Source organism: Cnephaeus nilssonii (genome assembly GCF_951640355.1).
Source record: "Cnephaeus nilssonii genome assembly, chromosome: 1".
NCBI classification, from domain to species: Eukaryota; Metazoa; Chordata; class Mammalia; order Chiroptera; family Vespertilionidae; genus Cnephaeus; species Cnephaeus nilssonii.
Window position 1 is genome coordinate 100,339,888 of NC_137072.1, and position 72,089 is coordinate 100,411,976.

Genomic DNA, 72,089 nt, shown 5'->3' on the forward strand with positions numbered 1-72,089 from the left:
TTCCTATGTGAAAAGAAGTGTTTTCTATGTTCTGTTAATTGTCTGAAAGATAGAGAAATTTTTCTTATTCTCTTTTTCTTTATCTCTTTCTCCCAAGCAAAGACAAGTCATGCTACTTAAATTGGAAAATATGTAGTGCTGCTTTTTTTAAGTTAATGAGGGGGGAAAAATAAAGACAAAGATGAGGGAAATAAATAATAAATGAAGAGAAAGAGAAAAGAAGCAAGAAAGTATGGGGGCAAACTAGATAGGCAACAACAACCACAACAAATATTTAATATTATTTTGTTATATGGCCACTGTTGCTCAGTGGTTGTGCATTGACCCATGAACCAGGGGATCATGGTCATGGTTTGATTCCCAGTCAGGGCACATGCCTGGTTTGCTGGCTCCACCCCAATAAGGGACATGCAAGAGACAGCCAATCAATGTTTCTCTCTCATCATTGATGTTTCTATCTCCCTCTTTCTTCCTCTCTGAAATCAATAAGATTAGATTTAGTAAATTAAGTAAAAAATAAAATTCAGTTTCTACTAGCCATGTTACAAAGTTTTGAAATAAAGAGTATCTCAAAGCTATACAGTTCAAAACTCAATATTTGCCCTACCACCAATCTGTTCCTCCCTTAGGTTTCCCCATTGAAGTACTTGCCACTGCCATTTCCCTGTGGGGCAAGGTAAAACCCCTGAAGCCAAACTTGACTCCCTTTACCTTCAATCCCATATGCAGTAACCAGGAAATCTTAATCTCACCATCTGTCACCACCTCTGCCATTAAATCTCTAGGCAACCTCTCCCCAATCTTATTGATTCTTCTTATTCCACTATTAGTGCCTTTACACTATTTTTCAGACTTAGTCCACCTCATCTTTTTAAATATGAATGTGGTACATATTTACTCAAAGTTCCTCAAAGATTTTTCATCACACATAAAGACTGTACTGAGATTCAAAGTGTGACATCATCTGGTACCCGCCCTCTCTGTTAACTCCCCCACTGTTTCCCTCCCGGGGCAGAGCACCCAGGCTGTTTTCTCTGTTGTTCCCTGGATACAGGAGGCCCTTCTCCAATGCAAGGGTTTGCCTTCCAGTCCCCTCAAAGTTCTTCCCCGATATTTACATGGTTGTCTACCTCATCTTCTCCTTGAGGTTCTCTTGACCTCCTTACATAAAATACCACCCTCTTCTCCTACTTATTCATTTTTGTTTTCTCTTAACAAGCCCCACTTTCTTTTTTATTTTCAGAACTCTTGCCACACTGAAAATGACCATAGCATAGTGGTGGAGACCACACATTGTGGAGTTCTATTTCCTAGGTTTCTCTGTTTATGAGCCATGTAATCTTTAGTGATTTTACTTTGACACTCTGTACCTTAGTTTCCACAACTGGAAAAATTAGGTTAATAACAGTACCTTGATAATAATGACATTATTTTATCTAAAGTGCTAAAAGTGCCTCTCTGGGGTCATCCTTTCCAAGATGACCAAGAAAAGAAGGAATAAAAGGCCAAGGCCATGTGCAGCCTATTCGTTACACCAATTGCACCTGGTGTGTGCCCAAGGTCAAGGCCATTAAGAAGTTTGTCATTCGAAACATAGTAGGGGCCGCAGCCCTTAGGGACATCTCTGAAGCCAGTGTCTTCCACGCCTATGTGCTTCCCAAGCTGTATGTGAAGCTGCATTACTGTGTGAGCTGTGCCATTCATGAAAGGTAGTCAGGAATGGTTCTTGGGAAGCCCCGAAGGACCTGACACCCCCACCCTGATTTAGACCTGCAGGTGCTGCCCCATGACCTCCACCAAAGCCCATGTGAGGAGCTAAGTCTTTAAGGAGTGAAGAAAAGTTCTCTGGGGGGAAAATAAATGGAAATTGTACTTTAAAAATATAATAATAAAGCGCTAAAAGTGCCTGGCTCATAGGAAATGCCTATCATTAAGTTATATATTTATTTATTATTTATTTTTTCCATTAGAGTGAATGATACATAAGAAGAGATAATATATCAGTTTATTTACTGCTGTCTTCCTATATCTTAGAAAATTATCCAGCATATCCTATCTAATAAAGAGGTAATATGCAAATTGACTGTCACTCCAACATACAAGATGGCCGTCCCCATGTGAACACAAGATGGCCGCCACAAGATAGCTGGCAGGAGAGGGCAGTTGGGAGGAACCAGGCCTGCAAGGGAAGGCAGTTGGGGGCGATCAGGTCTGCAGGGGAGGGCAGTTAGGGGTGATCGGGCCGGCATGGAAGAGCAGTTGAGGGTGACCAGGCCTGCAAGGGAGGGCAGTTAGGTGTGACCAGGATGTCAAGGGAGGGCAGTTAGGGGTGACTAGGCCAGCAGGGGAGGGAAGTTGGGGGTGACCAGGCCAGCAGGGGAGGGCAGTTAGGGGCAATTGGGCCAGCAGGAGAGGGCAGTTAGGGGTAACCAGGCTGGCAGGGGAGGGCAGTTGGGGATGACCAGGCCTGCAGGGGAGGGCAGTTGGGGGGAATCAGGCCTGCAGGGAAGGACAGTTAGGGGTGACCAGGCCTGCAGAGGAGGGCAGTTGGGGGGGACCAGGCCTGCAGAGGAGGGCAGTTGGGGGCAACCAGACTGGCAGGAGAGCGCAGTTAGGGGTGACCAGGCCAGCAGAAGAGGGCAGTTGGGGGGGACCAGGCTGGCAGGGGAGGGCAGTTAGGGGCAATCAGGCCAGCAGGGGAGCAGTTAGGCATTGATCAGGCTGGCAGGGGAGTGGTTAGGGGGTGATCAGGCTGGCAGGCAGAAGCGTTTAGGGGCAATCAGGCAAGCAGGAAGGCAGGCAAGCGTTAGGGAGCCAGAAGTCCTGGATTGTGAGAGGGATGTCCCAGATTGGAGATGGTGCAGGCTGGGCTGAGGGACACACACCCCCTGTGCATAAATTTCATGCACCAGGCCTCTAGTGTGTGTGTGTGATTAACTTAGCATATATATATATATATATATATATATATATATATATATATATATATGCTAAGTTAATATGTAGAGAGACAAAAGTTAAAAAACATACACTGAGACACAAGAAAAAAATCAACCAATGTTAGCATTAAATGAGAATAATTGGAATAAATGTGGAACTAGGACACTTGAGGAAAGGTTATATTAAAGAGAAAATTCACCTACACTGTTTTAAACTAAATTAAATCAGTCTTTTTTTGTCACTCATTTTGTATCACATTTATGCATCCATCTTTTCATTTACTATTTCATTTGGTTAAGTCTAATTCACTTTCAGTTCTCAGAGGCAAAGCAAGTGACCCAAGATGTTCTGTTTGAAAGCATGCCATATAATGAAATTTAGAGAGATCCATGTCAGTAATTAGGAACCTGGTTTCATCTCGACTCTACTAGTACTCAGTATTGACATTACTTTACTTCTCTCATTTTTAGTACGTTCATGAACAGAATAAAGAACTTGGAGTAAGTAGTTTCTATTAACCTTCTAGCTTTGTAAATTATTGCATTTTTGTGATTTGCTCTGGCTTTCCTCTGAATGTTCTCTCTTTGTCCTCGATTGGCACAGGTAGAAGAAATCTAAGTAATGTTAATATTATGGTAAATGTAGCATAATTGCAAAGATAAATATAATGCACAAAATTATATGCTATACATGTGTATTCAGTGATAGTAGAATTTTCTGCTATTTGGATTAGCATTGGTAATTATTTCTTATCTTGCTCAACCAAATATGGTGATATAAATTATTGTTAATTGATAGGAAAGATGAATGATTTGAAAATGTGTCAGTGAAAGTAAATGAAGTAGAGAAAAGGATGGTTCCAGATAAATTAAAAATGGGCAAAATAAGGAAAAACGAAGACTTTATAGCCATCGTTGATGTATTTTTCCTGCAGCTTCAAACTCTTTGTGATTTTACAAATTAACAAAAACTGCTTCCTGGTCAAAGGGGTAATGGAGTGAAGCAAGAAATGTTTATAATCCTGAATCTTTTTTTCCAAAGCGGACATCTGATTCAGTTAGGATGTGCTGTCTTTAAGTGACAGACTATCTGAAGAATTTGGCTTAAATGAAAGGCATTTGTATGTTGTCCTTTAACAGAATTCTAGAAGTGGGAAATATCACACAGGGTGCTTCAGTGAGTGGTACAGTGAGGCCTTTTCAATCATTTTGTTTTCATCTGGGGGGTAATTTCCACATAAGAGAATGTGTTAGCCCTTTAAAATAATAGCAACATTTTAGTCTTTGTGCCTGAGAGCTTGAACTGAAAATAGGCATAAGAAATAAAGTCATAATAATAAAAATATATATGTAGAGTAGAGAATCGTTGAAAAAATGATCACTTTTAAGTTCTAATCTTAATAAGGATGTTAATGATAATAACATAAAAATATACTATAAAATGCTAGAGGCTATTCTAATAATTACATATTTTATCTTATCAAGCCATCCTAATAATCCTAAGAGGTAGATACCTTATCAACCCAATTTCATAACCAAGGAAGCAGACATGGAGAAGTTCAGTTACCTGCCTAAAGTCATATACTTACAAATAACAAACATAGTGCTAGCGCCAAGGCAGCCCTTGATTTTTACACAATGTTGATTCTTCCTTCCTGTGGATTTCAGTCTTTTTTGGTGTCCCAACACCATGACTCTCTCACTCTCTCTCTGTTCCTTTTTAATATATACATTGCTTTTGTCCTCCCAAGTTTTGAATATTCATGAGCCAGAATTTAGTTCTAAATCTTATTCTAGTCTCATCTGGCAGCTAGTTTACTTGTTGATGCTGAGATATAGCACTGTGTTCCAAAGAAGAAGTCTTTGGTAGGTTAAGGTACTCCTACCACATAGCCTCTTGCCAATGGCACCACATCTTAAACGAGACTGAGTTCTGTAGTCACCACATAAGGTAGCTCAGCGGACTTCAGAGTTCTCATGCTGTTGGCCCTGAGTCTATTTGGGACCGTGCGGTAGCTCTGTTCTGTTGGATACTGAGCAGAATCTGAAATAACTCAAACCCTTCTGGAGCTTCACCTGAGAACACGTACAAAGACCTGATAGAGGAAGTTCTTCCCTTTAATGGAGCATGCTTCTGAGTATCCTGGGACCATTCCTGATGGCAAGCTCTTTTCTAACATGGGGGAAATTTCTTCTATGACAAAAATTATTTTCCACAAAAGCATAAAACTATGCAAAAGGTCACCTTAAGCATGCTGTCTTTAATATACAGAACTATAGAAGATTTAAGCTGTCCCTAAATGTTTTCTTTGGATGAATGTGGTTATACTATGTACCAGATCTCTACCTAATAACCAAGGGAAGGAGTATTCATTCTTTGATTTAGTAGCCCTGCCATCTATCTCTCTCCACCAACAATGTCTCCTTTACAAGAGAGGAGGAAAGAGGGGCCTGTACCTAGAGATAATAGATCATGAAGTAATAGTCCTATTCCACAGAAAGATCAATAATCTCTTAGGATATAAGTAATGCAGTCTCTCTTTGATGCATAATAGCAATGTGTTTTTAAAATACAAATAGGATAGTTTCAGTATGAAAAAGGGAAGTTTTATATCTGTTTATAACTACATGTAACAGATATTTTGTGTGTTTCTGTGTGGGTGTTGGATGTGAGAATAATTAAATATATTTGCTTATAAACATATATGTATTCAGTAATCACCTACATTTTTGAGACATATTGCACACTAATAAACATTTTTGAAGATATTAATCCAAGGATAAAGTCCCTAAATATAAGAAAAATGCTTTATTACTTGTTATTTCCACCCTTTATGTTGTAGAGGTTGCTGCATAAATACAATATAGTTCATTGTGCTAGGCCACAGACACATGGGTCTTATTTTCATTACTAAGTATGCCCAGCACACTGGTCAGCTTCTCAGATAATTATATTGGCATCATAGTTGTAAACCACGAGCAAATATTAGGAACTTAACTTCTTCATTGTGCCTTGCTAATTGCAGAATAATCAGTTGAAGGGCTTTATGATTTACATAAAAAAGTCTGTTATCTTGATGGTTTCCTGTACTATAGACAAAATCATACAATAGTCTTAAGAAATACAAGAGGAAACACTAAGTGAAAAAAAGACATATTTGGATAAGTACTAGAATAGTATTAAACACATCCAGGCAGCTTTTCACATAGAGACAATTCAGAGAAGAATGCAGAAGGGGTTTGAAATATTTGGAAAAACTACTAAAGTGAGGTGGGAATTAGAGATACATTTAAAAGAAGAAATGGAGATTGACTTGGAAATGGATCAAGGATTTACTTTTATTATTGTGATTTAAAGGACTTTTCAAGCATTGCTTCTTCCACGATTTGATTAAATTACCAAAAGAACAAAACATTGGTACTTAGCAAGTCCTATTAATCCACTAAAGAAATTCATTTTAATTCAACTATCAGCTTATATATAAGTTTTAAGTTGTTATCAGTTAGTACTCAGTAACCTAGCCAATCATCCCAAATAGTTATAGTGGATTATGCACTGAGTGGCCAGATTATTATGATCTCTGATCGCATAATAATCTGGCCACTCAGTGTATATTGCTATAGTAAATGAAGGACAGAGGATCACACATACAAAAAATGATGTAAACCCTTTTTCAAATTATTCTCACTTGAAAACCAAGGGAACAAGGGTATTTATATGCCTAGGATGTCTATCTCAGGCACATAGATGCGAACACTGGCAATAAGAAGTTGGTCAGAGCACAATGAAAATTCTAAAGACTATGGACGAGTCACCGACAACATCTGTTACAAATAGAAAGTGAAAAAATGTGGAAGGGAAAGCATGACATCATGCCTGATACATAATTTTAATAATTAAAATGGAAGGAACTCCAAAAACCTCTTTTTGGGGGTGTGGCGATGAATTTGTTAATGAAGATTTCTTGTCTCTATTTAGGATTTTCATTTATGTGAGTGAGGTGTTTCTGTATTGAATTTTTTTTTTTTTGTAAGTAAGAAAGAGAAATTCATTTTTCATCCAATGATTAGAGCTTCTAATTAGCCTCTGGTACCTTACATCATTATTCAGCAAATAAATATTTATAAATCTCACATTATTCACCAGGTATTGTTAAGATACAACCATGAGCACATTATATGGAAAAAGTGCATATAGAGTCCTTGACAAGAGCTCTGAAGAAACTAAACAGGGAGATGTGAGCGAGAGTGACATGTGGGGTCAAAAGAGGCTTCTTGCAAGAGTTAGTCTCAACAGTGTGACCTTTACAGGCCTACGAGAAGGAGCAAGTCAAGCAAAGGTTTGGTAAAACTCACCCTAGGCAGAGAGGTGCTTTCTCTTAGCAATTTTTACAGCAGGGCTCCTCGATCAAGGCCAGGGCCATCTGTAGCGCTCGCGGAAAATGTGACGGCTTCTGGTCACCACTGCAGCTATTGAATCAAAATATATGGACATGGAACGTATGTGCATTTTTCCAGAAGTTTTCAACATAATTTTTACTTAATCTTAAGATCTAAAACAACCTGTTGGACTCTTGCAGAAATTATTTTCTAAAAACACATTTCACATAAATTATAATATTTAAAAAATAAGTGTTACATAAGGAAACAGAATATTAACAAATTGACTATAATTGTACACAATTGTATAATTGACTATAATTATTTTATGGAAAGAGTTAGACTCAATACAAGATGATTTTGTTGCAAAGGTCAAAATTTGATGTGATTTCTTATGGACAAATTTTATTCTGACAAAAAAATCAATTGGGTCATTTTTGTTTTCTGGGTCTTGGGCTCTGTATCTTTTCAAATCAAAAATTGGATAACTATTTAATGTGTCAACCACATTTTTCGTTATACGAGTAACACAATACCAAAACAATCAAACACAGAATTTCACATTTTTAGCTATTTATGCTAGAAATAGCTTTTACCTGCTAATGCCATGAATCATGTATAATACTCGACACAAATAATGAAAAGTAACATTGTCAGAGGCCAATTGTTTTGACTGCAAGGAGGGTTGGTACATTTCTTTCCCGGAGAGTAAAACACAAAAACAAAAACAAAAAACAGGTCAGATGAACTTCTTGAATGTCTTATATTTTTCTCTGTTGCCCAGCCGCCTGGGTATCACTGTTCCTTTTTTTCTGCCCAGCCACAGGAACACAACACATAGAAGACTATTCAGGGCTTATCTAAATAGATAGATGAATAGATAGATAGATACTCAAGGTGTGAGAGTGAATGGACATCAAACGTAGAGTGAGGCCTCACAAAGCCAGTGCAGGGGTTTCCACCTCCTGTACACTTTATGGTTGGTCATGCAGCTACCGTGATTCTGTCTTAGCTGCAGCCGGGCAATGAGCTCAGAAGGAAAGACCTCATCTTTTCTCCTTTGTGCCTAGTTCTGGCTGAGGTTATTTTGGCTTTGCTTTCAACGTATCCCTTTCTTGCATTATGGCTCTTCAGTGATTTGGGAGAGAACCTGGGCACAATCTGAGGAGATTATCAAATTCTCTTTTAGAAATTGGTCCCATGTCTCAGGAGAAATTGGAACACTTCTCAGAGTACATATAGAAAAAAGTTAAAACAGAAGCCTTTCAGGCACTGAATCTGTGTCTAGTATTTGTACGGGTCTCTGTTCTTTTTATATTTTCCTTATGAAGAAACATAATCAGCAATCACTCTTTTTAAAAATATATAGTTTTATTGATTTCAGAGAGGAAGGGAGAGGGAGAGAGAGATAGACACATCAATGATGAGAGAGAATCATTGATCAGCTGCCTCCTGCATGTGCCACACTGGGAATCGAGCCTGCTACCCAGGCATGTGCCCTGATTGGAAATTGAACCGTGACCTCCTGGTTCATAGGTAAACACTCAACCACTGAGCAACCCCGGCCGGGCAATCAGCAATAATTTATTATCTCTACCCTCTCTGTCATTTCTTAAAGAAAAAAATGTTTTCTTATTGATTGAGATCCAGACATGGGAATGCATACTTAGTCCATTTCCTTTCTTTCCCTCAGTTATAGATGAATGTCCAGAGCATACAGTTCTTGGTCATATAGTTAATTAAAAAGTAAAAGTCCCAGCCCTCTAGATATATCTGTCATTATCCATGTTTGCCTCTGGGATTTTGGTACCATGAATATCATTGATGCTACATATTTATAAAACATCCTTTGATTCTGTGCTTTCCATAATAAAACTTCTATTTGAATTTACTTTTATCTGAATCCTGAGTGTATCTCAGTTGGTTCCAAATTTGGTGGGGAATAAGTTTGACATTTATTGGGATGCTTCAAATCTAAGCTATAGAGGTTTTATATACATATATATATATATATATATATATATATATAGAGAGAGAGAGAGAGAGAGAGAGAGAGAGAGAGAGAGAGAGTTTTGGACTTGAAGTTGGACCTAAATGAATTTTAGTTGACCTGGTTCGGATCTGGGAGTAAATGCTAGTTAGAATGAATTTCTATTAAGGAAGGAGGAGGAATAACATTAAGAATCCTTGTTTGAAATGGCTGAAATACATTGGATTAAGGTGTGAAAAAATGAGTAAAAGAGAATTTATCTTCATATTAACTACCATAGTCCACCAATTTCAATAAGCACAAGCTTTGCCTTTCCCACTGAACACCATCGACAGTCTTCCTTGTTCTGAACCATGACAGAAAACCATGGCACCACCGTCACTTGGTTTATTGGATTTGTCCAGAAATTTTCTTTTTTCTGATTTAACATCTGGTGTCCAAAGAACTTTGTATCCCACTCATTTGGGAGGTTTTCACTGTACTAAAAGCCACAGGTTGGATCTTTTAACATGTAATCTGAGATGGGTAAAAATAAAGTGTTTCCACCTTGACTGCTTTGGGTACTGTGTTGGTGGCAACAAGGGAACTCGCCAGCAGCTTTTCCTCTGGCTTCTTTTTAGACTTACAGTGTTTGTTTCCCTTATGTAGACAGCTAATAGAGGGGGTGAGGTAGGTACACCAACCACATCTGAAGAAATAATATTACAACAACTTAAATGGTACAATTTGCTAATTATTTTCACTCAGGGAAGACATGGTATAATTTTCCAGTTCTCTACATGAGAAAGGTACACCTGGAACTTTGAATCAGATATACTAGGTTTCAAATTTTGGCTTCATAACTTACTAGCAGTGTGAATTTCAGTGAGTTACTCCATCTTTATTTATAAAATGTTTGAACAGTTAAATTAAATATAGGCATTAAAGCTGTTAGCTCAGTGTAGCAATTAATAATAAATTAAGAAATAGTAGCTATTTAAAATCCCACATTTTCTCCCTCTTTCAAGTTGAACACCAAATCTCAATCATTTAAATATTTTAGAATTTCTGGATTTTTGACAGTGTATTTATAAATATTCATGTAATTTAACTTTTAAACCCTGAGCCATATGTTTCCCTATGTAATGACAAAGATATGCCAACCCCATTCATCAAATGTGGTTAGGGAAGGCAGAAAGGGGAAATGGCATTGATAAATAATTCCATGTAATTTCCGTGAACCACAGATGTTTAAGTCGAGCTGTATTAATAATTTCATAATTCACAATAGATTAATTTATTTCAGTTTACTATCTCCAGCTGTTTTATAAATCAAAGTGCTAAAATTTTATTAAAGATCATTTTTTATTCTCTGAGAATATGTACAAAATTTAGCTGGGATATTAACCTATATTGCAGGTCCGCAAAGGAATATTTTATGAAAGCTATCTCCTCAATATACTAAGAAATTTCATATATCAAAAAATCAGGTGGCCTTTCAAAACGTTTGTACAACACTGTGATAGGTTTAAGATAAATTTTTTATTTTCACTTTATCAATCTGTTTGTCCAGATGTTGGCCAAAAAGAAGAATCTGCTCCTGACAAACTTTTACTTTCTTTAGAGACTTCTGTTGGATATACATATTTGTCAACAATCTATCCTCCCTTCTCCATATATTGTCTCCTCTCACATTTTATGAATACAATTTTCTTATTATCTTTGCAAAAATATTAAGAGCAGATTATTCAGAAAAATTTATAATCAAGTAAGTTAATTATTCATGTTTGACCCTGACTATAAACAAATCTAAAAACCAGAAATGCTGTTAGACGACTGATTTCTTATTTTGTTTCAAGTGATTTGATCAAATTGATCTTGTTAGTTTTGTTGGAAGTTTCTATTGGATATCTTCTTAGGTGATATGTTATAATAGTCTCTAATGTTTCTCATAAATTTAAAAAATTATTTTTTTTAAACTGACAGTATATTAATTCTATCTCTATACATTTCCTTTCTCTGGACTTATCTCTTCGTTATCCCTACCCTCCTCCTCTTCATCTGTTACTGACTGAATTATGTCTTCCTGAAATTTATATGAAGTCTACCCCCAATGTGACTGCATTTGAAGACAAGGCCTTTAGGAAGCGAATTAAGTTAAGTGAGGTCATGAGTTGGAACCCTAATATAATAGGATTTGTGTCCTTATGAGCAGGAATGATAACAGGTCTCTATCTCTCTGAGTTCACACAGAGAAGAGGCCTTCTGAGCACATAGCGATAGGTGGCCATCTACAAACCAGGAAGAGAGGTCTCACCAGAAACCAACCATTGGCACTTTGATCTTAGACGTCCAGCCTCCAAAACTTGGAGAAAATAAACATCTGTGATTTACAACTTCCTAGTCTGTGGTATCTTTTTATAGCATCCTGAACAGACTAATACACTATCCCAAACAACCAATTACCAGCCCTCATTTAAACCTCTGTGTAAGTGTCATTCTGTCCAGAGGCCCTTTCTGTCCCACCCATTTTCACCAGCACCACATTACTAAATTAGATGCCTTTTTATTTTTTAAATTAATCTTCATAGTTGAAATTATTATAGATGTCCCTCTTTTTTCCTCTCATAGCTCTCCTCCACCCTGTTCCCACCCCACCCCAGGCCCTCGCCACCCTATTGTCTGTGCCCATATATAATGCATACATGCATATAAGATCTTTGTCTAATCTCTTCCCACACGTCCCCCCCCCCACCCACACACACACACACTCCCTTCCCTCTGAGAATTGTCATTCTGTTCCATTTCCATGTCCCTGATTCTATTCCATTCTATTCCATGTCCCTGATTCTATTCCAGTTTATTCTGTTCATCAGCTTTTTTTATTCATTTGATTTTAAATTCACTTGATAGCTATGTATTTGTTGTCATTTTGTTGTTCATATTTTTTATCTTTACCTTTTTCTTCTTCTTCCTCTTCTTAAAGAATACCCTTCAGCATTTCATATAATACTGGTTTGGTGGTGATGAACTCCTTTAGCTTTTTTTGTCTGTGAAGCTCTTTATCTGACCTTCAATTCTAAATGATAGCTTTGCTGGGTAATCTTGGTTGTAGGTTATTGCTCTTCATCACTTTGAATATTTCTTGCCACTCCTTTCTGGCCTGCATAGTTTCTGTTGAGAAATCAGTTGACAGTTGTATGGGCACTCCTTTGTAGGTAACTAACTGTTTTTCTCTTTCTGCTTTTAAGATTCTCTCTTCGTCTTTTGTCCTTAGCATGTTAATTATGATGTGTCTTGGTGTGGTCCTCTTTGGTTTCCTCTTGGTTGGGGTTCTCTGTTTCTCTGGACTTGTAAGTCTATTTCTTTCACCAGGTGGTGGAAGTTTTCTGTCATTATTTCTTCAAATAGGTTTTCAATATCTTGCTCTCTCTCTTCTTCTAGCACCCCCATAATTCGGATGTTGGTACACTTAAGGTTATCCCATAGGCTCCTTAGACTATCTTCATATTTTTGGATTCTTTTTTCTTTTTGCTTTTCTGTTTGGGTGTTTTTTGCTTCCTTGTATTTCAAATCATTGATTTGATTCTCAGGACCCTCTAATCTCCTGTTGAATCCCTGCATATTATTCTTTATTTCAGTCAGTGTATGTTTAATTTCTGACTGGTCCTTTTCCTTTATTTATTTATTTATTTATTTATTTTTTGGCATTCTCACTAAGATCCTTGAAGGTCTCACTAAGTTCCTCAGAGGTTTCTAGAAGATTCTTGAGTAACCTTATAACCGTGGTTTTGAACTCTATATCCAGTAGTTTGCTTTCTTCCATTTCTTTCATTTGTAATATATTTCATTGTCTACACATTTTGGCTGCTTCCCTGCATTTGTTTCTATGTATTGGGTAACTGCTAAGTCTCATTGAGTTAAAAGAGTGGCCTTGTGTAGTAGGTGTCCTATAGGGCCCAGTGGCTCAGCCTCCCCAATCACCTGAGGTGGACACTCTTGGTGCACCCCTTTGTGGGCTGTGTGCACAGTCTTGTAGTTGAGCCTTGATTGCTGTTGGTGTCACTGGGAAGAATTGACCTCTAGACCAATTGGCTGTGGGGACCAGCTGTGACTGCAATGGGAGAGCTGCTGTGCAGGAAACACCCCTATGGTGCAGGACTTGCTTCAGTGGGGCTTTGGTGCTCACTGAGTCTGCCCCTTGAGTGTGTGCTTATGGATGTGAAGAGTTGTAATCTGTTGTGGTCTCACACTGACCACTGGTACACTGACTCTTGGGTCTCCAGGAAGGTGCAAAGTCAGCCACTGCCTGTGGCCACTCAGCAGGAGCTACAGAGAGACCTGTAGATCCCTCCTCTTTGTGTCAGGTTTGGAAGTGCCCAGATGAGGCCCAGCTGTGAAGCAAGGCATGCTGGTGCTGGTGCCGGTTTGGGGGCCTTTTATTGACAGGTTTGGGGCTCCCTGACCCAGATGCAGCTTGTTTGACAGGATTTTAGCCTGAGAAAGGACAGACCATTCATATGTAAAAACCGCTGCATACAGCTTGGGTGGGGTTGTAAACTGGGTGGGGCAGGGTCTCAGGGAATCACAGGGTGGAGCAAATTGAAATGGCTGCCAGTCAGCCTTACACCAGGGAGGTCACAGCATGGGAACAATGACCACTGTGAGCACCTCCCTCTGGAAGAAAGCCGCCCCACATTCCTGCCCCAATGCCAGACAGTCCAATTTCTCCCCATATGTGTCTGGGTCCCCCAGAGCCTTGCCCAGCACTGGGGCTCAGAGGAAGTGGGAGTTTGTAAATTAAGTTCATAGTGTCAGCCTTTTAAGAGGAGCAGCTGGGTCTCCAGCAGCCTGTGCGTCACTCAGCCCCAATCCACACTGGTTTTTACAGCCCATGGTTCTCACTGCCCGTGGGGACTTCTTTTCCCAGCTCTGGGGCCCTAGGCTGGAGGTCTGGGGTGGGGCTGGGACCCCTTGCTACTCCAGGTGGCCTCCGCAGAGGCAATCTCCCTCCTGATTAAAAAAGCAGCACACCTGGGTGCCAGACCAGCCTGTTCGGCGCCTCCACACCTCCTACCAGTCTCAGTGTGCTTTCTTCTTTAATCTTCTAGTTGTAGGACTTCCACTCAGTCAGCTTTCCTGTGGTTCTGGATGATAGTTGTTCTGTGTTTTAGTTGTAATTTTGATGTGATTGTGGGAGGCAGCGAGTATAGGCAGCAAGTATATGCTCCTATATCTCACATTGTTTTGGATTTTGTTGTCCCAGATTGAATTAGCAGCTTTTTAAACTTGGAGACTGTTTCCTGTCTATTCAATATTCTTAAGTCTTATTAAGAACTAGTTGCCTGGTGCACAAATTCGTGCATGGATGGGTTCCTCAGGGTGGCCTGCGAGGATTGAGCCAAAACAGTCCAATGCCGCCTGCTGCTCCTGCCTGCCACTCCCACTCATCTTGGACTCACTGCACCTGCTGCAGGCTCACACCCAGTCAGTCCTGATTAGGAGAGGATTGCACTGCAGCAGTAGTGCTTGCCAACTGTGAGCCCTGCATCTGGCACCCGTCCTGAGCGGGGTGGGGGGGCAAGGATGCAATCGGCCCTCTGAGTGGGCAGGGGGACATCCTTGCTGGCCCGGGATCTGAATCCATCCCACTGACATTTGCGCCAGTTGTCAGGAGCCACCTGGCAGCTGCTTTTATATTGTTTCTTTCTTGCGGAGTGTCTAGGCAGGGGAAGCAGCCATGGTGCCTGAGGCTGACTTGCAGGAGGCCTCGGGGAGGGGGGGTGTCCCTCAGCCCAGCCTGTGCCCTCTCCCAATCTGGGAGCCCTTGTGGGATGTCCAACTGACGGTTTAGGCCCGCTCCCCAGTGGGCAGTGGACATCCTTAGTGCTGCTGCAGAGGTTGGAGAGGCTCCTGCCACCACTGCTGTACGTACTAGCTGTGAGCCTTGTGGGAGCACACTGACCACCAGGGGCCAGCTCCTGCGATGAGAGTCTGCCCTCTGGTAGTCAGTGTGCATCATAGCGACCGCTCATTCTGCCATTCGGTCAATTTGCATATTACCCTTTTATTATATAGGATAGATGGTGAATGGTAGCATATCAGTAATAAATGTTAAAATACATTTTTTCCAGACAAATCATAGTACAGGAAAGACTGGCTACCATAAAGATGTTAAATAATTTTTATGTGATTAATTTAATTTGAATTAAAATTCCAAAGTGTTATTTTATGTGATAAAATTGTGTTTTTGCCCTCAGTGGAGTAAAATATCTGTCAATAAGAGTGTCAACAATATATATTATATATAATTATATATCAACTCGGATTTATATAGCCTATAAAATAATTATTATTAACTCAACATAGCATTATAAAAATACTAGAGGCCCGGTGCATGAAATTTGTGCACGGAGGGGGGTTGTCCCTCAGCCCAGCCTGTACCCTCTCCAATCTGGGACCCCTGGAGGGATGTCCGACTGCCTGTTTAGGCCCAATCCCACCGGGAAGTCGGACATCCCTCTCACAATCCAGGACTGCTGGCTCCCAACTGCTTGCCTGCCTGCCTTCCTGATTGCCCCTAACCACTTCTGCCTGCCAGCCTGATCACCCCCTAACCACTCTGCTGCCAGCCTGTTTGCCCCCAACTTCCCTCCTCTGCCGGCCTGGTCACTCCTAACTGCCCTCTCCTGCAGGGTTGATCACCTCCAACTGCTCTCCCTTGCAGTCCTGGTCCTTCTCAACTGCCCCCGCTTGCAGACCGGGTGCCTCCCAACTGCCCTCTCCTGCTGGCCATCTTGTGTCCACATGGGGGCAGGATCTTTGACCACATGGGGGCAGCTATATTGTGTGTTGCAGTGATGATCAATCTGCATATTACTCTTTTATTAGATAGAATAGAGGCCTGGTACAGGGGTGGGGGCCAGCTGGTTTGCACTGAAGGGTGTCCCTGATCAGGGTGGGGTTCCCTTGGGGCATGGGGTGGCCTGAGTGAGGGGCCTGTGTTGGTTTGCAGGCCGGCTACGCCCCCTGGCAACCCAAGCAGAGGCCCTGATATCTGGAATTTATTTTCCCTCTGCAATTGAAACTTTGTAGCCTGGAGCGGAGCCAAGCCTGGGGCTCCCTCCGAGGCTGGCAGCCATTTCTGTTGGGGTTATAATTGAAACTTTGTAGCCTTAAGCAGAGGCCTGGGCCCGGCCAGGGTGTGCGGAAAGCTTTGCTTCCCCTGTTGCCGGGGGCAACCCTGACCTGCTCTCTCAAGCTCCATTCTACTGCCATTTCTGTTTGAATTTGTTTACCTTCTATAATTGAAACTTTGTAGCTTGAGTAGAGGCTTAGGCCTAGCAAGGGTAGGCAGAAAGCTTGGCTTCCTCTGTTACCTAGGAAACCTTGCTCTCTGTGGCTGTAGCCATCTTGGTTGGGTTAATTTGCATACTCGCTCTGATTGGATGGTGGGCGTGGCTTGTGTGTCGGAGGTATGGTCAATTTGCATATTTGTCTATTATTAGGTAGGATAATAAATTATAAAATGAAAAAAGCAGGTAATGGTTATGCTCATGAATTATTATTAAAATAATTTACAGATTGAACCATATATGAATATTTAGGGAATAATTGTTATAACATGGTGTTACTATGAGTGTTTTCTACATTTTTGAGATTTTCTGGAAGTTATTATATTTTTATAATTATAACATTAAGCTTATTTAAAAACACTAGGAAGCATATGAGTAGCATAGACATAAAGTATTAAAGAGTCCACTCTTAAAAGGGCCAAATAACGTGGCAGCTAAACACATAGGCGTGGACTGAGTTTCAATATCATTTTTATGACTTACCAGCGTGGTGACCTTGAAAAAAGTGATTTACATGCCTGAGGTTTACTTTCCTTATCTTTCAAATGGGAAATGATAGTAACAATAGTGTCCCCTGAAGCACTAAGAGAATGCTGGAATGTAATAACTGTTGCTTAAAAGCTAGCTAATGAATTCCTACAGAACATAAGCTCTGCCGAGGCTAGGCACTTGCTTAATTCACCAGTATAGATGAGTACCTGGTACTTGTTAATTTCACAATAAACATTTATTGACGAGTGGATGAATCAAAGGGAGACTATAGTGAAGCTGATAAAAAAAAAAAAAAAAAAAAAAAAAAAAAAAAAAAAAAAAAAAAAAAACTTCATAAAAAGCCTAAGAAATTTAAAGGAAAGAAGAATAGGTCTATATGTAATGAAAGGCTTTGTAGAATAAATTTTATTATTTGGAAAATGTCTGAGCAGTTAGCTAAAATAATACTTCATGTTTCCTGAAGAAAATTGATCCAATTCTCCTAATGCATAAGTTATTTCTTGAGTAAAATAGATACTTTTTTCCCCCTCAGAACCTACAGTGACTCATACCTTGTAATAATTTACTGTGTCTCTGTTCAAAATGCTTTCCTCATAGTGGGTTAGCTCAAGCTTAAGTAGCAATAGCCATGGTAAATAAGTAAAGTAAAATTACTGTAAGGTGGTGAATGACATTTCATAAGATGCTTTAGTAGTTTGGGAAGAGAAAAAGCAGGACCTGCCTAAAGCTTAGAATGCCTCTACTGTAAAAGCTGCATTCCCAGCTTTCAGAATTCCTCTTGCTGCTTCTGCTCAGTGATGTTACTGAAATCGACTGATACCCACACACTCACAGCTTCTCCAGCCTCAGGTCATATCACATTTGCAGTTTGCTGTTTTGAAAACACACCTGGAATACATTCCAGGGTATTGATTACCTCTCACATTTAAATTGAAAAATATAACTGACTTGGAAGGCAATAAACCAAATAGCTTGCAGTTTTCTCTAACCTCTTTCCTCGCCATATGTAGCACAGCAGCTATCTAAACATTTTTAAGATAAAGGAGATTTGAGTGAGGCATTTAGTGAAGTGATAGTAAACTTCCATCACACATAGGGGAGTATAATATTGGCTTAGATATGTTCTGGGAGCATACTGAAGAAATAGATGTGAAATAAGTGATTCAGAGAGTCTCCCCTCTCCAACCCACATGAATATATTTGTTTATCTATTGATAGAAAAAGGTTAGTCATTCAAAAATACAAATCTATGTATGTATGTGTTCATTGAGCATTTACTCTATACCAAAGGGCTGGGAATCTGCTGTTTAAAAACTTATGTTCTGCCCTAGCCAGTTAGGCTCAGTGGATAGAGTGTCGGCCTGCAGACTGAAGGGTTCTGGGTTTGATTCTGGTCATATACAGGTTGGACCTTGCTTGGGGCTTGTGCGGAGGCAACCCATTAAGCAACCAATCCATGTGTTTCTCTCACTTCGATATTTCTCTTTGTCTTTCCCTCTCTCTTCCACTATCTCTAAAAATCAATGGAAGAATATCCTCAGGTGAGGATTAAAAATAAGCTAATTAATTAAAAAAATAAAAACTTATGTTCTAATTGTTGGAGATACACTCAAAATGAAATAAGCTAATTTTAGAACATAAAACAATATTACAAATTAAGCAAAATGGGGTAGTGGGATAGAGAGTTGCTTGAGGAAGTTCCCATGGTTGCTTTAGAACAAGTGTTCTGAATGGTTTTCTTTAGCGTAGTTATTATATTTCAAGACATGCCAATATGAGGAAGACACTGCAGGCTTAGAGAAAATATTGTACCAGTGTATAAAGTGGAGAGGTGCTAGAAGTTTTTGAAGAACTGAAGAAAAAAGAAAGGAAAGAAAGAAGGAAGAAGGAAGGACGGAAAGAAGGGAAAGAGAAAGAGGGGAAAAAAGGAAAAGAAAGAGAGGAAAAAGTTAGTGGGATTGAAGAAAACAATAAAGAGCTTTATGGGAACAGGGTGGGTTCAAGTTGGCTATGGAAAGCTATTTTGGGTTTTCTTCTAATTGCAATTGGTGGCCAGCAGAGCATTTTCTTGAAGGCAGTGATATTATGTCAGAAAAAATTTTAAAAAACATTTTAAACACCCACACTTAAATACACACACAAACCCACTGTACTCCAATATCATATGCCTTTGGAAAGTTTAACATAGTATCTGGACACAGAGATGAGACACTGAATCAATCCCCAATGGTGTCAGAGAAATATGTCCAAAGAAATCAAGGTGGGAACTGCATTATGAAACCTTTAATGAGATAGAGGTGTGGAAAGGAGGTAGTTCCCCTCCAAATGAACAAGTGGAAAAAGTAACTGAAGCCTATGATGCTTGTCACAGGGACATGGATTATGATGATTTGTAATCATCTGACACTTATCTGATTTATGCATTAGAGTAGGTACTTCCTAAAGTCAGGGACTAATCCTTTTATCTCTTTACCAGGATACTTGGCTGACCTTACCTAACCACTCTCTCTATAATTGAAACAATCTTCTATTTAATTTCTAGAAGTATTTAACATGTTTGACAAAACAGAATGTACACTGAGCTAAAAAAATAATGTGTGTAGTTTATTCTTAAAACATTGTATTAAATATCTAACAAACTGAAGCTATAACCTAATACTTTCTAATTTTAGACACCATCATTAAAATCAGAGATGTGTCAATACATAGGAAATACTCTTAATAGTTCTATACATTGTAACTCTGGGCTTCATTTTCTTCACTATGTTATGAAAGGCATTATTACCACGTGAGTCATAAAAGTATAGTTTGTGTTGCTGTCAATAATACTGATTAGACTTTTAATTATTTTTTTTCTTTAGTTGAATCAACTTTACACTAATATTTTCAACTCTTGATTTTGTCAAAATCACATAAATATAAACAAGACACAACTGAAAGTCATTGGTGTCTCTAACATTATAAATAATCCAACCACGTTTGCTCAAAGAAAGTAGCTGAGAAAATGAATTTTCAAGTACCTACTTGACATATATTTTATTTACCACAAATATTTTAGGATCATGTATACAAGAGACAGAATAGAGGGTGGTTCTTCAATTCACAAAAAGGATAATTATTTATTATCATAAAACATCTACTATTTATCAGTCTATTGTATTGTTCAGTAAATATTACAATTTTTCGATAAAATACAACTTTACATCAACAATGGTAGATGGCTCTTATAAGGCAAATTTAGTAGTGAAGAAAATGTGGGTCAGTGAGTCTTACCCAACTTATCTCAGTTAGTAAATGTGGGGTAGGACCAGATCTGAGTCCAAGTCAATCTAATCATATCACTCTCCCTAATTTATATCATGGGTTACTTTCAAAGAATGTTTGAGGATTCAGGAATGGAATATGGCTTTCTTTTATTGTGCAAATTACTCCAAAAAGAGTAAAAGCAAATGAAACTATAAAAGAAGGGGGAAAATCCATACACTGGTGTGTTGTTGTTTTTTTTGTTTTGTTATTTTTACTACCCTATGTCTCTCCCCTTCTTTTTGTGCTTTCTAACTCTTCTTTTTTTCTTTGGGATATGTCTTTCTTATGTTCTTTCCTCATATCCTTTTTTTTTCTACTGTCATCTGATTCTTCAAGGCATAGGTCTTTCTCCTTTGATCCACAGCCTTATAACTATAGTATCTTTGTAAACACATCTCTCTTCAGAGAGTGTGTAATATATGATTGTAGATTAGCAAATTTAATATGACTCCTAAACCTACAATTTTATACAAATATTTCAGACATTTTATGCTTATAAGGAAAATCTTCTTGAGATTAGTATGTTGGCAAATACACAGATACCATACATAATGATATAATTATTATTTTTTATCTTAAAAGTTATGGAGATAAACCAGAAGCAAAGTGCTTATAATTGTTGACATGGCATAGAGAAAGCTATGTAGTTACATATTCTCAGAGCATATGTTATCTGAAAATTAACCAAAAACATTATTTAAAAGATTCCGAGCACATTAATTGAATCATAATTTTCTTTAAAAGGAAATTTTACTAAATTACTATAGACAACCATTACAACAAACTGTAGAAGTATATAGTAAAATGGTCATTCAATTTCATAAAAGGAAAGGATATTACTTCTGTTCTACTATCAGAAGACATTCAAGTAACAATTTGGGTAGGAAAAATAAATTAGGAAAAATCAAGAATAAAAAAGACTTGGTAGTCAATTTTGCACAAAGCATTGCACTTTTACAGTGGTTAGGGAGTAATTTATAAACACTGCACAATCCTATATCATAAATACCATAGAACCAGTGTTCTAAGGTATTGAAATTAAGGCTATTTCCCTTCTGAAAGTACTTAGTTTAATTATTTTTAAGCAAAATAAACAAAATTCAGAGCACTTACAATAAATTCTTTTTAAAAATGTCCAAAATATTTTATAGTACCTCCAATCAAGAGATGGACTTGTACACATGCATACAAGCATAACCAATGGACACAGACACTAGGGGGGTGAGGGCATGTGCCTGACGGGGATGGGGGTAGCCAGGGGAGGTCAATAAGGGAAAAAGGAAATATATGTAATACTATACGTAATACTTTCAACAACAGCAACAAAAAAAGAGATGGAATCTATACCAGGATCTTTTGAATCTGTACTTGTCCGTGACTTGCTTTGACAAAGAGTATCTGATAGAGGAAATGTGGATGTTCTCAGCTTTGGACTCAAGACATCTTGTAGCTTCTGTTTCTGCTTGTAAACAAGCACAAACTAGCTGGTTGGATAATGAGAGATAATGGGTCCTGTTGCTCTGGTCATCCCAACTTACAACCAGCCAACTCATAGAATCAGATCTCACTGAACTGCCAAGGATCAGAAGTGAATGAATTTTTCCACTTTACACCAGAAGGAGAACTACCCAGTGAGTGTAGCCCTGATAATCAACCCACAAAACCTAGAGCTAAATAAATGCTTATCCTTTAGAATTGTTAAGTTTCTGGATGCTTCTTTTATTCAGCAAAAACTACTGATGCAACACTAACAAATAAGGATTGGACAACATTCATTCAGTAAGTTTTTTCTAACAAATTTAATACCAAATAATATCCATATACTAATTCCGCTATTTGTGCCCTCTGCCTGAATGTGGATTTCTTCACTTGTCTGGAATTCTGTAGGCCCAGAGCTGTGGCTGCTTGTTTAGCAATGGTGATGGATGCGAAGGTTTAACCTGCTTGTTGACCTGGCCCTCTCTCAGCCATGTCTGAAGCTGGCTGACTCATCTGTACGTGGGATTGTATACTGTTCCTATTTATATTTTTTTTCTTCAGGGCAGAAACTTTGGGACCTATGGTGACATGGGATCAAAATTCTCTAACATCATTTGGATCCCTGAAGGACATGCCACCATGGTCTTTTAAATGAATATAAAATGTAAACAAATATAGCTTATTAACAAACAAGGGTCTTTGAAGGAAATTAGGTAAAGATTGGTCTTTTAGGATCAAAGATGAAAAAAGAGCTGTTGGAGGAGTTCATTGAGAGGACATGACCGCCATTGACTTGAGAGCTGGACCAGGTTAATTGGAGGCTCTGCACTTCCTCCTCTGACCTGGGAATGTATGTCCTACCTTCTACTCCCACGTTAGCAGCCATTTTAAGGACACAACATTATAACTATAGTACCTTTGAGAGAGGAAAGTGCTGTTGAGACCACCTGGACTGATTATACGACTGAATCCAGTGAAGGCATCCATACACACTTTTAAGATACTGGCAGGTGGATGCTGAAAACTACATTTTGTTTCTCCAAGACAAGCCTTATAAGTAAGTTTTCTTCCTTATTAAACCTGCCACCTACCAATCTTGAGTGGGTGGCCTCTTTCTTTGGTCTCTCTTTGCCCTCTGTGTACCGGGAGCCAGTTTGCAAATTAACAAGAGCAGACTTATCTCTCTAATGATGTGATTATTAACAGAAAGCATAGATGGAATAAAGCAAATGCAGTTGCTACCTCCATCTACATTAGGGTTTGGGGGAAAATGTGAAAGAGAACATTCTCCTGGCTTAAGATTCATGATGTCTGTAGAGAAGAAGAGTTGGCCTTTGCTTGGTAGTGAGTTCGTGAGCAAAGTAGCAGAGCTTTGTCACTTTAGAAAAGGCAGCAATTTCACTAGGGGCTCCATGATGGGTAGCAGCCCTGACATCAAGTAAGAAAACATGCCCCATTTCCCAAAGGTTTCTCAGAGAGGAGCTTGAGGGCATGTTCTTCTAAGTGGCTAGTGGGGTGGCTCAGATTTTTTTAAAAAAAGTAGTAGTTCTCAACCTGGGTACTTCTATCTGGTAATATCTGGAAATATTTTTTTTTATTTTCAGAGATGCTGCTAAATATCTTAAAATGGACAGGTCACACAATCCAGTCCAAAATGTTAACAGTGCCAAAGTTGAGAAGCTTTGCTCTGGATTAGAGAAACCAATTCTTCACTCATGGAACATTTAGGCACTTAATACTCACAACATTTCGAATTATGTCATCACTAGAGGCCCGGTGCATGAAATTCATGAACGGGAGTGGGGGGGTGGTTCCTCACCCTGGCCTGCACCATCTTGCAAACCAGCAGTAGAACATCCCTCTCCCAATCTGGGACCACTGGCTCCTAACCACTGGCCTGCCTACCTGCCTGATCATCCCTAACCCCTCTGCCTGCCTGCCTGATCACCTCTAACCCCTCTGCCTGCCTGCCTGATTGCCCCTAATCACTCTGCCTGCCTGATCGCCCCTAACCACTCTACCTGCCTGCCTGATCACCCCTAACTGTTCACCTGCCTGCCTGATTGGCCCTAACTGCCTCTGCCTTGGCCCCCACCACACCTGGAATGATGTCTGAAAGGTTGTTTGGCTGTCTGATCTAATTAGCATATTACACTTTTATTATTATAGATAACCCCATTAAACTCTTTTCATGGAAGCACAATTGTTGTGCTTGAATTTAATCCCTTATAACAAAATCACACTATCCTATTTATAATTAACAGACTACAGGTTTCAAGTAATTTACAGAAGAATCTGTTATTCAAAGGAAAATAGTAGAACCAGACCCCAAACCAGGATTTTATGAGACATCAACCATAATAAATTTACAATTGACCATAATAAACCCTCCTGCATTTTACAATTTCAGTTTTACAAGGAAACATTTGTGTACCTTGTTATTAACAATAGCCAAAAATCACTATTTATGAATTCCATCTGGTTCCTACATTAAAAACGAACCACTTCATGGTGATATCAAGTGTCTTGAGGCCTATGAAGGGAATTTTTCATGCTTGTATATTGTTTTTCCCAAATCTATTTATATTATGTTTATGAAACTTACAGAATTGGAGGAATATTTAATTATATAAAACTAGGGGCCCGGTGCACAAAATTCGTGCACTGGGAAGGGATATCTCAGCCCAGCCTGCCTCCTCTCACATCCTGGGAGCCCTCAGGGGATGTCCTACTGATGGCTTAGTCCTGCTCCCCGTTGGGAGCGAACCTAAGCTGCAGTCTGGCCTCCCTTTGTGGGAGGCAACCTGGCTGATCAGGGGAAGGCACCAGCCCCATCACCCAGCTGCTGCAGCCACTGCCAGTCACCGCAGCTGCCAAGGTATTTTAATCAACAGGGACTCCAGCCCCTTCACCATGAAAAAAATGACAACTTTCTTTAAGCATTTTTAAGATGTGTCTTTCATAGGATATGACATTTCTTTCTTTATTTTTCTTTTTATCCTCACCTGAGGATATGTTTCCATTGATTTTTCCTTCCCTCTGATCCCAGGCTCCACCCCTTCCCAAGCCTAAAGCCTCCGCCCCAGGCTTAAGGCTTGGGAAGGGGTTCCCCCCTGGCACCTTGGATCACAGGCTCGGCCCCTTCTCAAGCCTAAAGCCTCCACCCCAGGCTTTAGGCTTGGGAAGGGGTTCCCCCCGCCTCTCCAATCGCAGGCTTGGCCCCTTCCCAAGCCTAAAGCCTCCGCCCTATGGCTGGTTGGGAGTGACCTGGGTGCCGAGGAGGTTCCCGGGACCCAGGTATGTATGCAAATTAACCGCCATCTTTGTTGGGTTAATTTGCATACTCACTCTGGCTGTGGACGTAGTGGAGGTATGGTCAATTTACATGTTTCTCTATTATTAGGTAAGATGTATTCCCCTCATTCTTTCTAAAATAGTATCAGACTGAGAGTTGTTTATCATTTGAAAATTAAAACCCAAATTATAAGTGGTTAATTTTGCTCCATGTGCTGTTTGCTTTTTTGTTTTCTCCATTGTGATTTTTCAAAAAAACAGCAATGTGGACCTGGCGAGTATTATGCCAGGTGGGTTAGGCCAGTCAGAGAAAGAAGGGTACCATATGATTTTACTTACATGTGGAATCTAATGAACAAAATAAACTAACAAACAGAATAGATGCAGACTCTTAGATACAGATAACAGGTTGGCAACTATTGGGGTGAGGGACCTGGGTGAAAAAGATGAAGGAATTAAGCAAAGGAAAAACACACTCATAGACACAGACCACAGTGTGGTGATTACCAGTGGGAAAGTGGTTGGGGGCACTTGGAAGAGGGGAAAGGGGGGAATACATGATGATGGAAGGAGACTTGATTTGTGGTGGTGAACACACAATACAATATACAGATAATGTATTATAGAATTGGATATAATTGTATTAACCAATGTTATCCAATAAATTAAATTTAATAAAAGCACCAATTATCTTAGAAGTCTTTTTCATACTTTCACCGAGATAGTGGCTAAAACCTAAGTGGAGTAGGAGAAACTAGCTTAAAGCATAGATTTGGGAAGAAATAAATGCCAAAACTATTGTAATAATGTTTTGTTTGTATAACTATTGTATGAAGTGATATAAAACCAACCTTTATAGAAGTTTTAAATCAGCAAATGTATACTTTTTAAAAAAATTATTGCGTTTGTATCCTACAGATCAAAGTTTAAAATATGGGTGCTTTTTTTTTTCTCCATGTGAAAGCCTTTTTGATACTTCATTTATTATGGTAAACCTTGATTTTTAAGTTATTTTAGGCTTCTTCATTATCTTGATTACATTATCTTATACAATGACCCAAAAAACAGTTTTTACTTCTTTTATTCATTGACTGGTTCATAGTCAATCAATAAAGTTATTTTTTTGTGGAGAATAAAGAAGTCCCTATTCATCATGTATATGAAAGAGAAAAATAGTTTAATATTCATTTTTATTGGAAGCCAATCCCAACATTTATGCTCTCATTCAAAATTACTTTAAACATTGCCTTTCTAATTCTTCCATTTATTCAAAAAAGTTTTATTGAAGATACACATGCCAAAATGCCAAAAAAGATGTAATGATTAAAAACCAAATGTACTTGCCTTCATATAGCTTGCATTATAGCATATTTATTCTAGTTTATTCTCTTTCTGGTCTTTTGATTATGTTATTTGTCTTGATTCTTTTTCAATCTATGCATTTATCTTTTTAAACAAATATTTATGGGGTTCCTATTTTCTTGGCTTTGTGTTAGGTGATTGGCAAAGATCAGTGAGATGATTGCTGTCTTCATGGTTCCTAAATTATAATGGGGGAATAAATATTAAGTAATAAAGGCATAAATGAGTACAAAATAATGAGATTGTAAGTGCTTATAAGGAGACAGACAGTGCTCTGTAATAAAGCAGCTGGGTGAGGGCTGATTCCAATGTTGATTGGATAGTCAGTGTTGACTTTAAGGAAGCAAAATCAAGCTGAGAACTCAGTGAAAAGAACCTATTCATGCCCAAGTATTCAAATTTGAGTTTTTCTGACATATCAGCATTATGAATAAATAATGAGATGGGTAAGAGTCACAGTGCTAAATTCATGGAAGAGTCCAGTGCAACTGAAATTCAATGAATGAAAGGAGAGAAAGATGTTAGAAAATACCAGGTGGAAACAATGATGAAGATCAAGGAGATAAATTTTGGAAGTATAATTACCAATAATGGTTGATATTTTATGTGAAGAATTAAAAACAGAGAAGAATCAAAGACAACTTCCAATGTCCAGGTTTAAACACAAAATAGATAGGGGATATGGTTCATGGGAAAAGTGAGTTGAGTTTATAAAGTGTGGTATTAAAGACACCTGTATGACCCTCAAGCAGAGATAAGTGAATATAAGTCAAAACTCAGAGAAGTCCATTAAATTGGAGTCTGAGATATAATTGGAGGAAATTTGGGCTGCAACTTAAAACAGTAGCACCAAATTAGATTCTCCAAAAACATGGTGCAGAGAAGGTCATTTCTATCTAGATACAGCAGTAGGGTTTGGGTAGAGGAGTAAGATCTGGGAGTAAATGTGATAGAGAATAAATGGATGGCACAAAACTGTGCCTACGCGGGATTAAGGTCAAGTTGGAGAGATAAACAAATACCTGGCCCGAACTGGTTTGGCTCAGTGGATAGAGTTTCAGCTTGTGGACTGAAGGGTCCCAGGTTCGATTCCGGTCAAGGGCATGTACCTTGGTTGCCAGCACATCCCCAGTGTGGGGTGTGCAGGAGGCAGCTGATCGATGTTTTTCTCTCATCGATGTTTCTAACTTTCTATCCCTCCCCTTCCTCTCTGTAAAAAATCAATAAAATATAATTAAAAAACAAACAAACAAGTATCTGAATCATTATATGATAAAAGTATGTACTTGATACTAACAGAGGACAATGGGGGAAATGTTTCATTCTGCTCTGCCTAGTTCAGAGGAGACTTAAAGAAGAATGAAAATTTTCAAAATACTTTAAGTAACAAGCTAAAAGGCAGAGTGAAGATTATTCTCAGCAAAGGATCTGAGATGGGAAAATTTTCAAAGCATTTGAGCAACTGTAAGTAGTTCAGCTTAATTACATGGTTATAGCTTGTTTCACAACTCAAAATTTATGTTAACCTTCCACTGATGTACCATTTCACCTTTATGTTACATTCTTGTGGTAATTAACAAATCATATTGCTTTTGTCCTTTAATTGTCACCATTAAAATTTTCTCTCCTTACCTGCCCTTACTACATACAGGGAGAAGAGAAGCATAATTTTTCTTCTATAAGTTGAACCATCATGCATTTCTAAGCATAGAGCAGGTGGTCAGCACATGTATCTTTTCCAGAAAGACTAGATTCCTGTCCCTTTGTTCTTGGTGGAGATAGAGATAAACCTTTTAACTAGTTTAAAAACCCAAATTACTGTATGGAAAACATTATAATATATAATTCCTTCCTATCTGTGATGCCCTGATCTGAGATAATTCACTGACCTGAAATTGGCCTCTAATTAAAGTGTCCAGAATAATTCTGTACAGTTTAGTTTCTGTTCAATTAAAAGAGACTCAAAATTGAATCAATTTATTAAACTTATTTATTTCAGGCTTTCCAACAGACACAATAATACCAATATGTAACAATTTCAGACAAATAAACAGTTTACCTATTCTGTTTACAGAAGTGAGGGTACTACTTCCCAGCTAGAATCAGACACACTCCAAATGAGAACATTCCAAATCTCAGCACTGCTTGCTATTCCTTAGGATGTCTTGAAGCATTGTTCTTGATCTCTTCAAAAGTATAGGGACATACACTTGTAAAATAAGAAACAGAGTTCAATCTAACCAATCTTGTCCCGACCCGCTCTTCACTTAGTATAATTGTAAAATGAATAAAACATTTTGATCAGAACTTCAGCAGTAACATCTTAGCCCCCAAACAAAAACATCCTGTTGTCCAAAAAGCCTGTGTGTTTGAAAAAGAAAACTACTTGTAAGTGATGCCTTTTCATCTACAACTTTGTGTAACAGGTTCTCTCACTTAGACTTGAAGCAATTTCTCTAGAATCATGACTTGTGAAAATGAATTATGCCTGCATCCAAGGGCCTTGAGTTTTCAAATGATGTTTTACAAAACAACATTTAACTAAATGCAGCCATTGTGTATGTAGAAGGTAGTTGTTGGTGTGGACAATTCAATGGAGTACACATAACAATGTGGATTTTTATATTTCACCATCATTATCAGGTATGTGAAAAATATATTAATTGTGTTTTTTTTCAATGACAATTAAAGTTTGTTAGATTAATTGGTAAAACCACCATAATAAATACCAATGACTTAATGTATTTTATAATAATCAAACAACAGTTCAACTTAATCCACAGTGTATTAGATGCTCTCTTTTCAAAAGACCACAGAGTTCTTTGACAGGAGGAAAAATATGTACAACTGAGTACACCACCTTAAAATATGACAGGAATCTCAAACAAATCACATTAATAAATAGTTGCAAAACTATTTCAGTTCATTGCTAAATTTAATATTCAACTGAAAACTTCATTGGTTACATATCTCACTAAGTCTTTCAAAGAATACTCAGTGACTTCTAAGTAATGGTGGAAAAACTGAACTTAATCAATTAACTTAAAATCAAACTATCATAAATTGCATATTTATAAAAACAAATCTGTTAAATTTTTCTCTACCATATTAGTATAATGTAGATTGATTGAGATGGTCAAAATTTTGGGTGAGTGGGGCCTAAATGAGGTGATAAAATAGTCCTGCTTGCTAGTAAATTAAATAACTAAAATCAGGAAGGAATAAGAAGGAAGTAAGAGAGGAAGGAAAGAAGAAAGGAAAGAATGGAGGGAGGATTTGCAGACAAATTGTTATGTGTCAGGCAAGAGACTAAATTCTTTCCATTTTCCCCTTAATTCTTCAACCCTGGTTCTACTAACTCCAGGATTCAGTTTGGACTTCCCTCACCCCTACAAAATGAGGATATCAAGGTTTAGAAAGGTAAAACATTTTTTTCCATGAACACATCTTACCTAATAAAGAAAATTGACTAATTGACCATACCTCCATGATGCCCACCAGCCAATCAGGAGTGGGTATGCAAATTAACCCAACAAAGATGGTGGGTTAATTTGCATATGAGGCGCCAAGCATAGGAAGGCGGAAAGGCGGCTCTGGGCCAGAGTGGAAAGGTGGCTCCAGCCAGAGTGAAAGCAGTGCTGGCAGCCAGGGAAAGGAAGGCCCATTCTGGCACGAATCTTCGTGCATTGGGCTTCTAGTACATAATAAAGGATGAATCAGGATTTTAAGATGTTGACTGTTCCTTTCCCCTGGATGACACTCTCTACTTTAACATAGACTGACTAAACAAATATTTACTACTATCTATTTTTCCTCACATGCTTTCCCAATAAATACTATAATTACCAGAAAAGATTTAGGATGTCATGTCTTTTTAGTACTCATTTGTAATAAAATAAATTTTTAAAAAGCTTTCTGTACAAAATATTTTATTTTAGAATATTTTCTACCCAACTTGCTGAAACAAAATTCAATTAATGGTACTAAAATTAGCAAGAAAGAAATTGAATGGAACAAAAAGACTAATTGGTCATTAACATGTTTATTTCACAGCCTGTTCTACATGTCATTTTTAAAATTGCATCTTGCTGGAACAACTCTTCATAAAAATAGTTACTTCTTTTGGATATATTTTTGAAAGACTGTGATAACAATGTAAATGGGATTATGCTGTTTTACTAAATCGCGTACATGTACATTCTGTAACACAAACATGAGGTCAGCTTTGTTTCTCAATGCAAAATTAAACTATAGGAAAAGGAAGTGCTTGGCTAAGGAAGTTTGACCACCTCAATAAATGACTACCATTTGCGCAGTTTGCTCATTTCCCTGCAATGCTTTTGCATGTTCAATAAAAATTGATACCAGTGAAAGGATATGAAATCTCTACCAACAAAGTAGAAAGAAAAAAATAACACACTGATTTAAAATATACTTCAGCTACCTGCCATGAGCAAATTAAAAAAGACTATAATGGACAGAAGTGCATCCCTTAGCAACATCATTACTTGCTTCTATAGATGATTCAGCATATTCAAGTCTTAAAAAGGATTCAGATATCTTTGTGTCTTTCTATCTGAATGCTGCTGGTTTCTCTATGGATTAAGCTGAGTTGTTTGAGGTTAATTACTCTAGAAGGGAAGAGTAAGATATTCACATGTTAGATTTTATCTTTTGATATTTAAAATAGCATCTTTTGCCATAGCATGACCTCAGATTTTGCTTTTGTTTATTTTGTTTTAACCTTGAGTTATCGTTTGCAAATTTTTTGCTTGTGTCTTTCATGTGAATAACTAAAACTGATCAAACACCTGCTTTGTAATTTACTTATTTTGAGCTGAAAACTGGGGGCAGGGAGGGAGGAAAGATGTTCTGTCATTTTACCAGGGATTGTTCTGCAAGGCTTTGGGCAGGAGACTTCCAATTACTTACCCCTGCAAGATTTTATCAGTAAACTGGCAACTTCAAGTGTCTCCATTTACACGTTCCTGTTGTTAAAACATCATTAAACACATTGATTGGATCCATGCAGTTTTAAAGACACACAGCCCACCCCTAACTACAACTGCAGGGAATGTCTTTGAGAAATTGAGATCAAAAACTGAAAACCTGCATTTGTAGGGGTAGATTCATTTTCATTCTTCATGTTTCTTTAGGCAAGCACAGCAGTTGACAATCACACACTGCTGTGTACTTACAGTTGGTGTACTTGTTAAGAAAATGTATGCCAATTGGTAGGCTGACAAAAATAATAAACCAAAAAGACAAAAATTGGGTTGGATTGTTTTGAAGCACTCCTTTATCTCATCTCTTTTAGTGTAACCAATCTCCTATTCAAATATAGATCAGTTGGTTATGAGAATATTTTGAGTATCTACTATGGAATAAAATATATCAATAACAAGACAAACAATACATATTTGCCCACCATAATCATGCACATTTATTGAGGTACTAGGGCCCCAATGTACGAATTCATGCACCTTGAAAGAAACTGTAGGCGAGAGGCTGCAGTGGGCAGAGGGACAGGTCTCGGCCCATCCTCCACGCCCTCGCCCAGCCCCTCCTGCCGCAGCCCTGGTCCCCTGTCTGCTGGCAGCCCTGCTCCTGCCACCGCCACTCCCATGCAATGACAGCACCGACCCTGCTTGTACCCACTGACGGTGCAGAGTGATTGGGGCCAGCACCAGCTGTGGGTGTGAGCAGTGGTTGCTGCCCTGATCACCCAGCAGGAGCAGGGGGAGGTGTAGAAGCCCTCAGGGGTGATAGGGGCCGGCAGCAGGTGTGAGCAGGGCTGGCGCCAGCAGCAGGTGCAAGCGCCTGATGGGACCGTGGTGAGTGGGAGCAAAGAATTTTCAGTAACCACCAGAGACTCACACAGTGACAGCGACCAGTGCCCTGCCTTGGTCTGGTGCCCCCACTCAACTGCTCCACCATACTGCTGTGGCCGATGCCCGCCATGTTCCGCACATGCTCCCTAGTGGTCAGCGCACATCACAGCAACAAGTTCAGTTCAGTTGTGTGGTTGTTCCACCGTTCAGTCTATTTGCACATTAGGGTTTTATATATATGTATATATATATAGATATAGATATTCACATACTCAAAAATTTACCTGTTTGCCCTAACCGGTTTGGCTCAGTGGATAGAGCATCAGCCTGCAGACTCAAGGGTCCCAGGTTTGATTCCGGTCAAGGGCATGTACCTTGGTGCGGGCATATCCCCAGTAGGAGGTATGAAGGAGGCAGCTGATCGATGTTTCTCTCTCATCGATGTTTCTCTTTATCCCTCTCCCTTCCTCTCTGAAAAAAATCAATAAAATATTTTTTTAAATTTACCTGTTTGTAGTGTATAATTCAATGACTTGGAGTATGTTCATAAAATTATGCAACATTACCACTAATTCCAGAACATTTTCATCACCCCCCAAAACACCCATATACCTGTTATAGTCATTCCCACACTTCCCTCTTTCTAGCCCCTGGTAACCACTAATCTACTTGCTGTCTCTATGAACTTAGCTATCCTGCACATTTCATCTAAAGGAAATAATACAATATGTGTGTGTTTTTTTGTGTATGGCTTCTTTCACTTAGCATAATGTTTTTAAGGTTTTTCCATGTTGTAACGTGCATCCAGGCTTCATTCCTTTTTATGACCAAATGATATTTTATTCTATGGATATGCCAGATGTTGTTTATCCACTCAGTAGTTGGTGCACTTTGGCTTGTTTCCATTTTGGAGACATTACAACTAATGTTGCTGTGAACATTTGTGTACTCGTTTTTGGACATAATTTTTTAAAATTTCTTTGGACATATACCTAAAGGAGAAACCGATGGATCACATGGTGTCTCTTGATTTAACTTTTTGAGGAAGTGTCTACCTGTTTTTACAAAGTGACTTTAACATTTTACATTTCCCCCAGCAGTGTATGAGGGTTTCAGTTTCTCTACATGCTTGCCAACATTTGTTACTATAGCCATCATAGTAGGCATGGAGTGGTATTTCAATTTGAATTGTTTTAGTATTTACAAACTAAGTGACATGTGGGTAGATATGAAAGTACATTTCTAAAGACATAATTAGATAGATGATAGATGGAAAGAAGATATATATAAAAGCTTCCAAATAAATTACAAAAAAATGACTTTTTTTTTTTTTCCTGAGAAACTAACATACTCATGGATTCAGATTCTCTTTTGTAAGACTAGTGACTCCTTCAAAGTCATAGGCGTTGACTGGCTTTTGAAGGATGAACATTATCTCAGAGAGGAATAAGAGAGAAAAAAACACTTCAGACAGAATCTTTAACATTCTGGAAGTAAAATAGACCAAGGTTTCATTGTAAACCATTGAGTAGATCAATTGTACTTGAGCAGACAGTTTAAAAAGAGATCAGGCCCTTGCTGGTTTGGCTCAGTGGATAGAGCCTCGGCCTGTGGACTAAAGGTTCGATTCCAGTCAAGGGCACATGCTCAGATTGTGGATGTGATCCCCAGTAGGGGGTGTGCAGGAGGCAGCCAATCAATGATTCTCTCTCATCATTGATGTTTCAAGCTCTCTCTCCCTCTCCCTCTCTGAAATCAATAAAAATATATATTTTTTTAAAAAAAGAGATCAGATTGAGAAAACAATTGCAACTGAAATAGAGCAAAAGAAATAGAGTGATTACACCCAATATTTTGAAACAATGCAAGATAATACTAGGTTTAATGCCATATTGAATGATACATAATAATTAATGTGGCTGTGCACTGAAACATTCATGAAAAGTGTTAGAAGGAGATGGGTGTTTTACGGGACAAGGACATATGTCATTTTGGCCCAATATCAGAGGAATAATTTGGAATTCAGCAATTGGGTGGGCAAACCTCTACCTGCTGTTTGGCTCTCTCCACAGGCCTGGTGCTCTATTGTGTTATGCCCTAGGGCCTTGATTGCCTCTGGCTTATTTGTTTTTCTCTTCTTTTGAACCTACGTAGGCTCCCAGCTACATGATGCTTATATTTTAAAAAGCATTTCACATGAAGGTATTAGTTCTTTCATAATCAGAAGCAAATATTATTTATTGAATGAAACTGGAGAATTGGGAATTGGTGACACTGGGATTTCCATAGTCCTTAAGGTGACAATTGCTTATTCTTACGGTAGGAGCAGCACTTTCTTCCCTCCCATGAACACCTTTTGGAAAAGAAAAGTGACCTGTTGAAACTGAGGACTTAGGAAAGTTCATCTGCCAAGGATAATGCTCTCTGTACACATGAGTTGGAAGTAGAAATCAGGAGAATGAGTAATGATGTTAGAAAGTGGCCAGTGCCAGACAAAATACTAAGAAAAGGATGAATATGAGTTCATAGCAGAATGTGTGAAATGACACAGCAGAATGTGTGAAGTGGAAGAGACAGGGTTAAACCCACTTGAGCCTGGCCACTTAAAAAGCCAAGATCAGAAAAGAAAAGTTGGGAGGTGAATATTTCAGTTACCAACAGTAGGAGCTCATTCAAAAGGAACTCATAAGTTAGGCTTGGAAGGCTAGAGGCATCCTCCCACGCCGTCTTAAGTGATGTGAGAAGATACGAGTAGTGGCTGATCACAGTAGTAAGGAGAGCTCCACGGTTCAGTGTCAGGAGCCACTATCTGGTTGCTGTTGAGTGGGCAAGAGGGTGAGGTGGGGGACTTCCATTCTCAAAGTCTCCCAATGTACTGATTCCCAAGCCATTGCTTATGTATCCAACTGAAGAGAGGGAGAGGAGAGAAGGGCACCAATATGCTTTAATATTATTCTAAAAGTACAAGGTATCACTTTTATGTTTGACTGACTACAATTTAATCATCAACTCTAGCTACAAAGCATGCTGGGAAATATTCCTAAAAATATAAGTATTTTTCTATTCAGAGAGAGAACCACGGGCACAGGGTGATAGATAAGTGACAGTCTCTCACCTCCTTTGATTAAGTGTAACTACTCTTCTAAACCTGTAGTTTTATGACTCAATTCTTTGGTTTTGTTTTCAGAATATTTTATTTGGGTTTGAACTATAAGTAGGTCTGAGAGACTGTTTTTCCAATTACAGTTGACCTTCAATCTTATATTAGTTCCAGGTATACAGCATACTGGATAGACATTTATATAACTTACAAAGTGATCCACCCAATAAGTCTAGTTTTATGATTCAACACTTGTCTCACAGAGAAGAAAAATGAGTTTCAGAAGGACTAACATGTTTGTCCATGCCTGCCCGTGCCCCACATCTCTCGCTCTCAATAAGTCGGCTCCTCCTGCAGATGAGAAAATATTTCTCAGATGCCCAAAGCAAAACTGGTCTATTGTGAGGGGTGAGGTGTGTTCTAGTGAAACCTCCAGCTCAGCCCTAGACACTGAAGGCCCTCAGGATGCTCTGTGTTGTCATAAATACTTCTGTTTCCTTTATAGTAGTTTGCTTAGAGTGTGGAACATGTAGCTATGTTTGTATTTTAAATGTATTTAAATAATGCTATTTGTTGAGTAAATATTTATTGAACTTAATGTATGTCAAGGATTGTGTTATTCCTGATAATTCAAGTGAGCAAAAAATATAGGTAAAATTAGGACATGTTTGAAACCTCTAGATGCTCATAGTACAATGAGTAGATGACAAGTATATCAGCAACTGGTAAATATTTTCACCACACACACACACACACACACACACACACACACATGCCCACATGCTATGCTATGCTATGCTATGCTATGCTATGCTATGCTATGCTATGCTATGTTTTGTTATGTTATGCTGTACTATGCTATGTTGTGTGTATTAGAAATAAGTAATACACTCTTCCAATTTCCAGGAGCGAAATCTTTAGTAACTTGCATTTAAAGGGAAAATAGAGGAAGAACTACCTCCATCTGTTTTGGGAAAGAGACAAGATGTAAACGTATTGAATCAATAAAATGTCGGTGTTGTGGATACTTCCCCTTTGAAGCATTGCTCAATAAGTGTACTATGTACTTGTAGAATTATGCCTGTGCTTTGATCACTCACTGTTGCCCATAAAGATAATGCTGGATGGCGATGAATATTTTTCACTGGAAATGCCACACATACGCAACTGGAGAATTCTGCCACTGGCTAGAATGATGGGTTTAGGGTGAATGCCTAACCATGTCATTAAGGATATTTCATTTTCCCTTTTGTGTATGACCCACTGAAGTGATGGTTGTTACATGCAGCGTGCTTGCCCGGGTAAGCAGGGCAGTAGTGTTAGGGAATCACTGAAGGTGACGCTGGGCACAGAACTCTGTGGGCTATGACATGCTAAGTTAATTATTGCTTTCCATCTTAAAATGTGTACCAAAAATGATAATATAAACTACTGGTTTCACAATGTAATATATGTCCTTAGATTTTTAGTTTAATTAAGTAAATATTTTGGAAAAACTATGCAGTGTTATAGTCTGTTAAATGACCAGGTGCTGTAGGGGAACAGGATATAAATTTGACACATTTCAATACATTATATTAGGACAAAGAGGGGATTTTAAAGTGAGACACTTCACAATTTCAAAAATGTAATATTCACCTGTAAATGGCATATCTGCTTTCAAGTTTGGAAACTGCCTAAAGCTTTTGTGAATGCAACACAATTGTGATTTCCCACTTAATGTGTTTCATCGTTTTCATTTCTCATGTATCTCTAATTCCATCAATCATTCCTATTAGACTTTTCTGATTTAAAGAAGGATATAAAATTACATTTTATTGAATTACAAATATGAATACAATCACTATTAATATTTCTTCAGGTCTGATGTCCATGTGCCAGAGTGAGATTTTATCAAATTCAAAATGTTTCCGTGTCTATTGCTCTCTTTGACTTTGTACATTCTGTATCTTCAGTGTTATTCATAAGATTTCTTCAGATTTTTTGCTACCACTGTCATTGTGCAACATATTTTTTGCAGTAATACATGCCTTTAGTATTTTAAAATAAAATGACAGTATATCAGATTATTATGTTTCTAACCATTTTTACTATTCTTTAACAAGCAAAGGAAATCTAATTCTGTATTTTCTAAATGTATATCAATGCTTTATAGCTAACACAAATAATTTTGATATAGGAGGAACATTGGATTGCAATGAAACTGGCAACATAAGAATATACAATATTTTTATGTTATATTTAAAAATATTCAATATTATTTTTGAGTAAAAGCACTTTTTTATAAACATAGTTTTGTTTAATTTTTATAACATTCTGGAGAGAGACCTATACCACATTCATGTAACTTTTATTACAGTTGTTATAATTGTGCTATATTATTAGTTGTTAATATCTTACTATGCCTAATTTATAAATTAAACCATCACAGATATATATGTACAGGAAAAGACATAGTTTATGGAGTATTTGGTATTATGTCTTGTTTCAGGCATCCACTCAGGGGTTCCTGGACCATATCTCCTATAGACAAGGAGGAGCTAGTGTAATTAATTTAAAAGAAAAAGTTTGATTTTATAGAAACAGTTGTAGAATTCTTGTAAAAGTTTTTAAAGCAGCATTTCTAAATTTGAAATGAAATTTTGACATTTTGGCATCTAGCATATTATGTCTTATCCATATATTAAGCAATTGTTGGCTGGCTTTTTCTTTTCTATACATATATGTCCAGATGGTACAAATTTCTTCCACAAAGAAAGTCCGCAATTCCAGGGGCATTAGTTATATTCTTGATTTTGAGTTCTGTAACTTCTTTGACCCTTATGATTTTAATAGCATTTTTGTGCTGTTTTTAGAGGAAAGGAAAAACAAAAAAATATATTATTTATATCATTATAAGTCATATACTGCCTTCCTTTCAATGATTTATTGAATGTAGTAAGTAAACTAATTTATTAACACTTTCACTCTTTTCTTTTTTCCTAGTCATTTCCACCATTGAATTTCCTCATTTTTAACAGTGTAAGCAAAATTTCAATCAGCGACTTGTTCTTAGAAATTGGAAAATATGTTTTCTCACACTACCAGGGCTTCAGTTCTTCCACATAGTCTGCTATGCTCATGCAATCATTGAGCTGGCATCTTTTGGGAAGATTGTAATTAATTACAGAATACCTATTAGTGATTGGATTACAATGAGAAGAGGTAACATGGAACAGGCTTAACTATAGGAAAGACATTTGGATATTTTTAGTCCATGTCTGATAGAAGGTCCCAATTGTCCTTACCTGAGACCAAAGGACACTGGTGCCAATTCTGCCACCAAGGTGATTTGGGCCTGGGTAGGTCTCTTAACCTAATGGGGCATCTGTTTTATCATTAATGAAAGAACAAGACCGAACTAGCTAACCTCTAAAGTCCTTCCAGTTCTAATGTTCTATGTTGCTATGAATATTAATAACAGCCATCAAAATCTATCAGCTTTGGTGGTACATGTTGTCAAGAGCTAGTGATACAGACAACGATATTGATGATGATGATGATGATGGTTAATGGTAATGACTAATACTATTGAGTGCCATATGTCTGCAGTAATTACCTCCTTTGATTCTCTAATAGTTCTGTTAGGTGAATGTTATTGCCTTCCATATTATAAATTAGAAAATTGAGACCCAGATAATCTAACTAATGTGCCCAATACTGTAAAGCCCTATGCCAAAATCAATTACTTTAAATACTAGGCTATATGGAAAGAATATTATCAATGCTCACCAGTATCTCATTTTTCTCTGTGCTGTGCACAAATACGACTGCATTTTTCATCTGCTTGAAGATCATTAGAGCCCTGTGATTTGGTCTGTTCAATGTCCATGAACAGAATTTACATATATAATTTTTGGACCACAGCATGGAAAAGCCAGCTATGACCGTTCAGGGGCTTCTTTCTCTGAAGTGCCCACCAAGGAGGCCTCATGCTCCAAATGCCATTGTTCCAAGATGGTAGTACTTCCCCATATTCTGAATCACTGAGTTGCTGCTTATGGGTCAGTTCATCTTGTTTCTTATCTGGATACAAGTTTTACTTGAATAAATTATAAATGTTGGTTGCTTAATCCACTAAAATTTTGTTACCAAAAAGGTAACATATTCTGTTATGGAATAATCAAGAAATTTTCCTCCTCTTCTATGCATGCTAGGGACATGAATCTTTCCATGTTTTTCATATTATCTCTTATATCAGTAATTTCTGACATTACCTGTCACCTGGTAGACAGCATTAGCTGTCTGTGCAGTCCATGATGGTGGCAGAATAGGTGGATGTTACACCCACCTCCTCCCACCCCCAAACTGAAAGTAATAACTAAAATATAGAGCAATCAACTTGCATAACCAGCTGAAGACTCGCTGAAGAGGAGTCTTACAGTGAAGAATTTATAGAAGAAAACACATACAGACTGGTAAGAAGGGCAGAGACGCAAAAAGGGCTGGCCCTACTCTCACCAGTGGCACCTGAGGTTCTAGAGGGATATCTCAGCTGTGAGGGGATTCCCCAGGCAAGCATGGGATCTCAAGCCCAAGCCAGGCTCCCCAGCTCAGAGCACCAGAGACTGGAAGAGGTGCTCACATCTGGTGTGAAAAGCAGCGAGGTTTCTGTCTGCCAGGGAGAGACAGAGAGTCTAGGAGAAACTCAGGCACCCTCTTGAAAGGCCAGCACACAAAATCTCTTTTGCAACTATTTCTCTGGGCTCTGGCGAAGGGAGGGCGGAGCAGACTAGAGTTGTGCGAGAAGAGACTGGGGTTTGTGGCTCTGGGGAGAGATTTGAGGGGACAACTGTCAGGACCCCCTGTGCTGAGTCACTCTACTGCACCACAGATACCATCTTTCTTGGCTGGAACACACCCGTCTGTGCGGCATCAGACTGGGGGAAAGCAATGATCCACCCTCTGGTTTCCCTGTGGACTCACCCTGCAGGGAGCTTTGGCCCTGCTAAGGAGTCAGCTGCCTGGGCCGGAGTGGAGATGTCTGGACAGACTCAAGGGGTGTCAGTGACTGCATTGCGTGGTTTAGGGGAAGGGACTGTTCCCCTCACTTTCTGTGATCCTGACTGGTGCCTCCCCCTCATGGTAGATCTTCTAGCTCCACACTCCAAGCTCTCGGTGGCCCCACCCTCTTGACTCTTGGCTCTATCCTGCTGAGTTCTGGGAAGAATCCAAGGCAGACTGAGTGGTGTCTCTCTGGGGCGGGGGACACACCTACCAACTTTTCCCAAACCTGATCTGCTCCTTACATGTGCTTGTGTGTGTTTTGGGGAGTTAGCCCATTTAGCTGACACTAAAAAATGGGACATAGACCCCATGTCACTTAGAGTTTTTACTAATTATAATTATGGTATGCATAATAAAACTGGTAAAATAAATAAAAATTAAGTTATTTTTTTAAAAATTTTTAATTCAATGTCCTAATGATACCAGATTTATTAAAAAAGAGCTCAATCCTCAAATTTCAAACTCCTGTCATACTTATTCATACCTCTCAGTTGATTAATGATTCTAAAATGACAACACAAATAAAAATGAATTTTTATATTGTTTATATCATTAATGCAAATCTAATTAAAAGTCTACTAATTAATGCAACTCCATCCAGAAAAGTTAATACATTGGAGAACGTCCATGGAAGATGAGTCAGTGAGTCTGAAATATATGCATATATGTTTTTGTACTGTGTAGGAAAATTCTTGGTACAAATATATAGCTGTTTCTTTTGTTTGAACATTATTACATTGATGACATCTGTATGTGTCTTATACATGTCACCCAGTGACCATTTATAGAATAATGCGTAGTTAGCTGTCTGCTAAAAGTCAGTGATATAAAAAGCATTACTACACAGACCCTTGAGTCAAAAGCCCATTTTTAAAATTACTTACTATTATAATTCATTTAATCCTCTAATTTTAGTGGAACCTTTTGAGTGAAATTCAGAGAAGTTGGTTATTATGTGTTATGGTATATATTAGGGTGCTCTTTAGATTTCTACTTATTTCCACACAAGGAGTATTTTTTCCCCTCTCCTCATCTTTGGGTTTGTAACTTACTTTTGTCTCCTGGGATAGCAGCAGATGTGGTGCAAGCAGAGGCTTGAAATGTGCTGGGCTTTCTTTCTTGCATTCTGCCTCTACTCTGAAAACATGCTGAGTAGCCTGATAATTCCAGAAAAACACTTAAAGTAGACCTCAGCTGAGCCCTTGGCGTGATACTAATGTAGCCAAGGCCAGGAGAGGTCAGCCGAGGTGGACCAGTAGATCAGCAGTTTAAAGCAATGACACCCCAGCTGGATTGATAAGCAAATGAATAGGAATACATGCTTATCCTGGTCAGCACCTCCATTGGGGTGGTTTGCTAAAGAACAATAGCTGACAGACACAAAGGAATCTGTGACTTATAGTGATTCTAACCCCGGATCTATTTTTTAGATCTGTATTTTCAAGTATTTATTTACAAGGTTGTAAATATACGTGTCCTCTGTGTTAAGGAAACTATAAAGGGTAGTAGTATGGCTGTGGCTTGTCATCGTTTAACTTTGATTTAAGAGCCAGGTGACAAAGGCAGAAACACAATGAAGACATCCATGTATAAATGTGATAAGGTGAAGAATTCTATTCAGCAGAATTTATCCATAACAGTTTCTTAAGGGATTACAAAAGTGATAGGCAACTTGTTCTCCTCCAAGGGCTCTGTGAGTTCCCTTGTGTGGTTAGCCAGGTTACCTAAACACAGAAGGCAGTGATGGAGTGGTTTCTTGATTTAAAAAAAAAAAAAAAAGGTATGTTTCTGTATTCAAGGGTATTTATTTAGAGTTGTGCTTGTTTTTCATGTTGAGTCGGCTGCAAGAATTACAAATAGGCAATATTCATATAGAACCCCAGGAGAGAAACCCACTCTCCTACATTTAAAATTGTTAATAAGTCATTATTACCTCCTTAAACTAAAGCACGCTACTCATTTTATATACATTTAATGTGTAAAGCAATACCTCACACAATGTTGGTGCATCGTGCATGCACAATAAATAATGTCGTGTGATTAAAACAAGAATGAAACACATATATTGTGACTGAAAAGTGAAATGTTCAGGGGTCTCCTCCTCTGTCCTGACAGACAGTGATAGTGTTGCAGGAGGAATTAAGGGGCCAGATTTCCCATACTCGAGTGGGAAATGAGGTTCTTGAGATATCTTCAGAAGATGAATTTTCTAAGATTCGCGTGGGAGGATGGATGTGGAAGAAGAAGGTTGTATTGGTGTGGAGTTACATTTCTCAGTGTCCAATGTCCCGTTTCCCCAAAGCCAGTCCTGAAAGAGGGCAGCTGGGAGTTCAGCACAGCCAGAAGGAGGGCCAGTGTCCAGAGCTTCCATTCCATGTTGCAGAGGACCTGGCGCATGTGTGAGAGAGAAAAGAGAGAGCTCACTTCTTGGTTTAGCAGTTTAAATATTCAGGTTTAGCATGCTTGTAATGGCCACACCCATTTGTTCCCAGGTATAACCAGCAGACGGATAGGCAGACAAGTAGGCACCTTCCCACGTCACTCAGACCTTACTGGGCATGCTTCTAAACTGTCTTTGTCCAGTCCCTTCCCCCATCCATCAGCAGGTGACAGACTTGGAGAATGTTAAATGCAGCCTTTTGGAAAAGCTGATAAATGGCATGCTTATATTATTTTGTCTCCCCTTTCATTCCTTTCCTGTTACATAATAACCAGGTTATGACAATGGCCTGGATAGCACTAATAGTTAACACATTAGAATTTGCTGAGTCAGTGGCTTACTCAATGGCAAATGTGTCCTTCATTTCTACATGTTGAAGTCACAGACCCACTTTTTGGGTTAAGGTGATTTGCATGAACATGCAGAGAGTAAGTCAGAGTGAAGGGAAATAGTATGATCAATCTCAATAAATGTATTGAAGACAACTATGAACTAAAATTGTATTGGGTGAAATGTTACAAGATACTATCATCTATCTCCACAACCCAGAAAAATAGTGTACCATGGGAAACAGTGTGTATAAAAAAAAAATTGAGTTCCAAGGTAGAAAACAGAAATTGCTGACCATGCTTCTAGAAGAGAAGACCATTGTCTGCAATTCTTTATTTCTGGGTATTAATCAAGGATCAGAGTAAAATTTTCCAGAAACCGTGTTTTTAATGGAAATACAATAGCTCAGATTCATTGTATCTCCATTTTTATTGACTATACAAAGTTGAACAAAATCTTGTTTTGTTCTAGGGGAAACATATCCTGTAACATATAAATGAATGCCCCTAATTGTCCGTAATTATGCTCCAATGTTAATCCCCTTAGGTGAAGCCAGGTGACTTTGTTTCCAGGTTACTTAGTGAAACCATGACAAAAAAAATCTTATTATTACATCGACTGTGGTAAAGAATTATAAATAATTTATACTTTTATAGACTTCATGATATTAAAACTGACCAGAAAGTCCATCACATTAATTTATAACATGCTTAAGACAGAATTTTCATCTGGGTATCAATAATTTCCTAAAAGGGGAATTAACTGGTAGAAAATTTTCTTAACTGTCAACATCTTTTCCCTAGAACCCAAGTCTCGAGAGAGTGTAGAGAAGAAACAAGGGAAAGGTGATGGGCCTTGATGAAAAAAAAAAAAATCTGGGATAAAGGTTTTGAGTGAATCCCCATTGAACAGCATAATGTTGAGCTCTGGAGCTTTTTATAGAGTTCATTCTTCTCTCTCTTTTTATGGGCAATTGTTATAGGGGGCCACACACACAAAAAAAGGAAAATCCTCAAATGCCTCCATTCCCCATAATTTTATACCATTATGCTTGCATATTTATCTAAATCCTTAGGTATCCTTTCGCTGTTCTTGAACAGTGCTTAAACTTAGCCTTCCTGGGTTTTGCTTCTTTTAGGGTTTTATCCACCTTTCATCAATGATATACCTACTGCTTTACATATATATATGGCAGAGGAATCTTAAGATATATAGATAGATAATGGATGATAGAGAGATGATAGATGATGATAGATAGAGAGATGATAGATAGATGATAGATAGATAGATAGATAGATAGATAGATAGATAGATAGATAGATAAATAGATAGAGATAATCTCTCTGGATGGGAGGAGAGAGGAGAATAGAGGATAGAAGTCACATGCATACTGGTCAATCATATAGTGAGAACAGAAAAGGCAGAGAAGTAAATGCAAGTTAGACTTGTATGTGCACACAATGGAAGTCTAGAATTTAGGGCTCATACTAAGGATTGAAGTTTTGAAGAAAAAAAGTGACAAAGGAGTCTTCAGAAACAAACTGCTATGTGTTTTAGTGCTTGAAGTTTAAAAAAGAACACCTTATTCTAGGGAGAATGCCTCTTCTTCCACATACAGCTACCTGCTACATTGTTCATTTTAGCCCCTACCGTGATCAAGATCTTTCCTGAGACCAGCCCAAGTGAGAAAAAATGGCAAAAAGGTACAAAACATCCTGTAATATTTTGAGGTAATATTTGATGGAATCGTTTTAAGGCCTTCAAAGAAATACACCATGATGTCCCTGCTATCTATAGTAGATGTAGATGGGCCCTATATAAAAAGGAGAAAATGAATCAGTACAAATGTAGATTGTCAAAGTAAATAGTGGGTTACGTTTGATAATAATAACATTGAAGAGCTGGAATAGACAACTGTTTCTACTCCAAGCCTTTCATTTATCACTGTTATCCATTTATTAAGTCACTTAACATGCACTTACTGAGGTTCGCTATGTAAAAAACAGTGCAATGCACTGAGAAGGCAGATATTAAAAAAAAAAACAAAAACAAAAAAAACTAAGCCCTGTACTGACGTAAGTGATATCATAGGAAGGAAAACAGACAAGGAAGTGGTGAGACAGCACAGTTCCCTGAGAGAGGGAGCAGAGGTGCTCAGTGTAATGTGGGGAAGGGGGGATATCAGCATGAAAGGTCAAGGGATGTCTCAGCGCAGATGAGAGTTCAGGCGGATTTTAAAGGCTGAGTTAGAGTTCAGCAAGAAGATGAGGTGAAGAGGAGCAGTAGTCAGCAGTGATGACAGCATGAATTTAAGCTGGAATGGTTAAGCAACTCAGTATTCTCAAATACAACACAGCTATTTGGACCTCTCATGTAGTTCTAAGCCTTCTATCCTACAATTACCTAGTAACTATAAACAGTGTGGGTAATTCAGGCAGATGTTAAATTAAATCAATAATGAATGAAACTAGCACTATATTCATATAAATTTTTATTTCTCTCCTGTGGATAGGACACATAAAATCTATTGTTTCACACAATTCCTTTTTTAAAATTAAAAAAATTAAATTACAGTTGACATACCATATTATATTAGTTCAGGTGTACAGAATAATGATTAGACATTTATGTAACTTACTAAGTGATCACACTGATAGATCTAGTACCTGGCACCATACATATGCTGTACATATAGTTATTACACTATAATTGACTATATAGTATAAATTCCCTACATTGTACTTTACAACCCCATAATAATTTTTTTCTCTCTTTCCCGTAGACCACCCATTCTGACAGAACTGAACCAGTTGTTTTTTTCATTGCCTTTGTGCCAGACCAGAGAGAAAGCAACATCTGACTCATCAGATATGGATAACTTAAGAGAACAAAGAAAGTGTTTTTCCACAAAAAAACAAAAAACAAAACAGTGCATCAGATGGCACTGTGCCAGAGCTGTGCATTGTTGTCTTGACCTAAAATCTGCAAAATGTATTTTTTCTTACTCATGACCACGAAAATAAATAAATGAATTATCATGTAACTAGATGACCGCTTTCTTCTATCTAGATTTGAATCTAGAATTGCAACTTTTAAATGAGTACTTTGAATTAAATAACCCTATATGCTCTCACAGAAGCAGCTGTACATTTTGCTTCCTAAGGGATTCTTAGTACTGTAAAGGGCACGAGCAAATCATTATCGATATACCCATAAGTTTTTTTGTACAACATTTCCGAGATGTGTTGGCTGGTACAGGATTGGCCTTGATTATACTTGGAATGAAAGCACCAATACAGATTTAGAAAGTGCTGACATGGTATCCCTGGCTTATATATCTATAACCAGTCTGTTTCCAATTTTGCAAGAAGGTCTAGCTGGCAGTGTTAGCATTTTTGAAAAGTTGAATGCAATAGGAAATAACCTTAGGTTTAATAGGCTTGTTTTGCTAACAATGAGATATTTTTCTATGAAAAGTATTGATTCATTTTAAAATTCCACCCATAGATGGCCTTGTCAAAATTGTTTACTGTATGAAAATAGAATCAACACTCAACAATTGACATTAATGTAGAGGGGGTATTTCTATAGGTAAGCCAAATATGCAGAGAGCTAGCATAGCTATTTACTTCCTGTTTGTAAATATATATATTTTTTTCTTTTACCTTACATATATTTTTAAACCAACCCCTTTTCAACAGCATGACCTAATTACAATAGGTCCTGACTATGTCAAAAGCTACCACTTCTTTTTTTTCACACCAGTTTCAGAAGCTTTGGTTGCTAGAAATAGAAGTTCATTTGAGCTTCACCCCAACAAATTGAGGTTTGTGGGAAGTCTTCAGGGCACTAAATGGTAAGAGAACTTAGTTGGCTCTTTGGCATAAAGAACTTGACTCCAGAAAATGATGAGCAAATGAGGCAGCTATTCTCTTGCTTTGTCTTTGGCAACAACATACTTGTCTTTCTCTATGCCTCCTCCTTTCTCCTGCTCCCCCTATGCAAGCCTTGTCTATATAGCTCCCAGTTCATGTGGTCACAATTTCTCATCTACCTTTTTTGTCTTGGGGGGGTGGGTATCTGATTGTTCTTGTTGCCAAGATATTTTAAATTATTCACCGCAGTCTTTGCATACCCATATCTAAAAGTTCTAACTGGAGAATAGGGATACCGGGGAATAGACATCAGATACTTTTCTAGGTGCTGTGCCTGGACCAGACTGAAGGATACCGAATTGGATCATTTTCTGTGTGTGTGTGTGTGTGTGTGTGTGTGTGTGTGTGTGTGTGAGTGTGTGTGTGTGTTTTAATTTGACTCATAGTAACATTGTGAAAGGATTCATAATTGATTTTAAAACAAGAAAGCATTTCCTAAAGTTCAAAATAAGAGTTTACTAAAATGCTATGATTATCATGCAAGAAAAATAATATGATGTGAGAAACCAATTTAGTATGAGTAAAGCATCGTATGTATTGTTCTGCCTATAGAGTTTTGAACAAATATTGACTCAGATTGCTGAATTAATTTACCTTACCAATGTATAATACTAACAATTGGTATCATTATAAAATTATTTTTAAATTGTTAAAAATGATTGAAAAACCTGCATGTTTTTTTCATCTTTTTAAATGTCAAACAATCACCGACATTTTGCAAATGAATCATTGAAAAATGTTTTACTGAATCTAAATATGCTAAAATTTACATTAAGTTCATTGATAATTTGAGAGCTCATTTTACGTTGTTTATAAATATATGCATATTTGTTATAAATATAGACAGATATGAGTGCATTTTAATTCTTTCTAGATATTGAGCATTCTAGCATGAATACATTTGGAATGAACAGAATGTGATGGAAATTAGTTATTCATAAATGCTTTCTTAGAAATAGATCAGTCTCATATGCAATGCCAAAATTAGGATACAACTACTCCATCAGATATCACTTATGGGCAATCATTTTGGGGACTCCAAGTAGGTTTATATTTCTGAGAAACTAACACAGAAGCATAGTAATAGCAGTAATGCCTCTAATGTCATAAAGGCACAGGAGAGCACCCAACATCCATTCTTGTGTATGTCTTTCACCAGCTGTCATTTATCATGTTTTGCCAGAGCCAAAGTTAGTGGCTCCCTGACATAAGCACAGAAGGTCTGAAACAAAGCAAATACTTTTGATACTTCAAAGAAGGAAACTTTACACTATGCAAAGTAGCTCAGGGCGATGTCCTGAACTGTATAATTAGTCAATGAATGTTTATTTTGATAGAATAATGACCGTATCAATTTCCTGGAAATCGTGAAAGCAGTGCTCAGTGAGAAAGCTGTTGAATTATATTGCCACGTGCACTCCATTGTCCTTGATAATGATATCTGGATTAAAACCTAGTGAGAAAGTCAGTGTGTGTGTGTGTTTTTTTAAGCCTAAGCTTCCCTTGAATTGCAAATTATTACTTTTCTCAACAAAACTATGATGGTTGCTTTCAATTTCTGCTGTGAAACAGCAGTTCCTAATGCCAAATTGACAATTAAGAACATCGTAGGAAACTTCTACAGGTCATGCATAAAAATAGTATAGATTTGTTCAGAAGGGATTTAGAGATACTAGTGGCCCGGTGCACGAAATTCATGCACGGGGTGGGTGTCCCTCAGCCTGGCCTTCACCCTCTCTAATTTGGGACCCCTCGGGGATGTTGGACATCCTTCTCACAATCTGGGACCGCTGGCTCCTAACCGCTCACCTGCCTGCCTGCTTGATCGCCCCTAACCACTCTGCCTGCCGGCCTGCTCTCCCCCAACTGCCTTCTTGCCCCCAATCACCCTACCCTCCTGGCCTGATCGCCCCTAACCACTTCTGCCTCGGCCCTGCCATCATGGCTTTGTCTGGAAGGACATCCAGAAGGTCTCCCGGAAGGTATCCTGGTCTAATTAGCATATTACCCTTTTATTAGTATAGATTATAAAGATCCCCTTAGAACATTCAAGACTCCTGGTAAATCTCCCTGATATGAGTATTGACCCATTACTCTCTTGAATGGCAGAAATGCTGTTCCAGTCATCTTTTTCTTTTTCTTTTCTATCTTAGAAACTGGGATCATACAAGCATATTCGCTAGAATCAGAATAACTTGCCCTTCCATTGATAAATGCCTACACAGCGACCATATTTACCCTTGAATGTAATACTAATGGCTAAAATCCTTCTAAATCAATTTCAATATTTTCATTCATCTCAGTATACAGGGATTTTGCCCCTGCCATCCTATTTGACTTTGCACAGTTTAATCAAAGTCAGAAATTTTAATGTAGTAAACAAGTAAATTTCAAATTTCTCCCAAGTATTTTCAGTCAAATGACTAGCCTCTTGAACTAAAACCAAATAGGATTTGCTCTGAAAAATACCACCTAATCCTTAGTGAATTAAAATAACCACTGTTCTAGGGGTTAGAAACCTGGACACAGGGAGGATGGGGGAACAGCTTTCCATTATCTTATCTAGAGGCCCAGTGTCCCTCAGCCCGGCCTGTGCCCTCTCGCAATACAGAACCCCTTGGGTGGGGTCCCTAGGCCTGGCCAGCAATCAGGGCCTATCGGGGCTTTCCTTCCCTTGGCTGCCGGCAGCTGGCGCAGCCCCCCCTTCCCCCCCCTCCTCGCTACTACTGCTTGCCATCTGTGAGGCACTGCTCACCCCTCACCCACCACGAGTCACCTCTATCTGTGGGCAACAGGCATGGGGTACGATCGCTTGGCTGGCCTGGGCCTCCCTCTGTGGGGCGATCGCTGGCCGGCCCCACACACCCACCATAGCATCACTGTCCAGTAGCCTGGATCTCCCTCTTTGGGGTGATTTCAGAGCCTCCTCCCCCCACCCCCCTGATCAATTGCCCCACCAGCCGGTGGCCTGGGCCTCCCTCTGCGAGGCAACTGTGGGGCGATGGCGGGGCCTCCTGACCAATAGCATCGCACTGGCCTTGGCTGGCCTGGTGCCAGTGCGTGTCATAGCGTGGTTGTCTGGAAGGTCGTCTGGACGGTCCTTCTGCTGTTCGGTCAATTTGCATATTACGCTTTTATTATTAGAGATTTTTGTTGGGCTGGTGGACTGGGTGTTGGCTGGTCTAGCTTGGCCATTTCTGCTTGAAGAGTACTCTCACCCGCCAGCATGCTTGTTCAAGTTTGTTCCCCTGGCATCTCGTCAGGTCTCCAAGATACTGAGCAGGAGCATCTCCGTCCTTCTGAGTCCTAGGAAGCAGTGCAACATTACTTCCTGCAAATTTAACTGCCTGAAGCAAGTCAGAAGGGCAAGCCAGATTGAAGTGAAGGAAAAACAGATGATCTCATGACAGGAGGAACTTTAGAGTCACATTCTGAATGATGCAGATATAGGGAAGAACAAAGAATTTGGGCTATTCTTGTGATTTACCATGACTCTCATATCTCCAAAGGAACTTTTCAGTATAGAAAGTAGTAAAGCACTCAAACTCAAAAGGAAAGTAGAAAAGTAATTTTAAAGAACAGCTTCTCAGAGAGTTAGCTCAGCATATGGTAACTAGAAGCCCATGTGAAATCCCCCAAAATGACTATTATTATGATGATGACTCTTTCAGTTGTGTTGGGCAACTTTGGCCAACTCACAACCTCTCAAAGATTTTGTTTTCTTTTTAACCATATAGATAATTGGTACTTGATCCAATATGAGTCTGAGCAATTTCTAGGCAAGTGAGAATACATACATGAATAATCCCATGTAATAAAACCCTAATATGCAAATCGACCGAAGGGCAGAATGACCAGTGGAAAGACTGGTCACTATGACACACAATGACCACCAGGGGGCAGACGCTTAATGCAGGAGCTGCCCCCCACTAGGCATCTGCCCCTTCACCCCCTGAGAGGTAGGCAACCAAAGGCGGCAATTGGGGGGTGGGGCCAGCCAGTGAGCAGCGCCAGGCCACCAGACAAGGTGGGTGCCAGCTGGGGCCCCCGATTGCCCTGCCTACCAGTTGCCCCACAGATGGCCCTGATCACTGGCCAGGCCTATGGACCCTACCCTATATGTTGGGAACAGTCTCTTAGATTTAAAAATTAAAACCTGGCAAGACTACTCTAACTGAAAAAACAGGATGATGCAGCGATGACATGCATGGACTCTGGCTTGCACATTTTGTGGTCAGCCCTGATTCTGACACTTATTACTGTGTGACAAAGCCAATTACTTAACTTCTCTCTGCTTCAGTTTTTCCCCCCATAAGATGGGGAAAATGGTACTACTGCCTCAGAAGGGCAAAAAAATGTAGCTGCCCATACAACAGCAATATGCCTTTCACCTGTATTAAAAATATGGTCACTGGTGCATGCTGCATCCCAGATTGTGAGAGGGATGTCCAACTGCCAGTTTAGGCCCAACATCCCTCGAGGAGTCCCGGATTGTGAGATGACGCAGGCTGGGCTGAGGGACTCCCCCGCCCCCATCCCCATGTGTGAATTTTGTGCACCAGGCCTCTAGTAGGTGTCACACATATTAGAAGTCCAGGGCAAGGACCCATTTAGTCTACATGATGAAATACAGGAAGTAAGACTTAGAACATAAATGATTAGTGATAAATAATGCCTGCTATAGAAAAGTCCTGCAAACAGCAGAGGTGGTGAAATTTGCCTTTTAAAGTGAGGACCAGATTCTGAGACTTCTTGTCCTTCTGGGTTCCAATTGTGAGTATCCTCTTGCTCACCTATCAGGCCTTATTTAGATAGTGACTAGAAAGAAGTCCATACATTTCCAGTTTGCTACCAGGAATAACTGTGACAGTGTAGAAATATTTAGTTAGTGATTTAGCACTCATTCCATGGAAAAGATGATACTGTGAAACTCAAACTTGGTTTTTGCAAGAGAGCAATATTTTACCCTTTATGATATTTTCTTAACAAGCACATTTTTTTAAAATGTGGGACATAGCATGGGTAACACAAGTCACAAAATCTGAAACTAGTGGAGTTACTCCGTAATACAATGTATACTTTCAAATGTAAATTATGCTTACATCAAACACTAATAATTAAAAAATGCATAAATATTTAGTCATACTTTTTTTTTTTGCTGAAAAGGAAATAAAGAATCAGAAAAACCACTGATTTAATAGGACCCAGATGTTCTGAACTCCAGCACAGAGCTCCTTCTGCTATTCTATTCTATAAGATATTGTTGAATACATATAAAATTGTATGCTTTGCTTCAATTTTTTGTGTGTGCCTGTGCTATGTCTCTTTAGAGAAAAAAAAAAAGATTTATTTTTGTTTTAATGCTCAACTAAACACTAGTCCAACATTCTAAGTCCCCCACCTTAAGAAAATAAAAAAACTTTGGAACATAATGATTAGTTGAAAACATCCATTGAGGAAGTAAACTTATAACATAATATGAATTGTCCCCAGGACCCCGGGGTGTATTAAACATCTTTATGTTATTGTGTAATGCAGAGTGAAATGAAGATAAAGCTTTGTTTACTTTAAGTTACTACGACTTTAAGGCAAGTGGGAGATGAGTACTGGATAATCTTTAGTCTACCCTTTATTCATCTCCCTTTATTCATATAGACATCCTTTCTGCGAAAAAAAATCATAATGGCACCATCTCCCATGTAATTTTGCTTTTTTAAAAATATAGAATAATGTTTTTCTGTTACAAATTTCACCAGCTACATGCATTTTCCATTATTGTCTAATACATTGATGAAAATAAATGCCCTGCGGTTCCAACATCCATGGCTTTTTACCAAACAAGAATTTCCACTGAGAAAGTTACTTAAAAGAGATGTGTTACTTTATTTTCCTGACAATGGAAGGCCTCTACAGGTCCAAAGCCACATACAATTATATACTACAGAGCACAATAATAGAACAGTGCACTAGGATAAATTTTGTGCCCACTTAATTGAAACACTTGGCAAGAAGCTGGGTGAGAGCAATGTATTTCAATCACTCTAAACAATGGGTAAATGAGACACGTTCCTTCTAAAGGACACATTTTGGCTGTCTGGAAGCCTATTCACAGGCAGTTGTGCATGGTAGCATAAGTTCGCTGCTCTGTTTCTTATAATTGGTCCATTTCAAGCTGTGCTCTGAAGTTGTTTATTCCAAGGAGCCTTAATATTAAGAGAAGATAAAATGTTTTTAGATGTAGCACTAAATGTTTTTAAATTTAGGCCAATATTTTTTCCAATCCTTATATATATATGTGTATATATGGGCCTTTTTCTCTATCCCCCCCCCCTCTTTTATATTTATCTATCTATCTATTTATCTATCATCTATCTATCTATCTACCATCATCTACCTATATCTATCTATCTATCTATCTATCTATCTATCTATCTATCTATCTATTATCTATCTATCTATCTATCTATCTATCTATCTATCTATCTATCATCTATCTACCTACCTACCTAACTATCTAATATGACTACATTTTATTAATTTTTTTTACTTTAAACCAAGTTGGTCTAAAATAAATATTTTCATTGTAATCTTCAGTTCAGTATTTATTAAACCAACATATAATAATAGGTGTATGCCAATAATTCAAAGAGTAATAGATATAATTTTGTTTCAACAGCAATATCTATATATATAAAAGCCTAAGCGACTGGACAACCAGTTGACCAGATGACCGGTCAACCAGCAAGTAGCTATGACATGCACTGGCTACCAGGGGGCAGATGCTTAATGCAGGAGCTGCCCCCTAATGGCCAGTGCATGCCCACTGCGGGAGCGCTGCTCAGCTGACAGATGGGCTCCAGACACCTGGTTCAAAGCTGGTGAGTGCAGCTGCAGCAGCACAATCATCTCCAGTGGACACTCCCCCTGCGAGCCTGAGTGGTGGTGGCAGGCACAGTGGGGCCGGGATGAGCAAGAGTGGCACTGAGCCCTGCCTGGGATTGGGCTCCACCCTGGCCACCTGCTGCTTCCCGCAGTACTTCGTGCTGTGCAGGATCTACGTGGCCAGCGGGCTGGAGCCTGAGGAGCTGGTGGGTAAGTTTGGGCTGTGGCAGTGCAGATGTCCACTGGTCCCAGCAGGCCAGACTGAGGGACCCCACCAGTGCATGAATCCATGCACTGGGCCTCTAGTTCTTCAATAAATATTTTTTTCATATTTCTGGGGGGGTGGGGGGAAACAAAAAACTGTTGAAAGAGAAATAAGGAAAATATAATGCATTCCTAAAGAGAGCCAAAAGAAAATAAAAGCAGAGAGCGCTTAGTTTGCGTTATAGGTAGAATGGCTATATAATTTATCACCTAAAACAAGATAATTTTGAGAATGAAGAGGGAGTTATTAATAACTGAGCCAGAACCACAGACATATTCTTAAACTCTCCCAGGTAAACCAGGCCACCCTGGTATTCACCCTAGTTATAGGCAATCAATCCTACACACATTTTTAAAATGATATGATATTGTTCAATATTTCTTATTTTTTCTTTTTTATTAACCCTCACCGAGGATATTTTTCCATTGATTTTTAGGGAGGGTGGAAGAGAGAAGGAAAGACAGAGAGAAACATCAATGTGAGAGAAACACAGCTATTGATTGACTCCTGCACATGCCCCTTCCAGGGCCCAGGCCTGGGAGGAGCCTGCAACCAAGGTACTTGCCCTTGACTAGAATAGAACCCAGGACTCTTACTCCTACAGTTCTTTTCCTTTTAAAGTGTGCATTTATTAGGCCAGAAAGTATCATCACATACATAGTCCTATTGAAATACAATGGTGATTGCAATAAAATACTCAGACCTCTAAGGTTCTGTTTTAAGAGTTCATGTTTTGGAAAATTAATGGCAAAAATGAAATTTTTCTTTATGTTTTTATACTCTTTCAAGAGATAAATCATAAGCCACATATTTGGTGCAATGTGTGAATGAGCACAGTAATTTATCCATTCTGTTATTTTTTGGACTTCCTTTTGACGCAAAATAAATTAGTTCTGTCATTTTAGCTACATTTATTCATAATGGCCATATTTTTCTTCTTAAATGAGAAATCTAAATTGGAATTCTGGGAACTATGGAATTGAATGTATTGCCTCAACAAGAGCTCTCTTCTAGAAATGGGAGACATAGTAGAAACACAAATATAAGTTCCTCAAGGAACTTATAGTCTAGTGGGAAGAGACAAACAAGAAGAAAATACTTGCATATTGGGGGATGCTCATGCTATAGAGGAAATAAAAGGCCAGCTCAGGGAAATAAGGGGAATGGAGATGTTTCTATAGTGTGCTATTTGGTGTAAGAAGACTGTGATTATGCAACACTGTGGACGAGACCCAAGGCAAGTGAGGGCATGAGCCCTGTGCTTATCTGGCCTAGAGCATTCCAGTCAGAGGAAGTAACCTAGTAAAAGCTCTGCAGTGGGAGTGTTGTTGGTGTGCAATGGGAGCACCCTGGAGGTCAGTGCTCCCAGAGGACAGTGACAATGACAGAGAGGAAATGCATGAGGTCAGACAAGTTGTTAGAACCCAGACCGTGTCAGGTCCCTTTAAAATATATATATATTTGATTTCAGAGAGAAAGGGAGAAGGAGAGAGAGAAACATCAATGATGAGAGAGAATCATTGATTGGCTTCCCCCTACATGCCCCACACTGGGGAATGAGCCCACAACCCAGGCATGTGCCCTGACTTGGAATCAAACCATGACCTCTGGTCAGCAAACTCATTAGTCAACAGAGCCAAATAAAAACAGTACGATTGAAATTTCTTTTGAGAGCCGAAAACAGACTTCTGCACATGGGCCACGAAGTTTCAATCACAATGTAGGTGTGTGCCCGCACGTGGTATTTTGTGGAAGAGCCACACTCAAGGGGCCAAAGAGCCGCATTTGGCTCGCGAGCCGCAGTTTGCCGACCACTGTCCTAGTTCATAGCTTGATTCTCAACCACTGAGCCACACCAGCTGGGTCATGTCAGGTCTTTTTAAGGAGATTTTCTTTAATATTTCAGTGAGGTAGCTAAATAATAGCCCCCTTCCATATACATACCCCTCAATCAAGATCCCAAAACCAGGAACCTATGAATGTTACCTTACATGACAAAAGAGACTTTACAGATGTAATTAAATGAAGGATGTTGACATGAGAGAGTATCCTGAATTATCCAGGTTGGCCCTAACTGTAATCATAAGGGTCCTAAGAAGAGAGAAGCAGGAGGAATTTTGACACAGAAGAAGAAAGCAGATTGACAACTGAAATAAGATGTTATGCTGCTGGATTTGATGATGTAGAAAAAACCACAAGAAATGCAGCTCTAGAAAGTGAAAAAGACAAGACAAGGGATACTAGAGCCTCCTATTGACACCTTGATTTTAGCCCAGTGAAAGTGATTCTGGACTTCTGACCTACCCCTTTGTAAGAGAATGACTTTGTATTTATTACAAGCACCAAGGTTGTGGTATCTTGTTATATCAGCCATCAGAAACTAATACAGATGGGAAGCAATTATGAAGTTTGAGGTGAGGTGTGATATGATTACAAGGAAGAAAAAACAGTATGTGTGTAAGATGAGGTCAAGCATTCCTAGGAATGAAAACAAGATGATGATGTGGAAGAGAGAAGAGAAATGTCTAGAGAGATAGTCTTGAGTAGGCAATAGCAGAAGTATTCCTGGGCACAAGTAGAGAAGTTGACCCTAACAGAAGCTGGAAGTTCTGTAATTTTCACTGGAGAGAAGGCATAGTATTTTAATACACATGCAGGAGTTTATGAATAAAAAAAAAACTGCTTTGGCATGCTATTAATCTGTAAAAACTCAGCAAATAGTTACCTTGTCTAAATCACCAATATCAACATTGAAGCAAAGAAATATTTTGTCAAGCCTTTAAATTTATCTGATACATTTCCTTACAGAGATACTAATGTGATAACCATCTAATCCTAGGTCCATAAAATTTTTAATGATACCTTTTTTCTTCTAATATAAAAGAATTTAAAATTAAAACTTTTAATCATAGAGGTATTGTGGCTTTTAGTATAATTAAAGAAGATTTCAATTTTGTTTGATATTTAAAAAATGATACAGAATACATGCATTCAAACAACAGCAAAGTTTATAGTGTTTGGAGAGTTTTAGCTAAAACTTAAGAGAACTGATAGATTTTCAATATCTATCAATAATTTCTGTGGTCTTATGTTCACAAGATTCTGAAGTTAGATTGATTTTGCCCAATCCTAACCTTACCACTATTAGAGTTATGATTTTGGGCAAGTTATTTAACTTCTCAATGTTCTCATTTGTAAAATATGCATAATAAAATCACCTGAGTCATAATTGAAAGAACAATTTAGAAAAATATTTGCCTATAGTAAAAATACACTAAACATTAGCTATCATTAGCTAATCAACATTTATTTTCTAAGTACCCATCTGTGATTTTTTTGCTGGTGATATGGTAAGAATTATAATTCTTAAGATACTATTTTTCAATTTTCCACTCTTTACATACATGACCCTTATTAGTAGAAATAAAAGATGCATACAAACCATTGCCTAACAAAGCTGTCAGTAACAAATGCCAAATAATAATTTGGAACTAACCTGAATGATGGTAAAGATTCAGATATGTGGGAAAGGGGAAAAGTATTCCCGGCAAAGAAAACAGAGTGAACAGTGGCTTAGGATCAGAACATACAATTTTCTGGGAATAGAATACTTTGATTGGAATATTATGACACCTTTTGCAAATGTGTAATATTGATTTTGGAGATATGATAGGCCAGGTTAATCTTGAGATAGCATGTGTGACTAAGTGAAAGAACACCAGGTGGATTCAGGAAATATTCCCATTAGCTATTTCTGTGATCCTAGAAAAGCACCTCCATGCTGTAAACTCAAGCTATTTTGACAAAGCTGAAAGAAGAAAATAAAATAATTATTCTACTTTACTTCAGCTTTCTGATGTATAAATAAAGGTAATTCAAATGGCCCATATTCTGATAAAAATTTCTATCTCCCATAATTCATAATGTATTTTCTTTGCTTTGAATTTTCTGGCCATATAGTATTATTTCAAAATATATATCTAAGAAAGATGTATGTTTCATACTTTCATAGATATAGATCCATGAGAGAGAGTAAAACAGAGGAACAGAGAGAGAGAAGGGAAGTTATTATTATAAAAATTGCCAAGCTGATTGCAAAATTGGAGGAAAATAACTTAAAATTGCCAAAATTATCAAGACAATAAAGACAATAGCTAGAGCACTCACACTAGCTGATTCTACAATTTGCTGTAAAATTACAGTTTATAAGATCATACGTCATTGGCCTAATCACATACAAATACTTCAGTGGAAGAGAATAGAGTGTCCAGAAATAGAATAACAGAGATACTAAAATTAAGGAAATAGAATGAAAGAAAGAAAATATTTTTCAACAAGTTATACTGGAAAAAACAGGTGATTCTATAGAAAAGGTGAACCTCAATCTCTATCTCACAGCACACATCAAACTTAATTTGGGATATTTTGTAAACCTAAAGACAAAATCTTAATCAATAAAACGTCTGGAATATGACTTACAGAATATGCAAAAAACATTAATCATAAAAGAAAAAAGAAATTGGATTTCATCAAAATGGAAAACTCTGCTCATCAAAATCACAATAAGAAAGTGAAAAGAAAGATACACGTGGGGAAGGAAATATTTGTAAACATATACCTAAAATTACTTCGACTGATAAAAATACATAGAAATCTCACACTTGAAAAATAAAGATAAGCAACTTAATTTTTAAAAATGAGCAAAAGGCTTAAAGACAGAGTTTATCTAGGAAGATAATATAAATGTCAAGCAAAAAAATTAATGGTGGTCAATATCTTTGTTTGTCAGGGGAATTAAAATTAAAACCATAATGTGATATCATTCTATACCCACTAGAATAATTACAATTTTAAATATTTAATACTTAAGACAACTATTAAAAGTAAAAATGGCAAGTATTGGGAACAAATTGGATTTTGACTGTATAATTCTCTAATCTATTCCAAATGCCCCACATGTGCCTCACATAGTAGGCATTCAACAAATACTTCTTGAATGCATGAATGAATTGGCAAACTGCTAAAATTATTGGACAACTTGAAAGAAAATATTATGAGAGATGTATAAGATTCCTGACAATTAAGGCTATCTAAATATTACATTTTTTTCCTTAACCCTAACCCTAACTCTAACCCTAACATTTTAAAAATTGAATTAATATGAAGTGACTATAACAGAATCTCAAACTAGTAAGCAGGGCCATTTATATCATATATACTCAAACTACAGCAATTATGCAGCATTTGTAGCTAGGAAGCTAACAATTCCTCTATATTGTGGATTTTGACTGATTACTACAGGCAACATTTGAACGTGTAGCCCTACCCATGGCTTTCCTGTTACTTATCCTCACTCTATTTCTAAATCTTGTATTTGTTTCACAGAATCCAAGCAACTAAAATACAACTGCAAAGGAATAGTTAATACCTCAATAGCCCGCCCATAGACAAATATGAGGGCTTCTAAAAAAGTAAGAAAGTGTATCATAAATTTTATAAACCAATGAATTTTTTTTTCTTTTCTTTTTTTTTTTGAATTTTTTCTTGGCATTTTTGGGTACTGTAAAGAAACAATATATAAACATTTCATCTTAATGTTGTAACTATCCACTATTGTTATTTATAACTATACTGCATGTTAATTAATTATACAAATAATTATTAATCATTGACTACATGACTATGTGGTGCATGTTGGTTTGAAAAGAAAAAAAATCATAAATTTTGTTCTCAAGGTGTTTACCATCTTATTCAGAAGATGTATGAATAAACAGGTAAATATATTAAAATATTACATGCTATTTTATAGCAATATACAGTATGTCCTTGAGTGATGTTGTTTGGTTCAATATTGTTTTGTTGTAACATTGATAAAATTCCATAAGAACTTTACACTTGTTTATATAAATTAACCTATAATAAAATTTGTTTTATTCTCTGTCTTTGGTTTAAAGTCATAGTACCTGTCAATACTGTTAAGTGAAAACTCACTGTATATGGTTTATTGTGTATGTGGGGCAGTGCCAGGAACATACCATTGTTAGGGAAGCTTGCTTCATGATTACAGTGTCAGCATGGGGCTCTTGATGATGAGAAGATATCAGCTGATAGGATGGAGTATGTCTAGACTGAAATGATGGTGAGAATAGGGGTTCTGTAGAGAAGGAACAATCTTATCAAAATGGGTTGGCAAAATAAGCATGAAACAGTAAGAACATGAAGTACTGTAAAAAGAGCATAAAAATAGTTGTCAGAGAATTGTTGGAAAAGCTGGTGGCAATTTGAGTATAAAAGAATCAGTTTAAGAGCTTTGGAGGGTCTAAGCAGTGAACAGTGTGTGATACATCTCTACATGAAATTAAAATGTTAAAAACATTAAACTATTTAATTAATGCAAAAAGCCCAATAAAGAATAGATTATTTCCATAATAACATTCTTGAAGATATTTTTGAAATATACAACTTTATATTCTTGAAAGTGATATTTCTGCCGAAGCCGGTTTGGCTCAGTGGATAGAGCGTCGGCCTGCGGACTGAAGGGTCCCAGGTTCGATTCCGGTCAAGGGCATGTACATTGGTTGCGGGCATATCCCCGGTAGGGGGTGTGCAGGAGGCAGCTGGTAGATGTTTCTCTCTCATCGATGTTTCTAGCTTTCTATTCCCTCTCCCTTCCTCTCTGTAGAAAATGAATAAAATATATTTTAAAAAAAAGTGATATTTCTGTTGAAAGACTTATATTCTGTTATCTTTAACATATGAGTAGCTTAGTAAAATTCAAAACTGAGATTAGAGTATTAAAAAAAACTATATGCCATGTTGAAGGCTTGAAATTGCCTAGTGGTTGATGGGAAAGCATTGGCAGGTTTTAAAATATTGAATACCATAATCACACTTTTTTTTGATGAGTCTAATGTCTGTGTGGCAGATTGACATGCCTGGAGACAGACAGGCCAGTTATATTTCTGTGATTTTCCAGCGTTGATATAATAAAACCTGAAGAATGGGAGAAGCATCTGAAAAACACATTCATAGTAACTCTATTTAGGGCACAGTGTTTAGATATTTTAAGGATGAAGAAGAGGAAGGCATATATTAGAGTCTGAGTTTTGTAGCTTGAATAACTTAATGATTATTGGAATCACTAACATTGTGTAGTATGGGAGTGGTGAAGCTGATAACTTCCACATTGCAAGTGCTATACTTAAATTGCTTGTAGATACCTGCTATTACTATGGATTTTGGAGTTATAAACATACAGATTATTGCTAAAAACTTAGCAATAAATGAAAACATCCAGGGAGACTAGAAACACTGAAGAATTAAAAGAACAGTGAGAAAACTTAAAAAAAAGCTTTTGTAATAACATTAGGTAGGTGGCTTGAAAAGTAAATGTTCATAATGCTTTGAAAGACCATTCTTATTTAATACTTATAACAGGCATGCAAGTTATATAAAATAGTTTATGATTATTACTATTATTATTTGGTAATATCTTTAAGCAATTAGAATTTTAAAATGGTTGTTACATGACAATGTCTAGGTCTCATTTCTACTCAGTTTAAAACTATTATTTTCTACCCTGTCCTGGAACTGCAAAAGAAAACACTAACAATCTTCACTTTATGTCTTACTAACTTCTTTTAATTTTTTTGATATTGATACCCTTGTAATAACCTGGTTATTAATTAACAGGAAAGGAGCAAAGAGAAGGCAGGATATTATAGGCATGGCATTTGTGTGGCTTTGCCAGGAAGTTGCAATTTAACACTTCCCAGGAAGCCACCACTCGGGGAAGGGACTGGATAGGGAAGAATAGACACATCTGGATGACATAGGGAAGGCACCCCTGGGAACAGGTCATTAGCCAGTAGGTAGGTGTGGCCACTGCAAGTGCAGGAAGATTGGAGATACTTAAGCTCCTAAACAAAGGAGTTCTCTTGGTTCGTGCTCCTGGCTTGCCCACATGGCTCATGGCCTGGTGGACACCCCACACAATGAGCAAATGGGCTGCAATGAGCCTGATGTTAAAACGGACCCCGTTCTACTATGGAATGGAAACTCAGACTCTAGCTTTGTTTCTAGCTCTGCTGAATACCTAGCTGCACATCTTCCAGGACCGGATTAAGAGAAATGGGACTTTGAAACCTGCGGGGTATAATTCCACCTAAATAAAGATCACTCACGTTCCCATGGGAGTCTCAGAAAATTCTTTTTCTCAGAAAATTCTTTTTCTCCAGATATCATAAGGACCCCACACCCAATACCAAGGGAGAAAGACCATCCATGCATTTCTCTGATAACAATATAATGATACAGTATATAAATACTGTATACATAAACTTTTCTTTTAAACAATATATTGGAAACCTATTTAATTAATCCCATCTAAGAATCTAGGTAAAAATGGAATGATTAATATTACAGTGAGGTTGAGATAGATTCACAATTGGATGCATAAACAACCAAGCATGTCCATTCAACTATCAAGACATGACCATAATATTTTTACTAGTCCCTATGTCTGTATAATTTTTGAATGTAAACAGAGCACTCTTATCAAAATTTCAGCACACTAAGTGGAAATGGATAGGAAGTAATTTGATTCCAGAATAAATATTTTATAAACTTACATTGACATTTGAAATTAGAGCAAATTGAGTAAGAAGAAGAAAAGCAATAAGTGGGAATTTCTGATCTCAAATAGAAAGTCATTTATAAAATCAATGATAGGCAAATTATGTATTAAAAAGTGTTGCTTGTGGCCTAATTTCCTTTTATTGTAGTCATATTGGATTAAGGCCCACCCATGTGACACCATGCTATCTTATTTATTTTTTAAAGGCTCTGTCTCCAAATACAGTCCATTCATGGTGGACTGAATTAGTAGTTAGGACTTCAACATATGGATTTCAGGTGAACACAATTCAGCATATTAACACTAGATGACCACTACTGTCTGACCTTGTTTCTTCTCACTCTCCAACCTGTGCCTGATCGCTCTGATCTCATACTCCGTGATCCAACCATAGCATGGCCTGTCTCTTCTAATCCTAGTCCTGACGTCCTTCCCTGTTTCACAAGCTGGTTGCATTTGGGCCTCACGTGAAAGAGTACCTATTAACCAGCAAATAAAATCATTTCCACAAATTTTAGATGACTTAAAGCTGTAGTGTTATATTATTATCTTCCTGCAAATTTTGTTAACTTCAGCAGAAATCCAGCTCATTAGGTTTCTGTCTTTCAATTTTTTAAGATTATTTTTTAAAAAGGAAATAAAAAATATTTTGAAAATAAATCAAATGTAGAATTACTACAAATATTTCCCTTTTGTAATGAATTATATATGGTGAGTATATAATGAAAAGCTACAGCTTAGATATTATTCTACTGTTGCTTTAAATATAACAGAAAATCAATAATTGTTAAATTGATTAGAAAAATTATTTTCATAAATTAGTCATAAGTGTTGTCATTGTATTTTATTCTTCTAAACATGATTTTTTTAGTGAATTCATGTATTGAAGAGGAAGATAATCAGACAAACATCAGGAAAATTTAATTAGAACATATTGTATAAAGTTAAGAAAACACAAAATTATAAACATTGAAATGGGGGAAAGAAGAAACCTAGCCATAAATGTAATTTGAGAGCTAAAATCATTCTATTAACATAGCAATTTTTATTTATCTACAAAGTTACATAGTTACTTTTAAGATCAGAAAATGTGAAATGACTAAATGATTGCTTCTAAGTTAAATAAATCAGTCTTATTAGCAGCAAATTACCTGCCTACTGCTTACTAAAATTATTGTTCACTTTTATCTTAATTTAATAGTTCCCAATAAAAGTAATATATTTGTATTAATAAATACATAAAGAATTTTAGGACTGCAGTGAACTCTTCATATACATATCTTAAGCTTCGATGATTATGTTATAGTTATTATTTTGGAGGGGAAATGTTTGAATAAAATGGCAGACAAAAACAAATCAATGCCATGATTTTTTAAAACTTTACAAGTTCATCAATGAAAATGGCTCCTCAAATGTGTGGCAATTACTATTCCTGCCTTTTCCTACATATTTAAATCGTGGTTTCACATACAGTGAATTTGTCTACCTATGAGTAGAGTATCTTGAACAACATGGGCTTGTACAATATCAGTCATATAGAGACTTAATGTTGCTTCTCCATTCAGTTAAATGATTTGGAATACCTTAGCTAATGCTTTTTCATTGATTTTATTGGGGTGACCTTGATTAATAAAAGTACAAAGGTTTCAGGTATACAATTCTGCAACTCATCATCTGTTTATTGTACCGTGTGTTTATCATCCCAAGTCTTCTTCCATCACCATTTATCCCCCTCCCTTTACTTTCTCCCACCCGCTTCCCTATGGGAATTACCATACTATTTTCTATGTCTGAGTCTTCTTTTTTCTCTTTTTTCTTTGCTTAGCTACAATCTAAGCACATTTTTGGCTGCAGCCACCGATGGGCTCTTGAGAGCAAGTATACTAGGGAACATTTTTAAAGGCATAATTTTCTACATGTCATATAATTTTTATGTAATTTTAAAATTGTGATGCTTGCCAGGAGCACATCAGGGCCTATTTAGAGACATGACTAACTTAGAGGTCTGCAAATCGTGATATAACAAAAAAGTTGGGCTCCTTTTACTTCTTTTATTTTATTTCCTAAACATCAGTATTTTTATGGTGATAGGAACATAAAAAAGTATGAAGACATTTAAAAAAGTATTGCATTTGAGCATTTATAGAACCATTGAGAAATATGACTCACTGATGCAGTTTAGATGGAACATTATCTGACTCCTAGGAAGTGGTTAAGAACATGCCTTAATAAATTCTTTAAAAAAATAAAAATGGGTTTATTTTCCTGAATGATGCTCTGAGATACTAAATATCCTCAGGTTATGAAATGGTGAGTCTAGACATTAGTAACAATACCCATTATGATATTTAATCTTCACCCGAGGCTATTTTTCCACTGATTTTTAGGGAGAGTAGAAGAGAGAGGGAAAGACAGCAAGAAATATTGGTTTGAGAGAAACACATCAATTGGTTGCCTACTGCACAAGCCCCGACCAGGGCCCAGGCCAGGGAGGAGCTTGCAACCGAGATACCTGCCCTTGACTGGAATTGAACCCTAGACCCATCAGTCTGCAGGCTGACACTCTATCCACTGAGCCAAACTGGCTAGGACTCCATTGTGATATTTAATGTTTATCTTCCCATTAGCAAAAAATTGAAACTTGCAGATTCAGATTAATTGTGAAAAGTGGAATTTAAGAGGGTAGAATATTAAATTAAGCCTAAGTTGACTGTATAATTTTTTAATGAAAAATTATATTAGTTTATTTTTCAATATATATCAAATACTAAGTTTTCACTCAGCATCATTCGAAAAACATATCAAAGCACAAAGAATAAAACCCCTTTTAGCATTTTGATATGAAATTATCCAGATGTAAAAGCATTTATGCACCCATGTGCATGAGTCTATTATATGTTAAATTAACCTTTTGCACTCGGATGTCGATATTAAAATTACTCTTTGAATGTATCAATAATTTGAAATATAAAAAAAATCCAAATAAATAAGTTTGTATGAAAAGAAACTCCAGTTTTTTATTCTACTGCTGCGCTTTGTAAAATCTGGGGTATTTAAAAAATGAAATCCCGAGTAGAATAAAGGAATCGAGAAAAAAGCAAGCGAGTGCAAAGGATTAAGCTATCACACTATGGTACATTTTACATGTTTACCTATTCCCTTAAGCATTTGCCTCTTTCAAGTGATGCGCAGTGGGATCTTGGCTACATATCAGCAACACTACACATATATCTGGGAAAGCTAATAGGCAGAGAAACCATACAGTGGGCACAGTCCCCCATGCTCTCAGCATACCAAAGGTTAGAATAGGCAGAGAGAATCTACAAGTGCATACTGTCAAATTGTCAGTTCTGTCTCTATATTGATGGTGTACAGAGGCCATCTATTTGACTGTATAATAATGGATGCATTGTGAATGAATAAATGTCTCCGTGAGAAAGGGGAGGCATGAGGAAACCAGTGGCAGAAATCATGTTTTGTTCTTGGACTCAGATCTGGTGAGCTAGTTCTCTGCTTTAGCTACTAAAAGAGGAAAACATTTTTCTCCAGAGAAAACTTGTCTTTTACCATCCCATAAATAACAGTAACATCATAAGTATATATACTTAGGTTTGCTGGGATAGAAGATGCATTTTTCTCCCTAATTTTGAATCCCATGAGCCTTTATCACACGTGGAAGTCCTTGCAACATTGGACAGTTGTTGTGCTCTCTTTAATGCTACTCTGCCCTGGAAAGCTCAACTGCCGGAACACCTACAGGGACTTCCAGTGCAACAAGTCTGGCATCAATGATGGTAAAAAGCTGCCACACTAAGATGCCTTATGCCTTAGTCAGCTTGGGCTGCTATCACAAAATACCTTAGACGGAGTACCACAAACAGAAGCTTATTTTTCACAGTTCTGGAGGCTGGAAGTCCAAGATCAAGACGCTCACAGATTGCTCAGTGCTCTTCCTGGATTATAGAATGCTAACTTCTCACTGGATCCTCACCTGGCAGAGAGAGGAAGCTGTGGTGTCTCTCTATTCTTATGGGGCACTAATCCCATCATGGGGGCTCTATCCTCACACCCTCATCTAAATCTAATTACTTCCCAAAGTCCCAATTCCTAATACGACCATATTGAGGGGTAGCGCTTTATCCAATGTATGAATTTGTGGAGGACTCAGTCATTCAGACCGCAACACCTAGGTCCAGGTGTTATGGAATATTGTGAAGGATTATAATATATCCAATGTAAGATGGATAGTACTAGTGTTTATCTTTTTAATCAATTCTCCTGAAATTATGATGCAAGCTCTATCAAGGTACCTTATGTGCTCAGACCTTTTTCATAGCACGGTATTTAATATACTGATAAATATGCGTAAAAACAATTTGATATTACTTTGAAGGTAAACATGTGAGTATATAAAAAGGGGATCTGATTGAGTAAAAAGTGTGAGTCTATCTTTTTGAGGGCTCAAACTTATATGAAGAACTTGAAACTGATATCTGAAGAGGAAACCTTAAATCTTATACTGTATATAAAAAAGGAGAAGCGAAAAGAATAACAACAGACTGCCTAAAAGTAAATAGAGAACAGAAATATAATGAAAATATAACCAATAATAATACATGAAACATAAAACTATAGTTAAGAGATTTAATTAAAATATTGCTTTGAAAATGATGATATCCTATGGTAGATTGTATCAAGAAAATGAATAGATTATAGTAATAAGCAACTTTACAAACAAAATTAGGGGCATAAATAGAATTTCAGTAGACTTTAAAAATAGCAAAAGGATATCTGACAACTTAATGTTGACCTTTACAAACTTAGCTGAAAAGAACAAATAATTAGAAAGATATAGGCAAATCTTTTACAAAATATATAAAAACTGAATATTTAGATCTCTAAAAGATATGATAAATTGGTGTTCAAAATATTCACAAACAGAAATGTAAGAACCAAATAGTGTCACATGTGAGTTCTACAGTATTTAATTAACATACAATTTAAATAATACTTTAAACAAATTGTCCAGAGAAGAGAAAAAATAGATATATGACTCATCTCATTCTATGGGACCAGAGGAATCTTGATATCAAATCCAGACAGAAAGTTACAGGGCAGTACTATTTATGAATGTGTATTAAAACTTCTGAAGAACATTTTACAGATAAAATCTATCAGTTCATTAAAAAGAAAGACAATATATTTTGACTACATTAAGCCCATGTGAGGAATGCAATGATGGTTTAATATTATATTAATAAGACATTGATACAGTAATCTATAAAAGTCATTTGGAACTAGCTTTCAGAAATTAATGTTATCATTGTAATAAATAGGGCAAATATATTATGAATTTCTATACCTATTTATTACTATAAAATAAAATTTAAGTAATAAAAACAAGAGGTAAATGCTTTAATCTGATAAAGAATGTCTATCCAAAATAAGTGGCCAACATTATTCCTACTGGCAATCATTAAGCATTATCTTCATCAGTGAAACGGAACATGGAACCCATAATAGCATATTCTATGCAAAAGGAATTTCCTAGTCCATGCAAAAAAGACATGAATGTGAGGAGAGAAACTCTGATTTACATAAAGAAAACTGTAAAAATATTCAATGATAGGATATTAGTAATTTTGTATTTCCATACTCCAGAAGCAAATTTAAAAATAACTTTTAAAAATTAATGATTTTAACAAAAGCAGAACATAAATCAAAAGATATACATAGTACTCATGAAAAAATTTAAAACATACCTAAAATATTAATTATATCACTATTTTAAGGGTATTATTTCTTTGAAAATTGATTGATAGCTTTAATAGAATTTTAATTAAACTTCCAGCAAAATATTTGAATAAATTGAAATAAAATATTTCTAAATTTCTAATAGAGGCAAAAGGACTAAGTGTAACAAAGACACTCCGTGATTTCCTCCAGCTATTCAGGCATTTATGAAACTATATTAATTAAACTCATGTGGCAGTAAGTCAGAGATAAACACGCTGACCAATGAAACAGAATGTGAGCCTAGAAAAAACCATGTACAGAGCTTGATGTACGACCAAAGTAACATCATTTTTAATTGAGAAAGAAGTGATCTATAAAATAAAGGTGGTAGGACAATGGTGGTGGGTATTCAACTGAGGTGTTAATCTGAGATTGCATTTTTTTTTTTTACCATACCAAGTAGACATAGATAGAAATGCTAAATACCAATTTCAGATGGATTAAAGATTTAAACCAGTATGGAGTTTCCTCAAAACACAAAAAATGGAACTCCTATTTGACCCAGGAATCCCATTTCTAGGAATATATCCCAAGAAACTAGAAACACCAATCAGAAAGGATATATGCACCCCTATGTTCATAGAGGCACAATTTACAATAGCTAAGATTTGGAAACAGCCTAAGTGCCCATCAGCAGATGAGTGGATTAAAAAAACTGTGCTACATCTACACAATGGAATACTACACTACAGTAAAAAGAAGGAATTCTTACCATTTGCAACAGCATGGATGGAATTGGAGAACATTATGCTAAGCAAAATAAGCCAGTCAGAGAAAGATAAATATCACATGATCTCACTCATTTGTGGAATATAATGAACAACATAAACGGATGAACAAAAACAGATCCAGAGACAGAGAAGCATGGATCAGACCTTCAAACCTCAGAGGGAAGGTAGGGGAGGGGAGGGGTAAAGGGGAGAGAGATCAACCAAAGGAATTGTATGCATGCATATAAGCCTAACCAATGGACACAGACACCAGGGGGGTGAGGGCATGAGTGGAGAGTTGGGGGAGGGGGAATGAGGGGATAAGAACACATATGTAATACCTTAATTAATAAATTTTTTAATTTAATAAATGTTTATTGTTCAGATTATTACAATTGTTCCTCTTTTTTCCCCCCCATAGCTCCCCTCAACCTGGTTCCCACCCCACCCTCTGCCCTTACCTCCCCCTCACTGTCCTCATCCATAGGTGTATGATTTTTGTCCAGTCTCTTCCTGCACCCCCCACACCCCTTCCCCCCCGAGAATTGTCAGTCCACTCTTTTTCTATGCCCCTGATTCTATTATATTCACCAGTTTATTCTGTTCATCAGATTTTTTATTCACTTGATTTTTAGATTCACTTGTTGATAGACATGTATTTGTTGTTCATAATTTTTATCTTTACCTTTTTCTTCTTCTTCCTCTTCTTAAAGAATACCTTTCAGCATTTCATATAATACTGGTTTGGTGGTGATGAACTCCTTTAGCTTTTTCTTATCTGTGAAGCTCTTTATCTGACCTTCAATTCTGAATGATAGCTTTGCTGGGTAGAGTAATCTTGGTTGTAGGTTCTTGCTATTCATCACTTTGAATATTTCTTGCCACTCCCTTCTGGCCTGCATAGTTTCTGTTGAGAAATCAGCTGACAATCGTGTGGGTGCTCCTTTGTAGGTAATTAACTGCTTTTCTCTTGCTGCTTTTAATATTTTCTCTTTGTCTGTTGCTCTTGGCATTTTAATTATGATGTGTCTTGGTGTGGTCCTCTTTGGATTCTTTTTGTTTGGGGTTCTGTGTGCTTCCTGGACTTGTAAGTCTATTTCTTTCACCAGGTGGGAGAAGTTTACAGTCATTATTCAAATAGGTTTTCAGTATCTTGTGCTCTCTCTTCTTCTGGCACCCCCATAATTCGGATGTTGGTACGCTTGAGGTTGTCCCAGAGGCTCCTTACACTATCTTCAAATTTTTGGATTCTTTTTTTTTTTCTTTTCTGGCTGAGTGTTTTTTGCTTCTTTGTATTTCAAATCTTTGACTTGAATCTTGCAGTCCTCTAGTCTGCTGTTAGGTCTCTGTATGTTTTTTATTTCAGTCAGTGTATGTTTAATTTCTAATTGGTCCTTTTTCATATCCTCGAGGGTCTCACTAAATTTATTGACCTTTTCTAGAAAATTGTTGAAAAACCTTATAACTGTGGTTTTGAATTCTATATCCAGTCATTTGCTTTCCTCCATTTCTTTCATTTGTGATCTGTTTCTTTGTCTCCGCATTTTCGCTGCTTCCCTGAGTTGGTAGAGTAGCTTTATGTGGTTAGGTGTCCTATAGGGCACAGTGGCTCAGCCTCCCCAGTTACCTGAGGTGGACACTCTTGGTGCACCCTTTTGTGGACTGTGTGCTCAGCCTTGTTGTAGTTAAGTCTTGATTGTTGTTGGTATCACTGGCAGGAGTTGACCTCAAGGCCAATTGGCTGTGAGGATCAGCTGTGTCTACGCTGGAAGAACTTCTGTGCTGGAGACACTCTTATGAGACAAGACTTGCAAAATTGCAAAAGCCTATGTGCTCAGCTTGGATGGGGTGGAGTTTCAGTGCGGAGCAGACAACCTTGGTTTCTTGTCAGCCCTGCCCTATGAGGCCCCTGGGTCTCAGTGTCCCTCGGTAATTGCTGCAAGCGCCTCTGAGAGAAAGCTGCCCTCGAGTTTTGCCCACTGTCAAAAAGTCCAGTTTCTCCCCGAATGAGTCGGGGTTCCCAGAAACTCACCGAGAACTGGAGTTCAGTGCAGTCTGGAGCTTTTGTCTCCCTCCCACTTTAGAAAGCCAGCCGCGCACTCAGCCACCCGTGCATTCAGCAGTCACTCCTCTCTGCACGCACGCGCCTCCAGACCTCTGCCTTCTGCAGCTCCTGAGTCTCAGTGTGCTTTCTCTTTTCCTGACAGTCCAGATTCCCCCCAAATAAGTCTGGTTTCTCAGAGTCTCGCCCAGGACTAGAGTTCAGTGCAGTGGGGGTTTCCATCTCCTTCCCGCTTTAGAAAGCCAACCGCGCACTCAGCTGCCTGTGCACACAGCTGCCCGTCCTCTCCACGTGCGCTTCTCTGTACCTCAGCCTTTTGCAGCTCCTCTGAGTCTCAATGTGCTTTCCTCTTTTCTTCTAGTTGTAGAATTTCCACTCAGCCAGCTTTCCTGTGGTTCTGGATGGTGTCCATTTTGTCTTTTAATTGTAGTTTTGATATTGTTGTGTGAGGCAGCAGTTTAGGTGTTAACTTATGCCGCCA

General features: G+C 37.8%; 1 pseudogene across 1 annotated transcript; it reads left to right on the forward strand.

Annotated features, from left to right (window-relative positions):
• The first annotated feature begins 1,478 nt into the window (after positions 1-1,478).
• On the forward strand, positions 1,479-1,811 carry LOC307097434 (small ribosomal subunit protein eS26-like; annotated as a pseudogene). The gene has a single exon. The product of its transcript is annotated as a small ribosomal subunit protein eS26-like (transcript).
• The last annotated feature ends 70,278 nt before the right edge of the window (positions 1,812-72,089 follow it).